Raw genomic sequence first — 69,293 nt, forward strand, 5'->3', positions numbered from 1 at the left:
GGCCTCCTCCTGTTCCTCAGTAACAGGCTAGAGGGGCTGAATGGCCTCCTCCTGTTCCTGTGTAACAGACTCGAGGGGCTGAATGGCCTCCTCCTGTTCCTGTGTAACAGACTCGAGGGACTGAATGGCCTCCTCCTGCTCATGTGTAACAGGCTCGAGGGGCTGAATTGGCCTCCTCCTGTTCCTGTGTAACAGGCCCGAGGGGCTGAATGGCCTCCTCCTCTTCCTGTGTAACAGGATCGAGGGGCTGAATGGCCTCCTCCTGTTCCTGTGCAACAGGCTCGAGGGGCTGAATGGCCTCCTCCTGTTCCTGTGTAACAGGCCCGAGGGGCTGAATGGCCTCCTCCTGTTCCTATGTAAGAGGCCCGAGGGGCTGAATGGCCTCCTCCTGTTGCTGTGTAACAGGCTCGAGGGGCTGAATGGCCTCCTCCTGTTCCTGTGCAACAGGCTCGAGGGACTGAATGGCCTCCTCCTGTTCCTGTGAAACAGGTTCGAGGGGCTGAATGGCCTCCTCCTGTTCCTGTATAACAGACTCGAGGGGCTGAATGGCCTCCTCCTGTTCCTGTGTAACAGACTCGAGGGACTGAATGGCCTCCTCCTGTTCCTGTGTAACAGGCTCGAGGGGCTGAATTGGCCTCCTCCTGTTCCTGTGTAACAGGCTCGAGGGGCTGTATGGCCTCCTCCTGTTCCTGTGTAACCGGCTCAAGGGGCTGAATGGCTTCCTCCTGTTCCTATGTAACAGGCTCGAGGGACTGAATGGCCTCCTCCTGTTCTTACGTAAGTTGCTCGAGAGGCTGAATGGCCTCCTCCTGTTCCTGTGTAACAGGCTTGAGGGGCTGAATGGCCTCCTCCTGTTCCTGTCTAACAGGCTCGAGGGGCTGAATGGCCTCCTCCTGTTCCTGTGCAACAGGCTCGAGGGGCTGAATGGCCTCCTCCTGTTCCTGTGTAACAGGCTCGAGGGGCTGAATGGCCTCCTCCTGTTCCTGTGCAACAGGCTCGAGGGGCTGAATGGCCTCCTCCTGTTCCTGTATAACCGGCCCGAGGGGCTGAATGGCCTCCTCCTGTTCCTATGTAAGAGGCCCGAGGGGCTGAATGGCCTCCTCCTGTTCCTGTGTAACAGACTCGAGGGGCTGAATGGCCTCCTCCTGTTCCTATGTAACAGGCTCAAGGGGCTGAATGGCCTCCTCCTGTTCCTATGCAACAGGCTCAAGGGGCTGAATGGCCTCCTCCTGTTCCTGTGTAACAGACTCGAGGGACTGAATGGCCTACTCCTGTCCCGATGTAATAGGCTCGAGAGGCTGAATGGCCTCCTCCTGTTCCTGTGCAACAGGCTCGAGGGGCTGAATGGCCTCCTCCTGTTCCTGTGAAACAGGCCCGAGGGACTGAATGGCCTGTATAACAGGCTCGAGGGGCTGAATGGCCTCCTACTGTTCCTGTGTAACAGGCTCGAGTGGATCAATGGCCTCCTCCTGTTCCTGTGTTACAGGCTGGAGGGGCTGAATGGCCTCCTCCTGTTCCTGTGTAACAATCTCGAGGGGCTGAATGGCCTCCTCCTGTTCCTGTGTAACAGGCTCGAGGGGATCAATGGCCTCCACCTGTTCCTGTGTAACAGACTCGAGGGACTGAATGGCCTCTTCCTGTTCCTAAGTAACAGGCTAGAGGGGCTGAATGGCCTCCTCCTGTTCCTGTGTAACAGGTTCGAGGGGCTGAATGGCCTCCTCCTGTTCCTGTGTAACAGACTCGAGGGACTGAATGGCCTCCTCCTGTTCCTGTGTAACAGGCTCGAGGGGCTGAATTGGCCTCCTCCTGTTCCTGTGTAACAGGCTCGAGGGGCTGTATGGCCTCCTCCTGTTCCTGTGTAACAGGCTCGAGGGGCTGAATGGCCTCCTCCTGTTCCTGTGTAACAGGCTCGAGGGGCTGTATGGCCTCCTCCTGTTCCTGTGTAACAGGCTCGAGGGGCTGAATTGGCCTCCTCCTGTTCCTGTGTAACAGGCTCGAGGGGCTGTATGGCCTCCTCCTGTTCCTATGTAACAGGCTCGAGGCGCTGAATGGCCTCCTCCTGTTCGTATGTAACAGGCCCGAGGGGCTGAATGGCCTCCTCCTGTTCCTGTGTAACAGGCTCGAGGGGCTGAATGGCCTCCTTCTGTTCCTGTGAAACAGGCTCGAGGGGCTGAATGGCCTCCTTCTGTTCCTACGTAACCGGCTCAAGGGGCTGAATGGCTTCCTCCTGTTCCTGTGTAACAGGCTCGAGGGACTGAATGGCCTCCTCCTGTTCTTACGTAAGGGGCTCGAGAGGCTGAATGGCCTCCTCCTGTTCCTGTGAAACAGGCCCGAGGGACTGAATGGCCTGTATAACAGGCTCGAGGGGCTGAATGGCCTCCTACTGTTCCTGTGTAACAGGCTCGAGTGGATCAATGGCCTCCTCCTGTTCCTGTGTTACAGGCTGGAGGGGCTGAATGGCCTCCTCCTGTTCCTGTGTAACAATCTCGAGGGGCTGAATGGCCTCCTCCTGTTCCTGTGTAACAGGCTCGAGGGGATCAATGGCCTCCACCTGTTCCTGTGTAACAGACTCGAGGGACTGAATGGCCTCCTCCTGTTCCTAAGTAACAGGCTAGAGGGGCTGAATGGCCTCCTCCTGTTCCTGTGCAACAGGTTCGAGGGGCTGAATGGCCTCCTCCTGTTCCTGTGTAACAGACTCGAGGGACTGAATGGCCTCCTCCTGTTCATGTGTAACAGGCTCGAGGGGCTGAATTGGCCTCCTCCTGTTCCTGTGTAACAGGCCCGAGGGGCTGAATGGCCTCCTCCTGTTCCTGTGTAACAGGCTCGAGGGGCTGAATGGCCTCCTCCTGTTCCTGTGCAACAGGCTCGAGGGGCTGGATGGCCTCCTCCTGTTCCTGTATAACCGGCCCGAGGGGCTGAATGGCCTCCTCCTGTTCCTATGTAAGAGGCCCGAGGGGCTGAATGGCCTCCTCCTGTTCCTGTGTAACAGACTCGAGGGGCTGAATGGCCTCCTCCTGTTCCTGTGTAACAGACTCGAGGGACTGAATGGCCTCCTCCTGTTCCTGTGTAACAGGCTCGAGGGGCTGAATTGGCCTCCTCCTGTTCCTGTGTAACAGGCTCGAGAGGCTGAATGGCCTCCTCCTGTTCCTATGTAACAGGCTCAAGGGGCTGAATGGCCTCCTCCTGTTCCTATGCAACAGGCTCAAGGGGCTGAATGGCCTCCTCCTGTTCCTGTGTAACAGACTCGAGGGACTGAATGGCCTACTCCTGTCCCGATGTAACAGGCTCGAGAGGCTGAATGGCCTCCTCCTGTTCCTGTGCAACAGGCTCGAGGGGCTGAATGGCCTCCTCCTGTTCCTGTGAAACAGGCTCGAGGGACTGAATGGCCTGTATAACAGGCTCGAGGGGCTGAATGGCCTCCTACTGTTCCTGTGTAACAGGCTCGAGTGGATCAATGGCCTCCTCCTGTTCCTGTGTTACAGGCTGGAGGGGCTGAATGGCCTCCTCCTGTTCCTGTGTAACAATCTCGAGGGGCTGAATGGCCTCCTCCTGTTCCTGTGTAACAGGCTCGAGGGGATCAATGGCCTCCACCTGTTCCTGTGTAACAGACTCGGGGGACTGAATGGCCTCCTCCTGTTCCTCAGTAACAGGCTAGAGGGGCTGAATGGCCTCCTCCTGTTCCTGTGTAACAGACTCGAGGGGCTGAATGGCCTCCTCCTGTTCCTGTGTAACAGACTCGAGGGACTGAATGGCCTCCTCCTGCTCATGTGTAACAGGCTCGAGGGGCTGAATTGGCCTCCTCCTGTTCCTGTGTAACAGGCCCGAGGGGCTGAATGGCCTCCTCCTCTTCCTGTGTAACAGGATCGAGGGGCTGAATGGCCTCCTCCTGTTCCTGTGCAACAGGCTCGAGGGGCTGAATGGCCTCCTCCTGTTCCTGTGTAACAGGCCCGAGGGGCTGAATGGCCTCCTCCTGTTCCTATGTAAGAGGCCCGAGGGGCTGAATGGCCTCCTCCTGTTGCTGTGTAACAGGCTCGAGGGGCTGAATGGCCTCCTCCTGTTCCTGTGCAACAGGCTCGAGGGACTGAATGGCCTCCTCCTGTTCCTGTGAAACAGGTTCGAGGGGCTGAATGGCCTCCTCCTGTTCCTGTATAACAGACTCGAGGGGCTGAATGGCCTCCTCCTGTTCCTGTGTAACAGACTCGAGGGACTGAATGGCCTCCTCCTGTTCCTGTGTAACAGGCTCGAGGGGCTGAATTGGCCTCCTCCTGTTCCTGTGTAACAGGCTCGAGGGGCTGTATGGCCTCCTCCTGTTCCTGTGTAACCGGCTCAAGGGGCTGAATGGCTTCCTCCTGTTCCTATGTAACAGGCTCGAGGGACTGAATGGCCTCCTCCTGTTCTTACGTAAGTTGCTCGAGAGGCTGAATGGCCTCCTCCTGTTCCTGTGTAACAGGCTTGAGGGGCTGAATGGCCTCCTCCTGTTCCTGTCTAACAGGCTCGAGGGGCTGAATGGCCTCCTCCTGTTCCTGTGCAACAGGCTCGAGGGGCTGAATGGCCTCCTCCTGTTCCTGTGTAACAGGCTCGAGGGGCTGAATGGCCTCCTCCTGTTCCTGTGCAACAGGCTCGAGGGGCTGAATGGCCTCCTCCTGTTCCTGTATAACCGGCCCGAGGGGCTGAATGGCCTCCTCCTGTTCCTATGTAAGAGGCCCGAGGGGCTGAATGGCCTCCTCCTGTTCCTGTGTAACAGACTCGAGGGGCTGAATGGCCTCCTCCTGTTCCTATGTAACAGGCTCAAGGGGCTGAATGGCCTCCTCCTGTTCCTATGCAACAGGCTCAAGGGGCTGAATGGCCTCCTCCTGTTCCTGTGTAACAGACTCGAGGGACTGAATGGCCTACTCCTGTCCCGATGTAATAGGCTCGAGAGGCTGAATGGCCTCCTCCTGTTCCTGTGCAACAGGCTCGAGGGGCTGAATGGCCTCCTCCTGTTCCTGTGAAACAGGCCCGAGGGACTGAATGGCCTGTATAACAGGCTCGAGGGGCTGAATGGCCTCCTACTGTTCCTGTGTAACAGGCTCGAGTGGATCAATGGCCTCCTCCTGTTCCTGTGTTACAGGCTGGAGGGGCTGAATGGCCTCCTCCTGTTCCTGTGTAACAATCTCGAGGGGCTGAATGGCCTCCTCCTGTTCCTGTGTAACAGGCTCGAGGGGATCAATGGCCTCCACCTGTTCCTGTGTAACAGACTCGAGGGACTGAATGGCCTCTTCCTGTTCCTAAGTAACAGGCTAGAGGGGCTGAATGGCCTCCTCCTGTTCCTGTGTAACAGGTTCGAGGGGCTGAATGGCCTCCTCCTGTTCCTGTGTAACAGACTCGAGGGACTGAATGGCCTCCTCCTGTTCCTGTGTAACAGGCTCGAGGGGCTGAATTGGCCTCCTCCTGTTCCTGTGTAACAGGCTCGAGGGGCTGTATGGCCTCCTCCTGTTCCTGTGTAACAGGCTCGAGGGGCTGAATGGCCTCCTCCTGTTCCTGTGTAACAGGCTCGAGGGGCTGTATGGCCTCCTCCTGTTCCTGTGTAACAGGCTCGAGGGGCTGAATTGGCCTCCTCCTGTTCCTGTGTAACAGGCTCGAGGGGCTGTATGGCCTCCTCCTGTTCCTATGTAACAGGCTCGAGGCGCTGAATGGCCTCCTCCTGTTCGTATGTAACAGGCCCGAGGGGCTGAATGGCCTCCTCCTGTTCCTGTGTAACAGGCTCGAGGGGCTGAATGGCCTCCTTCTGTTCCTGTGAAACAGGCTCGAGGGGCTGAATGGCCTCCTTCTGTTCCTACGTAACCGGCTCAAGGGGCTGAATGGCTTCCTCCTGTTCCTGTGTAACAGGCTCGAGGGACTGAATGGCCTCCTCCTGTTCTTACGTAAGGGGCTCGAGAGGCTGAATGGCCTCCTCCTGTTCCTGTGTAACAGGCTTGAGGGACTGAATGGCGTCCTCCTGTTCCTGTGTAACAGGCTCGATGGGATCAATGGCCTCCTCTTGTTCCTGTGTTACAGGCCGGAGGGGCTGAATGGCCTCCTCCTGTTCCTATGTAACAGGCTCAAGGGGCAGAATGGCCTCCTCCTGTTCCTGTGTAACAATCTCGAGGGGCTGAATTGCCTCCTCCTGTTCCTGTGTAACAGGCTCGAGGGGCTGAATTGCAGCCTCCTGTTCCTATGCAACTGGCTCAAGGGGCTGAATGGGCTCATCCTGTTCCTAAGTAACAGGCTCGAGAGACTGAATGGCCTCCTGCTGTTCCGATGTAACAGGCTCAAGGGGCTGAATGGCCTCCTCCTGTTCCTATGTAACAGGCTCAAGGGGCTGAATGGCCTCCTCCTGTTCCTGTCTAACAGGCTCGAGGGGCTGAATGGCCTCCTCCTGTTCCTGTGTAACATCCTCGAGGGGCTGAATGGCCTCCCGTTCCTGTCTAACAGGCACGAGGGGCTGAATGGCCTCCTGCTGTTCCTACGTAACAGACTCGAGGGGCTGAATGGCCTCCTCCTGTTCCTGTGTAACAGGCTCAAGGGGCTGAATGGCCTCCTCCTGTTCCTATGTAACAGGCTCAAGGGGCTGAATGGCCTCCTCCTGTTCCTATGTAACAGGCTCAAGGGGCTGAATGGCCTCCTCCTGTTCCTGTGTAACAGACTCGAGGGACTGAATGGCCTACTCCTGTCCCGATGTAACAGGCTCGAGAGGCTGAATGGCCTCCTCCTATTCCTGTCTCATAGGTTCGAGGGGCTAAATGGCCTCCTCCTGTTCTTGTGTAACAGGCCCGAGGGACTGAATGGCCACCTCCTGCTTCTGTATAACAGGCTCGAGGGGCTAAATGGCCTCCTCTTTTTCCTGTGTAACAGGCCCGAGGGGATCAATGGCCACTTCCTGCTTCTGTATAACAGGCTCGAGGGGCTGAATGGCCTCCTCCTGTTCCTGTGTAACAGGCCCGAGGGGCTGAATGGCCTCCTGCTGTTCCTGTGTAACAGGCGCGAGGGGCTGAATGGCCTCCTCCTGTTCCTGTGTAACAGGCCCGAGGGGATCAATGGCCACTTCCTGCTTCTGTGTAACAGGCTCGAGGGGCTGAATGGCCTCCTCCTGTTCCTGTGTAACAGGCTCGAGGGGCTGAATGGCCTCCTCCTGTTCCTATGTAACAGGCTCAAGGGGCAGAATGGCCTCCTCCTGTTCCTGTGTAACAATCTCGAGGGGCTGAATGGCCTCCTCCTGTTCCTGTGTAACAGGCTTGAGGGGCTGAGTTGCAGCCTCCTGTTCCTGTGTAACAGGCTCGAGGGGCTGAATTGCAGCCTCCTGTTCCTATGCAACTGGCTCAAGGGGCTGAATGGGCTCATCCTGTTCCGAAGTAACAGGCTCGAGAGACTGAATGGCCTCCTGCTGTTCCTAAGTAACAGGCTCGAGAGACTGAATGGCCTCCTGCTGTTCCGATGTAACAGGCTCAAGGGGCTGAATGGCCACTTCCTGCTTCTGTACAACAGGCTCGAGGGGCTGAATGGCCTCCTCCTGTTCCTGTCTAACAGGCCCGAGGGGCTGAATGGCCTCCTGCTGTTCCTGTGTAACAGGCTCGAGGGGCTGAATGGCCCCTCCTGTTCCTGTGTAACAGGCCCGAGAGTCTGAAGGGCCTCCTCCTGTTGCTATGTGACAGGCCCGAGGGGCTGAATGGCCTCCTCCTGTTCCTGTGTAACAGGCTCGAGGGGATCAATGGCCTCCTCCTGTTCCTGTGTAACAGGCTCGAGGGGCTGAATGGCCTCCTCCTGTTCCCGTGTAACAGGCCCGAGGGTCTGAATGGCCTCCTCCTGTTCCTGAGTAACAGGCTCGAGGGGCTGAATGGCCTCCTGCTGTTCCTGTGTAACAGGACCGAGGGGCTGAATGGCCTCCTCCTGTTCCTCTGTAACAGGCTCGAGAGACTGAATGGCCTCCTGCTGTTCCTATGTAATAGGCTCGAAGGGCTGAATGGCCTCATCCTGTTCCTGTGTAACAGGCTCGAGGGGATCAATGGCCTCCTCCTGTTCCTGTGTAACAGGCCCGAGGGGCTGAATGGCCTCCTCCTGTTCCTATGTAATAGACTCGAGGGGCTGAATGGCCTCCTCCTGTTCCTATGTAACAGGCTCGAGGGGCTGAATGGCCTCCTCCTGTTCCTCTGTAACAGGCTCGAGAGACTGAATGGCCTCCTGCTGTTCCTATGTCACAATCTCAAGGGGCTGAATGGCCTCCTCCTGTTCCTGTGTAACAGCCTCGAGGGGCTGAATGGCCTCCTCCAGTTCCTATGTAACAGGCTCGAGGGGCTGAATGGCCTCCTCCTGTTCCTGTATAACCGGCCCGAGGGGCTGAATGGCCTCCTCCTGTTCCTATGTAAGAGGCCCGAGGGGCTGAATGGCCTCCTCCTGTTCCTGTGTAACAGACTCGAGGGGCTGAATGGCCTCCTCCTGTTCCTATGTAACAGGCTCAAGGGGCTGAATGGCCTCCTCCTGTTCCTATGCAACAGGCTCAAGGGGCTGAATGGCCTCCTCCTGTTCCTGTGTAACAGACTCGAGGGACTGAATGGCCTACTCCTGTCCCGATGTAATAGGCTCGAGAGGCTGAATGGCCTCCTCCTGTTCCTGTGCAACAGGCTCGAGGGGCTGAATGGCCTCCTCCTGTTCCTGTGAAACAGGCCCGAGGGACTGAATGGCCTGTATAACAGGCTCGAGGGGCTGAATGGCCTCCTACTGTTCCTGTGTTACAGGCTGGAGGGGCTGAATGGCCTCCTCCTGTTCCTGTGTAACAATCTCGAGGGGCTGAATGGCCTCCTCCTGTTCCTGTGTAACAGGCTCGATGGGATCAATGGCCTCCTCTTGTTCCTGTGTTACAGGCCGGAGGGGCTGAATGGCCTCCTCCTGTTCCTATGTAACAGGCTCAAGGGGCAGAATGGCCTCCTCCTGTTCCTGTGTAACAATCTCGAGGGGCTGAATTGCCTCCTCCTGTTCCTGTGTAACAGGCTCGAGGGGCTGAATTGCAGCCTCCTGTTCCTATGCAACTGGCTCAAGGGGCTGAATGGGCTCATCCTGTTCCTAAGTAACAGGCTCGAGAGACTGAATGGCCTCCTGCTGTTCCGATGTAACAGGCTCAAGGGGCTGAATGGCCTCCTCCTGTTCCTATGTAACAGGCTCAAGGGGCTGAATGGCCTCCTCCTGTTCCTGTCTAACAGGCTCGAGGGGCTGAATGGCCTCCTCCTGTTCCTGTGTAACATCCTCGAGGGGCTGAATGGCCTCCCGTTCCTGTCTAACAGGCACGAGGGGCTGAATGGCCTCCTGCTGTTCCTACGTAACAGTCTCGAGGGGCTGAATGGCCTCCTCCTGTTCCTGTGTAACAGGCTCAAGGGGCTGAATGGCCTCCTCCTGTTCCTATGTAACAGGCTCAAGGGGCTGAATGGCCTCCTCCTGTTCCTATGTAACAGGCTCAAGGGGCTGAATGGCCTCCTCCTGTTCCTGTGTAACAGACTCGAGGGACTGAATGGCCTACTCCTGTCCCGATGTAACAGGCTCGAGAGGCTGAATGGCCTCCTCCTATTCCTGTCTCATAGGTTCGAGGGGCTAAATGGCCTCCTCCTGTTCTTGTGTAACAGGCCCGAGGGACTGAATGGCCACCTCCTGCTTCTGTATAACAGGCTCGAGGGGCTAAATGGCCTCCTCTTTTTCCTGTGTAACAGGCCCGAGGGGATCAATGGCCACTTCCTGCTTCTGTATAACAGGCTCGAGGGGCTGAATGGCCTCCTCCTGTTCCTGTGTAACAGGCCCGAGGGGCTGAATGGCCTCCTGCTGTTCCTGTGTAACAGGCGCGAGGGGCTGAATGGCCTCCTCCTGTTCCTGTGTAACAGGCCCGAGGGGATCAATGGCCACTTCCTGCTTCTGTGTAACAGGCTCGAGGGGCTGAATGGCCTCCTCCTGTTCCTACGTAACCGGCTCAAGGGGCTGAATGGCTTCCTTCTGTTCCTGTGTAACAGGCTCGAGGGACTGAATGGCCTCCTCCTGTTCTTACGTAAGGGGCTCGAGAGGCTGAATGGCCTCCTCCTGTTCCTGTGTAACAGGCTTGAGGGACTGAATGGCGTCCTCCTGTTCCTGTGTAACAGGCTCGATGGGATCAATGGCCTCCTCTTGTTCCTGTGTTACAGGCCGGAGGGGCTGAATGGCCTCCTCCTGTTCCTATGTAACAGGCTCAAGGGGCAGAATGGCCTCCTCCTGTTCCTGTGTAACAATCTCGAGGGGCTGAATTGCCTCCTCCTGTTCCTGTGTAACAGGCTCGAGGGGCTGAATTGCAGCCTCCTGTTCCTATGCAACTGGCTCAAGGGGCTGAATGGGCTCATCCTGTTCCTAAGTAACAGGCTCGAGAGACTGAATGGCCTCCTGCTGTTCCGATGTAACAGGCTCAAGGGGCTGAATGGCCTCCTCCTGTTCCTATGTAACAGGCTCAAGGGGCTGAATGGCCTCCTCCTGTTCCTGTCTAACAGGCTCGAGGGGCTGAATGGCCTCCTCCTGTTCCTGTGTAACATCCTCGAGGGGCTGAATGGCCTCCCGTTCCTGTCTAACAGGCACGAGGGGCTGAATGGCCTCCTGCTGTTCCTACGTAACAGACTCGAGGGGCTGAATGGCCTCCTCCTGTTCCTGTGTAACAGGCTCAAGGGGCTGAATGGCCTCCTCCTGTTCCTATGTAACAGGCTCAAGGGGCTGAATGGCCTCCTCCTGTTCCTATGTAACAGGCTCAAGGGGCTGAATGGCCTCCTCCTGTTCCTGTGTAACAGACTCGAGGGACTGAATGGCCTACTCCTGTCCCGATGTAACAGGCTCGAGAGGCTGAATGGCCTCCTCCTATTCCTGTCTCATAGGTTCGAGGGGCTAAATGGCCTCCTCCTGTTCTTGTGTAACAGGCCCGAGGGACTGAATGGCCACCTCCTGCTTCTGTATAACAGGCTCGAGGGGCTAAATGGCCTCCTCTTTTTCCTGTGTAACAGGCCCGAGGGGATCAATGGCCACTTCCTGCTTCTGTATAACAGGCTCGAGGGGCTGAATGGCCTCCTCCTGTTCCTGTGTAACAGGCCCGAGGGGCTGAATGGCCTCCTGCTGTTCCTGTGTAACAGGCGCGAGGGGCTGAATGGCCTCCTCCTGTTCCTGTGTAACAGGCCCGAGGGGATCAATGGCCACTTCCTGCTTCTGTGTAACAGGCTCGAGGGGCTGAATGGCCTCCTCCTGTTCCTGTGTAACAGGCTCGAGGGGCTGAATGGCCTCCTCCTGTTCCTATGTAACAGGCTCAAGGGGCAGAATGGCCTCCTCCTGTTCCTGTGTAACAATCTCGAGGGGCTGAATGGCCTCCTCCTGTTCCTGTGTAACAGGCTTGAGGGGCTGAGTTGCAGCCTCCTGTTCCTGTGTAACAGGCTCGAGGGGCTGAATTGCAGCCTCCTGTTCCTATGCAACTGGCTCAAGGGGCTGAATGGGCTCATCCTGTTCCGAAGTAACAGGCTCGAGAGACTGAATGGCCTCCTGCTGTTCCTAAGTAACAGGCTCGAGAGACTGAATGGCTTCCTGCTGTTCCGATGTAACAGGCTCAAGGGGCTGAATGGCCACTTCCTGCTTCTGTACAACAGGCTCGAGGGGCTGAATGGCCTCCTCCTGTTCCTGTCTAACAGGCCCGAGGGGCTGAATGGCCTCCTGCTGTTCCTGTGTAACAGGCTCGAGGGGCTGAATGGCCCCTCCTGTTCCTGTGTAACAGGCCCGAGAGTCTGAAGGGCCTCCTCCTGTTGCTATGTGACAGGCCCGAGGGGCTGAATGGCCTCCTCCTGTTCCTGTGTAACAGGCTCGAGGGGATCAATGGCCTCCTCCTGTTCCTGTGTAACAGGCTCGAGGGGCTGAATGGCCTCCTCCTGTTCCCGTGTAACAGGCCCGAGAGTCTGAATGGCCTCCTCCTGTTCCTGAGTAACAGGCTCGAGGGGCTGAATGGCCTCCTGCTGTTCCTGTGTAACAGGACCGAGGGGCTGAATGGCCTCCTCCTGTTCCTCTGTAACAGGCTCGAGAGACTGAATGGCCTCCTGCTGTTCCTATGTAATAGGCTCGAAGGGCTGAATGGTCTCCTCCTGTTCCTGTGTAACAGGCTCGAGGGGATCAATGGCCTCCTCCTGTTCCTGTGTAACAGGCCCGAGGGGCTGAATGGCCTCCTCCTGTTCCTATGTAATAGACTCGAGGGGCTGAATGGCCTCCTCCTGTTCCTATGTAACAGGCTCGAGGGGCTGAATGGCCTCCTCCTGTTCCTCTGTAACAGGCTCGAGAGACTGAATGGCCTCCTGCTGTTCCTATGTCACAATCTCAAGGGGCTGAATGGCCTCCTCCTGTTCCTGTGTAACAGCCTCGAGGGGCTGAATGGCCTCCTCCAGTTCCTATGTAACAGGCTCGAGGGGCTGAATGGCCTCCTCCTGTTCCTATGTAACAGGCTCGAGGGGCTGAATGACCTCCTCCTGTTCCTATGTAACAGGCTCGAGGGGCTGAATGGCATCCTCCTGTTCCTGTGTAACAGGCTTGAGGGGCTGAATGGCCTCCTCCTGTTCCTGTGTAACATCCTCGAGGGGCTGAATGGCCTCCTCCTGTTCCTGTCTAACAGGCTCGAGGGGCTGAATGGCCTCCTCCTGTTCCTATGTAACGGGCTCAAGGGGCTGAATGGCCTCCTCCTGTTCCTATGTAACATACTCGAGGGGCTGAATGGCCTCCTCCTGTTCTTACGTAAGTGGCTCGAGAGGCTGAATGGCCTCCTCCTGTTCCTGTGTAACAGGCCCGAGGGGATGAATGGCCTCCTCCTGTTCCTATGTAACAGGCTCAAGGTGCTAAATGGCCTCCTCCTGTTCCTAGGTAACAGGCTCGAGGGGCTGAATGGCCTCCTCCTGTTCCTGTGTAACAGGCTCAAGGGGCTGAATGGCCTCCTCCAGTTCCTGTGTAACAGACTCGAGGGACTGAATGGCCTCCTCCTGTTCCTGTGTAACAGACTCGAGGGAGTGAATGGCCTACTCCTGTCCCGATGTAACAGGCTCGAGAGGCTGAATGGCCTCCTCCTGTTCCTGTGCAACAGGCTCGAGGGGCTGAATGGCCTCCTCCTGTTCCTGTGAAACAGGCTCGAGGGACTGAATGGCCTGTATAACAGGCTCGAGGGGCTGAATGGCCTCCTACTGTTCCTGTGTAACAGGCTCGAGTGGATCAATGGCCTCCTCCTGTTCCTGTGTTACAGGCTGGAGGGGCTGAATGGCCTCCTCCTCTTCCTGTGTAACAATCTCGAGGGGCTGAATGGCCTCCTCCTGTTCCTGTGTAACAGGCTCGAGGGGATCAATGGCCTCCACCTGTTCCTGTGTAACAGACTCGAGGGACTGAATGGCCTCCTCCTGTTCCTCAGTAACAGGCTAGAGGGGCTGAATGGCCTCCTCCTGTTCCTGTGTAACAGACTCGAGGGGCTGAATGGCCTCCTCCTGTTCCTGTGTAACAGACTCGAGGGACTGAATGGCCTCCTCCTGCTCATGTGTAACAGGCTCGAGGGGCTGAATTGGCCTCCTCCTGTTCCTGTGTAACAGGCCCGAGGGGCTGAATGGCCTCCTCCTCTTCCTGTGCAACAGGCTCGAGGGGCTGAATGGCCTCCTCCTGTTCCTGTGTAACAGGCCCGAGGGGCTGAATGGCCTCCTCCTGTTCCTATGTAAGAGGCCCGAGGGGCTGAATGGCCTCCTCCTGTTGCTGTGTAACAGGCTCGAGGGGCTGAATGGCCTCCTCCTGTTCCTGTGCAACAGGCTCGAGGGTCTGAATGGCCTCCTCCTGTTCCTGTGAAACAGGCTCGAGGGGCTGAATGGCCTCCTCCTGTTCCTGTGTAACAGACTCGAGGGGCTGAATGGCCTCCTGCTGTTCCTGTGTAACAGACACGAGGGACTGAATGGCCTCCTCCTGTTCCTGTGTAACAGGCTCGAGGGGCTGAATTGGCCTCCTCCTGTTCCTATGTAACAGGCTCAAGGGGCAGAATGGCCTCCTCCTGTTCCTGTGTAACAATCTCGAGGGGCTGAATGGCCTCCTCCTGTTCCTGTGTAACAGGCTCGAGGGGCTGAATTGCAGCCTCCTGTTCCTATGCAACTGGCTCAAGGGGCTGAATGGGCTCATCCTGTTCCTAAGTAACAGGCTCGAGAGACTGAATGGCCTCCTGCTGTTCCGATGTAACAGGCTCAAGGGGCTGAATGGCCTCCTCCTGTTCCTATGTAACAGGCTCAAGGGGCTGAATGGCCTCCTCCTGTTCCTGTCTAACAGGCTCGAGGGGCTGAATGGCCTCCTCCTCTTCCTGTGTAACATCCTCGAGGGGCTGAATGGCCTCCTCCTGTTCCTGTCTAACAGGCTCGAGGGGCTGAATGGCCTCCTCCTGTTCCTATGTAACAGGCTCAAGGGGCTGAATGGCCTCCTGCTGTTCCTACGTAACAGACTCGAGGGGCTGAATGGCCTCCTCCTGTTCCTATGTAACAGGCTCAAGGGGCTGAATGGCCTCCTCCTGTTCCTAGGTAACAGGCTCAAGGGGCTGAATGGCCTCCTCCTGTTCCTATGTAACAGGCTCAAGGGGCTGAATGGCCTCCTCCTGTTCCTATGCAACAGGCTCAAGGGGCTGAATGGCCTCCTCCTGTTCCTGTGTAACAGACTCGAGGGACTGAATGGCCTACTCCTGTCCCGATGTAACAGGCTCGAGAGGCTGAATGGCCTCCTCCTGTTCCTTTGCAACAGGCTCGAGGTGCTGAATGGCCTCCTCCTGTTCCTGTGAAACAGGCCCGAGGGACTGAATGGCCTGTATAACAGGCTCGAGGGGCTGAATGGCCTCCTACTGTTCCTGTGTAACAGGCTCGAGTGGATCAATGGCCTCCTCCTGTTCCTGTGTAACAATCTCGAGGGGCTGAATGGCCTCCTCCTGTTCCTGTGTAACAGGCTCGAGGGGATCAATGGCCTCCACCTGTTCCTGTGTAACAGACTCGAGGGACTGAATGGCCTCCTCCTGTTCCTATGTAACAGGCTCAAGGGGCAGAATGGCCTCCTCCTGTTCCTGTGTAACAATCTCGAGGGGCTGAATGGCCTCCTCCTGTTCCTGTGTAACAGGCTCGAGGGGCTGAATTGCAGCCTCCTGTTCCTATGCAACTGGCTCAAGGGGCTGAATGTGCTCATCCTGTTCCTAAGTAACAGGCTCGAGAGACTGAATGGCCTCCTGCTGTTCCGGTGTAACAGGCTCAAGGGGCTGAATGGCCTCCTCCTGTTCCTGTCTAACAGGCTCGAGGGGCTGAATGGCCTCCTCCTCTTCCTGTGTAACATCCTCGAGGGGCTGAATGGCCTCCTCCTGTTCCTGTCTAACAGGCTCGAGGGGCTGAATGGCCTCCTCCTGTTCCTATGCAACAGGCTCAAGGGGCTGAATGGCCTCCTGCTGTTCCTACGTAACAGACTCGAGGGGCTGAATGGCCTCCTCCTGTTCCTATGTAACAGGCTCAAGGGGCTGAATGGCCTCCTCCTGTTCCTAGGGAACAGGCTCAAGGGGCTGAATGGCCTCCTCCTGTTCCTATGTAACAGGCTCAAGGGGCTGAATGGCCTCCTCCTGTTCCTATGCAACAGGCTCAAGGGGCTGAATGGCCTCCTCCTGTTCCTGTGTAACAGACTCGAGGGACTGAATGGCCTACTCCTGTCCCGATGTAACAGGCTCGAGAGGCTGAATGGCCTCCTCCTGTTCCTGTGCAACAGGCTCGAGGGGCTGAAGGGCCTCCTCCTGTTCCTGTGAAACAGGCTCGAGGGACTGAATGGCCTGTATAACAGGCTCGAGGGACTGAATGGCCTGTATAACAGGCTCGAGGGGCTGAATGGCCTCCTACTGTTCCTGTGCAACAGGCTCGAGTGGATCAATGGCCTCCTCCTGTTCCTGTGTTACAGGCTGGAGGGGCTGAATGGCCTCCTCCTGTTCCTGTGTAACAATCTCGAGGGGCTGAATGGCCTCCTCCTGTTCCTGTGTAACAGGCTCGAGGGGATCAATGGCCTCCACCTGTTCCTGTGTAACAGACTCGAGGGACTGAATGGCCTCCTCCTGTTCCTAAGTAACAGGCTAGAGGGGCTGAATGGCCTCCTCCTGTTCCTGTGTAACAGACTCGAGGGGCTGAATGGCCTCCTCCTGTTCCTGTGTAACAATCTCGAGGGGCTGAATGGCCTCCTCCTGTTCCTGTGTAACAGGCTCGAGGGGATCAATGGCCTCCACCTGTTCCTGTGTAACAGACTCGAGGGACTGAATGGCCTCCTCCTGTTCCTATGTAACAGGCTCAAGGGGCAGAATGGCCTCCTCCTGTTCCTGTGTAACAATCTCGAGGGGCTGAATGGCCTCCTCCTGTTCCTGTGTAACAGGCTCGAGGGGCTGAATTGCAGCCTCCTGTTCCTATGCAACTGGCTCAAGGGGCTGAATGGGCTCATCCTGTTCCTAAGTAACAGGCTCGAGAGACTGAATGGCCTCCTGCTGTTCCGGTGTAACAGGCTCAAGGGGCTGAATGGCCTCCTCCTGTTCCTATGTAACAGGCTCAAGGGGCTGAATGGCCTCCTCCTGTTCCTGTCTAACAGGCTCGAGGGGCTGAATGGCCTCCTCCTCTTCCTGTGTAACATCCTCGAGGGGCTGAATGGCCTCCTCCTGTTCCTGTCTAACAGGCTCGAGGGGCTGAATGGCCTCCTCCTGTTCCTATGTAACAGGCTCAAGGGGCTGAATGGCCTCCTCCTGTTCCTATGTAACAGACTCGAGGGGCTGAATGGCCTCCTCCTGTTCCTATGTAACAGGCTCAAGGGGCTGAATGGCCTCCTCCTGTTCCTAGGTAACAGGCTCAAGGGGCTGAATGGCCTCCTCCTGTTCCTATGTAACAGGCTCAAGGGGCTGAATGGCCTCCTCCTGTTCCTATGCAACAGGCTCAAGGGGCTGAATGGCCTCCTCCTGTTCCTGTGTAACAGACTCGAGGGACTGAATGGCCTACTCCTGTCCCGATGTAACAGGCTCGAGAGGCTGAATGGCCTCCTCCTGTTCCTGTGCAACAGGCTCGAGGGGCTGAATGGCCTCCTCCTGTTCCTGTGAAACAGGCCCGAGGGACTGAATGGCCTGTATAACAGGCTGGAGGGGCTGAATGGCCTCCTACTGTTCCTGTGTAACAGGCTCGAGTGGATCAATGGCCTCCTCCTGTTCCTGTGTTACAGGCTGGAGGGGCTGAATGGCCTCCTCCTGTTCCTGTGTAACAATCTCGAGGGGCTGAATGGCCTCCTCCTGTTCCTGTGTAACAGGCTCGAGGGGATCAATGGCCTCCACCTGTTCCTGTGTAACAGACTCGAGGGACTGAATGGCCTCCTCCTGTTCCTAAGTAACAGGCTAGAGGGGCTGAATGGCCTCCTCCTGTTCCTGTGTAACAGGTTCGAGGGGCTGAATGGCCTCCTCCTGTTCCTGTGTAACAATCTCGAGGGGCTGAATGGCCTCCTCCTGTTCCTGTGTAACAGGCTCGAGGGGATCAATGGCCTCCACCTGTTCCTGTGTAACAGACTCGAGGGACTGAATGGCCTCCTCCTGTTCCTAAGTAACAGGCTAGAGGGGCTGAATGGCCTCCTCCTGTTCCTGTGTAACAGGTTCGAGGGGCTGAATGGCCTCCTCCTGTTCCTGTGTAACAGACTCGAGGGACTGAATGGCCTCCTCCTGTTCATGTGTAACAGGCTCGAGGGGCTGAATTGGCCTCCTCCTGTTCCTGTGCAGCAGGCCCGAGGGGCTGAATGGCCTCCTCCTGTTCCTGTGAAACAGGCTCGAGGGGCTGAATGGCCTCCTCCTGTTACTGTATAACCGGCCCGAGGGGCTGAATGGCCTCCTCCTGTTCCTATGTAAGAGGCCCGAGGGGCTGAATGGCCTCCTCCTGTTCCTGTGTAACAGACTCGAGGGGCTGAATGGCCTCCTCCTGTTCCTGTGTAACAGACTCGAGGGACTGAATGGCCTCCTCCTGTTCCTGTGTAACAGGCTCGAGGGGCTGAATTGGCCTCCTCCTGTTCCTGTGTAACAGGCTCGAGGGGCTGTATGGCCTCCTCCTGTTCCTGTGTAACAGGCTCGAGGGGCTGAATGGCCTCCTCCTGTTCCTGTGTAACAGGCTCGAGGGGCTGAATTGGCCTCCTCCTGTTCCTGTGTAACAGGCTCGAGGGGCTGTATGGCCTCCTCCTGTTCCGATGTAACAGGCTCGAGGCGCTGAATGGCCTCCTCCTGTTCGTATGTAACAGGCCCGAGGGGCTGAATGGCCTCCTCCTGTTCCTGTGTAACAGGCTCGAGGGGCTGAATGGCCTCCTTCTGTTCCTGTGAAACAGGCTCGAGGGGCTGAATGGCCTCCTTCTGTTCCTACGTAACCGGCTCAAGGGGCTGAATGGCTTCCTCCTGTTCCTGTGTAACAGGCTCGAGGGACTGAATGGCCTCCTCCTGTTCTTACGTAAGGGGCTCGAGAGGCTGAATGGCCTCCTCCTGTTCCTGTGTAACAGGCTTGAGGGACTGAATGGCGTCCTCCTGTCCCTGTGTAACAGGCTCGATGGGATCAATGGCCTCCTCTTGTTCCTGTGTTACAGGCCGGAGGGGCTGAATGGCCTCCTCCTGTTCCTATGTAACAGGCTCAAGGGGCAGAATGGCCTCCTCCTGTTCCTGTGTAACAATCTCGAGGGGCTGAATTGCCTCCTCCTGTTCCTGTGTAACAGGCTCGAGGGGCTGAATTGCAGCCTCCTGTTCCTATGCAACTGGCTCAAGGGGCTGAATGGGCTCATCCTGTTCCTAAGTAACAGGCTCGAGAGACTGAATGGCCTCCTGCTGTTCCGATGTAACAGGCTCAAGGGGCTGAATGGCCTCCTCCTGTTCCTATGTAACAGGCTCAAGGGGCTGAATGGCCTCCTCCTGTTCCTGTCTAACAGGCTCGAGGGGCTGAATGGCCTCCTCCTGTTCCTGTGTAACATCCTCGAGGGGCTGAATGGCCTCCTCCTGTTCCTGTCTAACAGGCACGAGGGGCTGAATGGCCCCCTGCTGTTCCTATGTAACAGGCTCAAGGGGCTGAATGGCCTCCTGCTGTTCCTATGTAACAGGCTCAAGGGGCTGAATGGCCTCCTGCTGTTCCTACGTAACAGACTCGAGGGGCTGAATGGCCTCCTCCTGTTCCTGTGTAACAGGCTCAAGGGGCTGAATGGCCTCCTCCTGTTCCTATGTAACAGGCTCAAGGGGCTGAATGGCCTCCTCCTGTTCCTATGTAACAGGCTCAAGGGGCTGAATGGCCTCCTCCTGTTCCTGTGTAACAGACTCGAGGGACTGAATGGCCTACTCCTGTCCCGATGTAACAGGCTCGAGAGGCTGAATGGCCTCCTCCTATTCCTGTCTCATAGGTTCGAGGGGCTAAATGGCCTCCTCCTGTTCTTGTGTAACAGGCCCGAGGGACTGAATGGCCACCTCCTGCTTCTGTATAACAGGCTCGAGGGGCTGAATGGCCTCCTCTTTTTCCTGTGTAACAGGCCCGAGGGGATCAATGGCCACTTCCTGCTTCTGTATAACAGGCTCGAGGGGCTGAATGGCCTCCTCCTGTTCCTGTGTAACAGGCCCGAGGGGCTGAATGGCCTCCTGCTGTTCCTGTGTAACAGGCTCGAGGGGCTGAATGGCCTTCTCCTGTTCCTGTGTAACAGGCCCGAGAGTCTGAATTGCCTCCTGCTGTTCCTGTGTAACAGAATCGAGGGGCTGAATGGCCTCCTCCTGTTCCTGTGTAACAGGCCCGAGGGGATCAATGGCCACTTCCTGCTTCTGTGTAACAGGCTCGAGGGGCTGAATGGCCTCCTCCTGTTCCTGTGTAACAGGCTCGAGGGGCTGAATGGCCTCCTCCTGTTCCTATGTAACAGGCTCAAGGGGCAGAATGGCCTCCTCCTGTTCCTGTGTAAAAATCTCGAGGGGCTGAATGGCCTCCTCCTGTTCCTGTGTAACAGGCTCGAGGGGCTGAATTGCAGCCTCCTGTTCCTGTGTAACAGGCTCGAGGGGCTGAATTGCAGCCTCCTGTTCCTATGCAACTGGCTCAAGGGGCTGAATGGGCTCATCCTGTTCCTATGTAACAGGCTCGAGGGGCTGAATGGCCTCCTGTTGTTCCGATGTAACAGGCTCAAGGGGCTGAATGGCCTCCTCCTGTTCCTATGTAACAGGCTCGAGGGGCTGAATGGCCTCCTCCTGTTCCTGTCTAACAGGCCCGAGGGGCTGAATGGCCTCCTCCTGTTCCTGTGTAACAGGCCCGAGGGGCTGAATGGCATCCTCCTGTTCGTGTGTAACAGGCTCGAGGGGCTGAATGGCCTCCTCCTGTTCCTGTGCAACAGGCTCGAGGGGCTGAATGGCCTCCTCCTGTTCCTGTATAACCGGCCCGAGGGGCTGAATGGCCTCCTCCTGTTCCTATGTAAGATGCCCGAGGGGCTGAATGGCCTCCTCCTGTTCCTGTGTAACAGGCTCGAGGGGCTGAATTGGCCTCCTCCTGTTCCTGTGTAACAGGCTCGAGGGGCTGTATGGCCTCCTCCTGTTCCGATGTAACAGGCTCGAGGCGCTGAATGGCCTCCTGTTCGTATGTAACAGGCCCGAGGGGCTGAATGGCCTCCTCCTGTTCCTGTGTAACAGGCTCGAGGGGCTGAATGGCCTCCTTCTGTTCCTGTGAAACAGGCTCGAGGGGCTGAATGGCCTCCTTCTGTTCCTACGTAACCGGCTCAAGGGGCTGAATGGCTTCCTCCTGTTCCTGTGTAACAGGCTCGAGGGACTGAATGGCCTCCTCCTGTTCTTACGTAAGGGGCTCGAGAGGCTGAATGGCCTCCTCCTGTTCCTGTGTAACAGGCTTGAGGGACTGAATGGCGTCCTCCTGTTCCTGTGTAACAGGCTCAATGGGATCAATGGCCTCCTCTTGTTCCTGTGTTACAGGCCGGAGGGGCTGAATGGCCTCCTCCTGTTCCTATGTAACAGGCTCAAGGGGCAGAATGGCCTCCTCCTGTTCCTGTGTAACAATCTCGAGGGGCTGAATTGCCTCCTCCTGTTCCTGTGTAACAGGCTCGAGGGGCTGAATTGCAGCCTCCTGTTCCTATGCAACTGGCTCAAGGGGCTGAATGGGCTCATCCTGTTCCTAAGTAACAGGCTCGAGAGACTGAATGGCCTCCTGCTGTTCCGATGTAACAGGCTCAAGGGGCTGAATGGCCTCCTCCTGTTCCTATGTAACAGGCTCAAGGGGCTGAATGGCCTCCTCCTGTTCCTGTCTAACAGACTCGAGGGGCTGAATGGCCTCCTCCTGTTCCTGTGTAACAGGCTCAAGGGGCTGAATGGCCTCCTCCTGTTCCTATGTAACAGGCTCAAGGGGCTGAATGGCCTCCTCCTGTTCCTATGTAACAGGCTCAAGGGGCAGAATGGCCTCCTCCTGTTCCTGTGTAACAATCTCGAGGGGCTGAATTGCCTCCTCCTGTTCCTGTGTAACAGGCTCGAGGGGCTGAATTGCAGCCTCCTGTTCCTATGCAACTGGCTCAAGGGGCTGAATGGGCTCATCCTGTTCCTAAGTAACAGGCTCGAGAGACTGAATGGCCTCCTGCTGTTCCGATGTAACAGGCTCAAGGGGCTGAATGGCCTCCTCCTGTTCCTATGTAACAGGCTCAAGGGGCTGAATGGCCTCCTCCTGTTCCTGTCTAACAGACTCGAGGGGCTGAATGGCCTCCTCCTGTTCCTGTGTAACAGGCTCAAGGGGCTGAATGGCCTCCTCCTGTTCCTATGTAACAGGCTCAAGGGGCTGAATGGCCTCCTCCTGTTCCTATGTAACAGGCTCAAGGGGCTGAATGGCCTCCTCCTGTTCCTGTGTAACAGACTCGAGGGACTGAATGGCCTACTCCTGTCCCGATGTAACAGGCTCGAGAGGCTGAATGGCCTCCTCCTATTCCTGTGTAACAGGCTCGAGGGGCTGAATGGCCTCCTCCTGTTCCTGTGTAACAGGCCCGAGGGACTGAATGGCCACCTCCTATTCCTGTCTCATAGGTTCGAGGGGCTAAATGGCCTCCTCCTGTTCTTGTGTAACAGGCCCGAGGGACTGAATGGCCACCTCCTGCTTCTGTATAACAGGCTCGAGGGGCTGAATGGCCTCCTCTTTTTCCTGTGTAACAGGCCCGAGGGGATCAATGGCCACTTCCTGCTTCTGTATAACAGGCTCGAGGGGCTGAATGGCCTCCTCCTGTTCCTGTGTAACAGGCCCGAGGGGCTGAATGGCCTCCTGCTGTTCCTGTGTAACAGGCTCGAGGGGCTGAATGGCCTCCTCCTGTTCCTGTGTAACAGGCCCGAGAGTCTGAATTGCCTCCTGCTGTTCCTGTGTAACAGAATCGAGGGGCTGAATGGCCTCCTCCTGTTCCTGTGTAACAGGCCCGAGGGGATCAATGGCCACTTCCTGCTTCTGTGTAACAGGCTCGAGGGGCTGAATGGCCTCCTCCTGTTCCTGTGTAACAGGCTCGAGGGGCTGAATGGCCTCCTCCTGTTCCTATGTAACAGGCTCAAGGGGCAGAATGGCCTCCTCCTGTTCCTGTGTAAAAATCTCGAGGGGCTGAATGGCCTCCTCCTGTTCCTGTGTAACAGGCTCGAGGGGCTGAATTGCAGCCTCCTGTTCCTGTGTAACAGGCTCGAGGGGCTGAATTGCAGCCTCCTGTTCCTATGCAACTGGCTCAAGGGGCTGAATGGGCTCATCCTGTTCCTATGTAACAGGCTCGAGGGGCTGAATGGCCTCCTGTTGTTCCGATGTAACAGGCTCAAGGGGCTGAATGGCCTCCTCCTGTTCCTATGTAACAGGCTCGAGGGGCTGAATGGCCTCCTCCTGTTCCTGTCTAACAGGCTCGAGGGGCTGAATGGCCTCCTCCTCTTCCTGTGTAACATCCTCGAGGGGCTGAATGGCCTCCTCCTGTTCCTGTCTAACAGGCTCAAGGGGCTGAATGGCCTCCTCCTGTTCCTATGCAACAGGCTCAAGGGGCTGAATGGCCTCCTCCTGTTCCTGTGTAACAGACTCGAGGGACTGAATGGCCTACTCCTGTCCCGATGTAACAGGCTCGAGAGGCTGAATGGCCTCCTCCTGTTCCTGTGCAACAGGCTCGAGGGGCTGAATGGCCTCCTCCTGTTCCTGTGAAACAGGCCCGAGGGACTGAATGGCCTGTATAACAGGCTCGAGGGGCTGAATGGCCTCCTACTGTTCCTGTGTAACAGGCTCGAGTGGATCAATGGCCTCCTCCTGTTCCTGTGTTACAGGCTGGAGGGGCTGAATGGCCTCCTCCTGTTCCTGTGTAACAATCTCGAGGGGCTGAATGCCCTCCTCCTGTTCCTGTGTAACAGGCTCGAGGGGATCAATGGCCTCCACCTGTTCCTGTGTAACAGACTCGAGGGACTGAATGGCCTCCTCCTGTTCCTAAGTAACAGGCTAGAGGGGCTGAATGGCCTCCTCCTGTTCCTGTGTAACAGACTCGAGGGGCTGAATGGCCTCCTCCTGTTCCTGTGTAATAATCTCGAGGGGCTGAATGGCCTCCTCCTGTTCCTGTGTAACAGGCTCGAGGGGATCAATGGCCTCCACCTGTTCCTGTGTAACAGACTCGAGGGACTGAATGGCCTCCTCCTGTTCCTATGTAACAGGCTCAAGGGGCAGAATGGCCTCCTCCTGTTCCTGTGTAACAATCTCGAGGGGCTGAATGGCCTCCTCCTGTTCCTGTGTAACAGGCTCGAGGGGCTGAATTGCAGCCTCCTGTTCCTATGCAACTGGCTCAAGGGGCTGAATGGGCTCATCCTGTTCCTAAGTAACAGGCTCGAGAGACTGAATGGCCTCCTGCTGTTCCGGTGTAACAGGCTCAAGGGGCTGAATGGCCTCCTCCTGTTCCTATGTAACAGGCTCAAGGGGCTGAATGGCCTCCTCCTGTTCCTGTCTAACAGGCTCGAGGGGCTGAATGGCCTCCTCCTGTTCCTGTGTAACATCCTCGAGGGGCTGAATGGCCTCCTCCTGTTCCTGTCTAACAGGCTCGAGGGGCTGAATGGCCTCCTCCTGTTCCTATTTAACAGGCTCAAGGGGCTGAATGGCCTCCTGCTGTTCCTACGTAACAGACTCGAGGGGCTGAATGGCCTCCTCCTGTTCCTATGTAACAGGTTCAAGGGGCTGAATGGCCTCCTCCTGTTCCTAGGTAACAGGCTCAAGGGGCTGAATGGCCTCCTCCTGTTCCTATGTAACAGGCTCAAGGGGCTGAATGGCCTCCTCCTGTTCCTATGCAACAGGCTCAAGGGGCTGAATGGCCTCCTCCTGTTCCTGTGTAACAGACTCGAGGGACTGAATGGCCTACTCCTGTCCCGATGTAACAGGCTCGAGAGGCTGAATGGCCTCCTCCTATTCCTGTCTCATAGGTTCGAGGGGCTAAATGGCCTCCTCCTGTTCTTGTGTAACAGGCCCGAGGGACTGAATGGCCTGTATAACAGGCTCGAGGGGCTGAATGGCCTCCTACTGTTCCTGTGTAACAGGCTGGAGGGGCTGAATGGCCTCCTCCTGTTCCTGTGTAACAATCTCGAGGGGCTGAATGGCCTCCTCCTGTTCCTGTGTAACAGGCTCGAGGGGATCAATGGCCTCCACCTGTTCCTGTGTAACAGACTCGAGGGACTGAATGGCCTCCTCCTGTTCCTAAGTAACAGGCTAGAGGGGCTGAATGGCCTCCTGCTGTTCCGGTGTAACAGGCTCAAGGGGCTGAATGGCCTCCTCCTGTTCCTATGTAACAGGCTCAAGGGGCTGAATGGCCTCCTCCTGTTCCTGTCTAACAGGCTCGAGGGGCTGAATGGCCTCCTCCTGTTCCTGTGTAACATCCTCGAGGGGCTGAATGGCCTCCTCCTGTTCCTATGTAACAGGCTCAAGGGGCTGAATGGCCTCCTGCTGTTCCTACGTAACAGACTCGAGGGGCTGAATGGCCTCCTCCTGTTCCTATGTAACAGGTTCAAGGGGCTGAATGGCCTCCTCCTGTTCCTAGGTAACAGGCTCAAGGGGCTGAATGGCCTCCTCCTGTTCCTATGTAACAGGCTCAAGGGGCTGAATGGCCTCCTCCTGTTCCTATGCAACAGGCTCAAGGGGCTGAATGGCCTCCTCCTGTTCCTGTGTAACAGACTCGAGGGACTGAATGGCCTACTCCTGTCCCGATGTAACAGGCTCGAGAGGCTGAATGGCCTCCTCCTATTCCTGTCTCATAGGTTCGAGGGGCTAAATGGCCTCCTCCTGTTCTTGTGTAACAGGCCCGAGGGACTGAATGGCCTGTATAACAGGCTCGAGGGGCTGAATGGCCTCCTACTGTTCCTGTGTAACAGGCTGGAGGGGCTGAATGGCCTCCTCCTGTTCCTGTGTAACAATCTCGAGGGGCTGAATGGCCTCCTCCTGTTCATGTGTAACAGGCTCGAGGGGCTGAATTGGCCTCCTCCTGTTCCTGTGCAGCAGGCCCGAGGGGCTGAATGGCCTCCTCCTGTTCCTGTGAAACAGGCTCGAGGGGCTGAATGGCCTCCTCCTGTTACTGTATAACCGGCCCGAGGGGCTGAATGGCCTCCTCCTGTTCCTATGTAAGAGGCCCGAGGGGCTGAATGGCCTCCTCCTGTTCCTGTGTAACAGACTCGAGGGGCTGAATGGCCTCCTCCTGTTCCTGTGTAACAGACTCGAGGGACTGAATGGCCTCCTCCTGTTCCTGTGTAACAGGCTCGAGGGGCTGAATTGGCCTCCTCCTGTTCCTGTGTAACAGGCTCGAGGGGCTGTATGGCCTCCTCCTGTTCCTGTGTAACAGGCTCGAGGGGCTGAATGGCCTCCTCCTGTTCCTGTGTAACAGGCTCGAGGGGCTGAATTGGCCTCCTCCTGTTCCTGTGTAACAGGCTCGAGGGGCTGTATGGCCTCCTCCTGTTCCGATGTAACAGGCTCGAGGCGCTGAATGGCCTCCTCCTGTTCGTATGTAACAGGCCCGAGGGGCTGAATGGCCTCCTCCTGTTCCTGTGTAACAGGCTCGAGGGGCTGAATGGCCTCCTTCTGTTCCTGTGAAACAGGCTCGAGGGGCTGAATGGCCTCCTTCTGTTCCTACGTAACCGGCTCAAGGGGCTGAATGGCTTCCTCCTGTTCCTGTGTAACAGGCTCGAGGGACTGAATGGCCTCCTCCTGTTCTTACGTAAGGGGCTCGAGAGGCTGAATGGCCTCCTCCTGTTCCTGTGTAACAGGCTTGAGGGACTGAATGGCGTCCTCCTGTCCCTGTGTAACAGGCTCGATGGGATCAATGGCCTCCTCTTGTTCCTGTGTTACAGGCCGGAGGGGCTGAATGGCCTCCTCCTGTTCCTATGTAACAGGCTCAAGGGGCAGAATGGCCTCCTCCTGTTCCTGTGTAACAATCTCGAGGGGCTGAATTGCCTCCTCCTGTTCCTGTGTAACAGGCTCGAGGGGCTGAATTGCAGCCTCCTGTTCCTATGCAACTGGCTCAAGGGGCTGAATGGGCTCATCCTGTTCCTAAGTAACAGGCTCGAGAGACTGAATGGCCTCCTGCTGTTCCGATGTAACAGGCTCAAGGGGCTGAATGGCCTCCTCCTGTTCCTATGTAACAGGCTCAAGGGGCTGAATGGCCTCCTCCTGTTCCTGTCTAACAGGCTCGAGGGGCTGAATGGCCTCCTCCTGTTCCTGTGTAACATCCTCGAGGGGCTGAATGGCCTCCTCCTGTTCCTGTCTAACAGGCACGAGGGGCTGAATGGCCCCCTGCTGTTCCTATGTAACAGGCTCAAGGGGCTGAATGGCCTCCTGCTGTTCCTATGTAACAGGCTCAAGGGGCTGAATGGCCTCCTGCTGTTCCTACGTAACAGACTCGAGGGGCTGAATGGCCTCCTCCTGTTCCTGTGTAACAGGCTCAAGGGGCTGAATGGCCTCCTCCTGTTCCTATGTAACAGGCTCAAGGGGCTGAATGGCCTCCTCCTGTTCCTATGTAACAGGCTCAAGGGGCTGAATGGCCTCCTCCTGTTCCTGTGTAACAGACTCGAGGGACTGAATGGCCTACTCCTGTCCCGATGTAACAGGCTCGAGAGGCTGAATGGCCTCCTCCTATTCCTGTCTCATAGGTTCGAGGGGCTAAATGGCCTCCTCCTGTTCTTGTGTAACAGGCCCGAGGGACTGAATGGCCACCTCCTGCTTCTGTATAACAGGCTCGAGGGGCTGAATGGCCTCCTCTTTTTCCTGTGTAACAGGCCCGAGGGGATCAATGGCCACTTCCTGCTTCTGTATAACAGGCTCGAGGGGCTGAATGGCCTCCTCCTGTTCCTGTGTAACAGGCCCGAGGGGCTGAATGGCCTCCTGCTGTTCCTGTGTAACAGGCTCGAGGGGCTGAATGGCCTTCTCCTGTTCCTGTGTAACAGGCCCGAGAGTCTGAATTGCCTCCTGCTGTTCCTGTGTAACAGAATCGAGGGGCTGAATGGCCTCCTCCTGTTCCTGTGTAACAGGCCCGAGGGGATCAATGGCCACTTCCTGCTTCTGTGTAACAGGCTCGAGGGGCTGAATGGCCTCCTCCTGTTCCTGTGTAACAGGCTCGAGGGGCTGAATGGCCTCCTCCTGTTCCTATGTAACAGGCTCAAGGGGCAGAATGGCCTCCTCCTGTTCCTGTGTAAAAATCTCGAGGGGCTGAATGGCCTCCTCCTGTTCCTGTGTAACAGGCTCGAGGGGCTGAATTGCAGCCTCCTGTTCCTGTGTAACAGGCTCGAGGGGCTGAATTGCAGCCTCCTGTTCCTATGCAACTGGCTCAAGGGGCTGAATGGGCTCATCCTGTTCCTATGTAACAGGCTCGAGGGGCTGAATGGCCTCCTGTTGTTCCGATGTAACAGGCTCAAGGGGCTGAATGGCCTCCTCCTGTTCCTATGTAACAGGCTCGAGGGGCTGAATGGCCTCCTCCTGTTCCTGTCTAACAGGCCCGAGGGGCTGAATGGCCTCCTCCTGTTCCTGTGTAACAGGCCCGAGGGGCTGAATGGCATCCTCCTGTTCGTGTGTAACAGGCTCGAGGGGCTGAATGGCCTCCTCCTGTTCCTGTGCAACAGGCTCGAGGGGCTGAATGGCCTCCTCCTGTTCCTGTATAACCGGCCCGAGGGGCTGAATGGCCTCCTCCTGTTCCTATGTAAGAGGCCCGAGGGGCTGAATGGCCTCCTCCTGTTCCTGTGTAACAGGCTCGAGGGGCTGAATTGGCCTCCTCCTGTTCCTGTGTAACAGGCTCGAGGGGCTGTATGGCCTCCTCCTGTTCCGATGTAACAGGCTCGAGGCGCTGAATGGCCTCCTCCTGTTCGTATGTAACAGGCCCGAGGGGCTGAATGGCCTCCTCCTGTTCCTGTGTAACAGGCTCGAGGGGCTGAATGGCCTCCTTCTGTTCCTGTGAAACAGGCTCGAGGGGCTGAATGGCCTCCTTCTGTTCCTACGTAACCGGCTCAAGGGGCTGAATGGCTTCCTCCTGTTCCTGTGTAACAGGCTCGAGGGACTGAATGGCCTCCTCCTGTTCTTACGTAAGGGGCTCGAGAGGCTGAATGGCCTCCTCCTGTTCCTGTGTAACAGGCTTGAGGGACTGAATGGCGTCCTCCTGTTCCTGTGTAACAGGCTCAATGGGATCAATGGCCTCCTCTTGTTCCTGTGTTACAGGCCGGAGGGGCTGAATGGCCTCCTCCTGTTCCTATGTAACAGGCTCAAGGGGCAGAATGGCCTCCTCCTGTTCCTGTGTAACAATCTCGAGGGGCTGAATTGCCTCCTCCTGTTCCTGTGTAACAGGCTCGAGGGGCTGAATTGCAGCCTCCTGTTCCTATGCAACTGGCTCAAGGGGCTGAATGGGCTCATCCTGTTCCTAAGTAACAGGCTCGAGAGACTGAATGGCCTCCTGCTGTTCCGATGTAACAGGCTCAAGGGGCTGAATGGCCTCCTCCTGTTCCTATGTAACAGGCTCAAGGGGCTGAATGGCCTCCTCCTGTTCCTGTCTAACAGACTCGAGGGGCTGAATGGCCTCCTCCTGTTCCTGTGTAACAGGCTCAAGGGGCTGAATGGCCTCCTCCTGTTCCTATGTAACAGGCTCAAGGGGCTGAATGGCCTCCTCCTGTTCCTATGTAACAGGCTCAAGGGGCAGAATGGCCTCCTCCTGTTCCTGTGTAACAATCTCGAGGGGCTGAATTGCCTCCTCCTGTTCCTGTGTAACAGGCTCGAGGGGCTGAATTGCAGCCTCCTGTTCCTATGCAACTGGCTCAAGGGGCTGAATGGGCTCATCCTGTTCCTAAGTAACAGGCTCGAGAGACTGAATGGCCTCCTGCTGTTCCGATGTAACAGGCTCAAGGGGCTGAATGGCCTCCTCCTGTTCCTATGTAACAGGCTCAAGGGGCTGAATGGCCTCCTCCTGTTCCTGTCTAACAGACTCGAGGGGCTGAATGGCCTCCTCCTGTTCCTGTGTAACAGGCTCAAGGGGCTGAATGGCCTCCTCCTGTTCCTATGTAACAGGCTCAAGGGGCTGAATGGCCTCCTCCTGTTCCTATGTAACAGGCTCAAGGGGCTGAATGGCCTCCTCCTGTTCCTGTGTAACAGACTCGAGGGACTGAATGGCCTACTCCTGTCCCGATGTAACAGGCTCGAGAGGCTGAATGGCCTCCTCCTATTCCTGTGTAACAGGCTCGAGGGGCTGAATGGCCTCCTCCTGTTCCTGTGTAACAGGCCCGAGGGACTGAATGGCCACCTCCTATTCCTGTCTCATAGGTTCGAGGGGCTAAATGGCCTCCTCCTGTTCTTGTGTAACAGGCCCGAGGGACTGAATGGCCACTTCCTGCTTCTGTATAACAGGCTCGAGGGGCTGAATGGCCTCCTCTTTTTCCTGTGTAACAGGCCCGAGGGGATCAATGGCCACTTCCTGCTTCTGTATAACAGGCTCGAGGGGCTGAATGGCCTCCTCCTGTTCCTGTGTAACAGGCCCGAGGGGCTGAATGGCCTCCTGCTGTTCCTGTGTAACAGGCTCGAGGGGCTGAATGGCCTCCTCCTGTTCCTGTGTAACAGGCCCGAGAGTCTGAATTGCCTCCTGCTGTTCCTGTGTAACAGAATCGAGGGGCTGAATGGCCTCCTCCTGTTCCTGTGTAACAGGCCCGAGGGGATCAATGGCCACTTCCTGCTTCTGTGTAACAGGCTCGAGGGGCTGAATGGCCTCCTCCTGTTCCTGTGTAACAGGCTCGAGGGGCTGAATGGCCTCCTCCTGTTCCTATGTAACAGGCTCAAGGGGCAGAATGGCCTCCTCCTGTTCCTGTGTAAAAATCTCGAGGGGCTGAATGGCCTCCTCCTGTTCCTGTGTAACAGGCTCGAGGGGCTGAATTGCAGCCTCCTGTTCCTGTGTAACAGGCTCGAGGGGCTGAATTGCAGCCTCCTGTTCCTATGCAACTGGCTCAAGGGGCTGAATGGGCTCATCCTGTTCCTATGTAACAGGCTCGAGGGGCTGAATGGCCTCCTGTTGTTCCGATGTAACAGGCTCAAGGGGCTGAATGGCCTCCTCCTGTTCCTATGTAACAGGCTCGAGGGGCTGAATGGCCTCCTCCTGTTCCTGTCTAACAGGCTCGAGGGGCTGAATGGCCTCCTCCTCTTCCTGTGTAACATCCTCGAGGGGCTGAATGGCCTCCTCCTGTTCCTGTCTAACAGGCTCAAGGGGCTGAATGGCCTCCTCCTGTTCCTATGCAACAGGCTCAAGGGGCTGAATGGCCTCCTCCTGTTCCTGTGTAACAGACTCGAGGGACTGAATGGCCTACTCCTGTCCCGATGTAACAGGCTCGAGAGGCTGAATGGCCTCCTCCTGTTCCTGTGCAACAGGCTCGAGGGGCTGAATGGCCTCCTCCTGTTCCTGTGAAACAGGCCCGAGGGACTGAATGGCCTGTATAACAGGCTCGAGGGGCTGAATGGCCTCCTACTGTTCCTGTGTAACAGGCTCGAGTGGATCAATGGCCTCCTCCTGTTCCTGTGTTACAGGCTGGAGGGGCTGAATGGCCTCCTCCTGTTCCTGTGTAACAATCTCGAGGGGCTGAATGCCCTCCTCCTGTTCCTGTGTAACAGGCTCGAGGGGATCAATGGCCTCCACCTGTTCCTGTGTAACAGACTCGAGGGACTGAATGGCCTCCTCCTGTTCCTAAGTAACAGGCTAGAGGGGCTGAATGGCCTCCTCCTGTTCCTGTGTAACAGACTCGAGGGGCTGAATGGCCTCCTCCTGTTCCTGTGTAATAATCTCGAGGGGCTGAATGGCCTCCTCCTGTTCCTGTGTAACAGGCTCGAGGGGATCAATGGCCTCCACCTGTTCCTGTGTAACAGACTCGAGGGACTGAATGGCCTCCTCCTGTTCCTATGTAACAGGCTCAAGGGGCAGAATGGCCTCCTCCTGTTCCTGTGTAACAATCTCGAGGGGCTGAATGGCCTCCTCCTGTTCCTGTGTAACAGGCTCGAGGGGCTGAATTGCAGCCTCCTGTTCCTATGCAACTGGCTCAAGGGGCTGAATGGGCTCATCCTGTTCCTAAGTAACAGGCTCGAGAGACTGAATGGCCTCCTGCTGTTCCGGTGTAACAGGCTCAAGGGGCTGAATGGCCTCCTCCTGTTCCTATGTAACAGGCTCAAGGGGCTGAATGGCCTCCTCCTGTTCCTGTCTAACAGGCTCGAGGGGCTGAATGGCCTCCTCCTGTTCCTGTGTAACATCCTCGAGGGGCTGAATGGCCTCCTCCTGTTCCTGTCTAACAGGCTCGAGGGGCTGAATGGCCTCCTCCTGTTCCTATGTAACAGGCTCAAGGGGCTGAATGGCCTCCTGCTGTTCCTACGTAACAGACTCGAGGGGCTGAATGGCCTCCTCCTGTTCCTATGTAACAGGTTCAAGGGGCTGAATGGCCTCCTCCTGTTCCTAGGTAACAGGCTCAAGGGGCTGAATGGCCTCCTCCTGTTCCTATGTAACAGGCTCAAGGGGCTGAATGGCCTCCTCCTGTTCCTATGCAACAGGCTCAAGGGGCTGAATGGCCTCCTCCTGTTCCTGTGTAACAGACTCGAGGGACTGAATGGCCTACTCCTGTCCCGATGTAACAGGCTCGAGAGGCTGAATGGCCTCCTCCTATTCCTGTCTCATAGGTTCGAGGGGCTAAATGGCCTCCTCCTGTTCTTGTGTAACAGGCCCGAGGGACTGAATGGCCTGTATAACAGGCTCGAGGGGCTGAATGGCCTCCTACTGTTCCTGTGTAACAGGCTGGAGGGGCTGAATGGCCTCCTCCTGTTCCTGTGTAACAATCTCGAGGGGCTGAATGGCCTCCTCCTGTTCCTGTGTAACAGGCTCGAGGGGATCAATGGCCTCCACCTGTTCCTGTGTAACAGACTCGAGGGACTGAATGGCCTCCTCCTGTTCCTAAGTAACAGGCTAGAGGGGCTGAATGGCCTCCTGCTGTTCCGGTGTAACAGGCTCAAGGGGCTGAATGGCCTCCTCCTGTTCCTATGTAACAGGCTCAAGGGGCTGAATGGCCTCCTCCTGTTCCTGTCTAACAGGCTCGAGGGGCTGAATGGCCTCCTCCTGTTCCTGTGTAACATCCTCGAGGGGCTGAATGGCCTCCTCCTGTTCCTGTCTAACAGGCTCGAGGGGCTGAATGGCCTCCTCCTGTTCCTATGTAACAGGCTCAAGGGGCTGAATGGCCTCCTGCTGTTCCTACGTAACAGACTCGAGGGGCTGAATGGCCTCCTCCTGTTCCTATGTAACAGGTTCAAGGGGCTGAATGGCCTCCTCCTGTTCCTAGGTAACAGGCTCAAGGGGCTGAATGGCCTCCTCCTGTTCCTATGTAACAGGCTCAAGGGGCTGAATGGCCTCCTCCTGTTCCTATGCAACAGGCTCAAGGGGCTGAATGGCCTCCTCCTGTTCCTGTGTAACAGACTCGAGGGACTGAATGGCCTACTCCTGTCCCGATGTAACAGGCTCGAGAGGCTGAATGGCCTCCTCCTATTCCTGTCTCATAGGTTCGAGGGGCTAAATGGCCTCCTCCTGTTCTTGTGTAACAGGCCCGAGGGACTGAATGGCCTGTATAACAGGCTCGAGGGGCTGAATGGCCTCCTACTGTTCCTGTGTAACAGGCTGGAGGGGCTGAATGGCCTCCTCCTGTTCCTGTGTAACAATCTCGAGGGGCTGAATGGCCTCCTCCTGTTCCTGTGTAACAGGCTCGAGGGGATCAATGGCCTCCACCTGTTCCTGTGTAACAGACTCGAGGGACTGAATGGCCTCCTCCTGTTCCTAAGTAACAGGCTAGAGGGGCTGAATGGCCTCCTGCTGTTCCGGTGTAACAGGCTCAAGGGGCTGAATGGCCTCCTCCTGTTCCTATGTAACAGGCTCAAGGGGCTGAATGGCCTCCTCCTGTTCCTGTCTAACAGGCTCGAGGGGCTGAATGGCCTCCTCCTGTTCCTGTGTAACATCCTCGAGGGGCTGAATGGCCTCCTCCTGTTCCTGTCTAACAGGCTCGAGGGGCTGAATGGCCTCCTCCTGTTCCTATGTAACAGGCTCAAGGGGCTGAATGGCCTCCTGCTGTTCCTACGTAACAGACTCGAGGGGCTGAATGGCCTCCTCCTGTTCCTATGTAACAGGTTCAAGGGGCTGAATGGCCTCCTCCTGTTCCTAGGTAACAGGCTCAAGGGGCTGAATGGCCTCCTCCTGTTCCTATGTAACAGGCTCAAGGGGCTGAATGGCCTCCTCCTGTTCCTATGCAACAGGCTCAAGGGGCTGAATGGCCTCCTCCTGTTCCTGTGTAACAGACTCGAGGGACTGAATGGCCTACTCCTGTCCCGATGTAACAGGCTCGAGAGGCTGAATGGCCTCCTCCTATTCCTGTCTCATAGGTTCGAGGGGCTAAATGGCCTCCTCCTGTTCTTGTGTAACAGGCCCGAGGGACTGAATGGCCTGTATAACAGGCTCGAGGGGCTGAATGGCCTCCTACTGTTCCTGTGTAACAGGCTGGAGGGGCTGAATGGCCTCCTCCTGTTCCTGTGTAACAATCTCGAGGGGCTGAATGGCCTCCTCCTGTTCCTGTGTAACAGGCTCGAGGGGATCAATGGCCTCCACCTGTTCCTGTGTAACAGACTCGAGGGACTGAATGGCCTCCTCCTGTTCCTAAGTAACAGGCTAGAGGGGCTGAATGGCCTCCTCCTGTTCCTGTGTAACAGGTTCGAGGGGCTGAATGGCCTCCTCCTGTTCCTGTGTAACAATCTCGAGGGGCTGAATGGCCTCCTCCTGTTCCTGTGTAACAGGCTCGAGGGGATCAATGGCCTCCACCTGTTCCTGTGTAACAGACTCGAGGGACTGAATGGCCTCCTCCTGTTCCTAAGTAACAGGCTAGAGGGGCTGAATGGCCTCCTCCTGTTCCTGTGTAACAGGTTCGAGGGGCTGAATGGCCTCCTCCTGTTCCTGTGTAACAGACTCGAGGGACTGAATGGCCTCCTCCTGTTCCTATGTAAGAGGCCCGAGGGGCTGAATGGCCTCCTCCTGTTCCTATGTAAGAGGCCCGAGGGGCTGAATGGCCTCCTCCTGTTCCTGTGTAACAGGCTCGAGGGGCTGAATTGGCCTCCTCCTGTTCCTGTGTAACAGGCTCGAGGGGCTGTATGGCCTCCTCCTGTTCCGATGTAACAGGCTCGAGGCGCTGAATGGCCTCCTCCTGTTCGTATGTAACAGGCCCGAGGGGCTGAATGGCCTCCTCCTGTTCCTGTGTAACAGGCTCGAGGGGCTGAATGGCCTCCTTCTGTTCCTGTGAAACAGGCTCGAGGGGCTGAATGGCCTCCTTCTGTTCCTACGTAACCGGCTCAAGGGGCTGAATGGCTTCCTCCTGTTCCTGTGTAACAGGCTCGAGGGACTGAATGGCCTCCTCCTGTTCTTACGTAAGGGGCTCGAGAGGCTGAATGGCCTCCTCCTGTTCCTGTGTAACAGGCTTGAGGGACTGAATGGCGTCCTCCTGTTCCTGTGTAACAGGCTCAATGGGATCAATGGCCTCCTCTTGTTCCTGTGTTACAGGCCGGAGGGGCTGAATGGCCTCCTCCTGTTCCTATGTAACAGGCTCAAGGGGCAGAATGGCCTCCTCCTGTTCCTGTGTAACAATCTCGAGGGGCTGAATTGCCTCCTCCTGTTCCTGTGTAACAGGCTCGAGGGGCTGAATTGCAGCCTCCTGTTCCTATGCAACTGGCTCAAGGGGCTGAATGGGCTCATCCTGTTCCTAAGTAACAGGCTCGAGAGACTGAATGGCCTCCTGCTGTTCCGATGTAACAGGCTCAAGGGGCTGAATGGCCTCCTCCTGTTCCTATGTAACAGGCTCAAGGGGCTGAATGGCCTCCTCCTGTTCCTGTCTAACAGACTCGAGGGGCTGAATGGCCTCCTCCTGTTCCTGTGTAACAGGCTCAAGGGGCTGAATGGCCTCCTCCTGTTCCTATGTAACAGGCTCAAGGGGCTGAATGGCCTCCTCCTGTTCCTATGTAACAGGCTCAAGGGGCTGAATGGCCTCCTCCTGTTCCTGTGTAACAGACTCGAGGGACTGAATGGCCTACTCCTGTCCCGATGTAACAGGCTCGAGAGGCTGAATGGCCTCCTCCTATTCCTGTGTAACAGGCTCGAGGGGCTGAATGGCCTCCTCCTGTTCCTGTGTAACAGGCCCGAGGGACTGAATGGCCACCTCCTATTCCTGTCTCATAGGTTCGAGGGGCTAAATGGCCTCCTCCTGTTCTTGTGTAACAGGCCCGAGGGACTGAATGGCCACCTCCTGCTTCTGTATAACAGGCTCGAGGGGCTGAATGGCCTCCTCTTTTTCCTGTGTAACAGGCCCGAGGGGATCAATGGCCACTTCCTGCTTCTGTATAACAGGCTCGAGGGGCTGAATGGCCTCCTCCTGTTCCTGTGTAACAGGCCCGAGGGGCTGAATGGCCTCCTGCTGTTCCTGTGTAACAGGCTCGAGGGGCTGAATGGCCTCCTCCTGTTCCTGTGTAACAGGCCCGAGAGTCTGAATTGCCTCCTGCTGTTCCTGTGTAACAGAATCGAGGGGCTGAATGGCCTCCTCCTGTTCCTGTGAAACAGGCCCGAGGGGATCAATGGCCACTTCCTGCTTCTGTGTAACAGGCTCGAGGGGCTGAATGGCCTCCTCCTGTTCCTATGTAACAGGCTCAAGGGGCAGAATGGCCTCCTCCTGTTCCTGTGTAAAAATCTCGAGGGGCTGAATGGCCTCCTCCTGTTCCTGTGTAACAGGCTCGAGGGGCTGAATTGCAGCGTCCTGTTCCTGTGTAACAGGCTCGAGGGGCTGAATTGCAGCCTCCTGTTCCTATGCAACTGGCTCAAGGGGCTGAATGGGCTCATCCTGTTCCTATGTAACAGGCTCGAGGGGCTGAATGGCCTCCTGTTGTTCCGATGTAACAGGCTCAAGGGGCTGAATGGCCTCCTCCTGTTCCTATGTAACAGGCTCGAGGGGCTGAATGGCCTCCTCCTGTTCCTGTCTAACAGGCTCGAGGGGCTGAATGGCCTCCTCCTCTTCCTGTGTAACATCCTCGAGGGGCTGAATGGCCTCCTCCTGTTCCTGTCTAACAGGCTCAAGGGGCTGAATGGCCTCCTCCTGTTCCTATGCAACAGGCTCAAGGGGCTGAATGGCCTCCTCCTGTTCCTGTGTAACAGACTCGAGGGACTGAATGGCCTACTCCTGTCCCGATGTAACAGGCTCGAGAGGCTGAATGGCCTCCTCCTGTTCCTGTGCAACAGGCTCGAGGGGCTGAATGGCCTCCTCCTGTTCCTGTGAAACAGGCCCGAGGGACTGAATGGCCTGTATAACAGGCTCGAGGGGCTGAATGGCCTCCTACTGTTCCTGTGTAACAGGCTCGAGTGGATCAATGGCCTCCTCCTGTTCCTGTGTTACAGGCTGGAGGGGCTGAATGGCCTCCTCCTGTTCCTGTGTAACAATCTCGAGGGGCTGAATGGCCTCCTCCTGTTCCTGTGTAACAGGCTCGAGGGGATCAATGGCCTCCACCTGTTCCTGTGTAACAGACTCGAGGGACTGAATGGCCTCCTCCTGTTCCTAAGTAACAGGCTAGAGGGGCTGAATGGCCTCCTCCTGTTCCTGTGTAACAGACTCGAGGGGCTGAATGGCCTCCTCCTGTTCCTGTGTAACAATCTCGAGGGGCTGAATGGCCTCCTCCTGTTCCTGTGTAACAGGCTCGAGGGGATCAATGGCCTCCACCTGTTCCTGTGTAACAGACTCGAGGGACTGAATGGCCTCCTCCTGTTCCTATGTAACAGGCTCAAGGGGCAGAATGGCCTCCTCCTGTTCCTGTGTAACAATCTCGAGGGGCTGAATGGCCTCCTCCTGTTCCTGTGTAACAGGCTCGAGGGGCTGAATTGCAGCCTCCTGTTCCTATGCAACTGGCTCAAGGGGCTGAATGGGCTCATCCTGTTCCTAAGTAACAGGCTCAAGGGGCTGAATGGCCTCCTCCTGTTCCTATGTAACAGGCTCAAGGGGCTGAATGGCCTCCTCCTGTTCCTGTCTAACAGGCTCGAGGGGCTGAATGGCCTCCTCCTGTTCCTGTGTAACATCCTCGAGGGGCTGAATGGCCTCCTCCTGTTCCTGTCTAACAGGCTCGAGGGGCTGAATGGCCTCCTCCTGTTCCTATGTAACAGGCTCAAGGGGCTGAATGGCCTCCTGCTGTTCCTACGTAACAGACTCGAGGGGCTGAATGGCCTCCTCCTGTTCCTATGTAACAGGTTCAAGGGGCTGAATGGCCTCCTCCTGTTCCTAGGTAACAGGCTCAAGGGGCTGAATGGCCTCCTCCTGTTCCTATGTAACAGGCTCAAGGGGCTGAATGGCCTCCTCCTGTTCCTATGCAACAGGCTCAAGGGGCTGAATGGCCTCCTCCTGTTCCTGTGTAACAGACTCGAGGGACTGAATGGCCTCCTCCTGTTCCTAAGTAACAGGCTAGAGGGGCTGAATGGCCTCCTCCTGTTCCTGTGTAACAGGTTCGAGGGGCTGAATGGCCTCCTCCTGTTCCTGTGTAACAATCTCGAGGGGCTGAATGTCCTCCTCCTGTTCCTGTGTAACAGGCTCGAGGGGATCAATGGCCTCCACCTGTTCCTGTGTAACAGACTCGAGGGACTGAATGGCCTCCTCCTGTTCCTAAGTAACAGGCTAGAGGGGCTGAATGGCCTCCTCCTGTTCCTGTGTAACAGGTTCGAGGGGCTGAATGGCCTCCTCCTGTTCCTGTGTAACAGACTCGAGGGACTGAATGGCCTCCTCCTGTTCATGTGTAACAGGCTCGAGGGGCTGAATTGCAGCCTCCTGTTCCTATGCAACTGGCTCAAGGGGCTGAATGGGCTCATCCTGTTCCTATGTAACAGGCTCGAGGGGCTGAATGGCCTCCTGTTGTTCCGATGTAACAGGCTCAAGGGGCTGAATGGCCTCCTCCTGTTCCTATGTAACAGGCTCGAGGGGCTGAATGGCCTCCTCCTGTTCCTGTCTAACAGGCTCGAGGGGCTGAATGGCCTCCTCCTCTTCCTGTGTAACATCCTCGAGGGGCTGAATGGCCTCCTCCTGTTCCTGTCTAACAGGCTCAAGGGGCTGAATGGCCTCCTCCTGTTCCTATGCAACAGGCTCAAGGGGCTGAATGGCCTCCTCCTGTTCCTGTGTAACAGACTCGAGGGACTGAATGGCCTACTCCTGTCCCGATGTAACAGGCTCGAGAGGCTGAATGGCCTCCTCCTGTTCCTGTGCAACAGGCTCGAGGGGCTGAATGGCCTCCTCCTGTTCCTGTGAAACAGGCCCGAGGGACTGAATGGCCTGTATAACAGGCTCGAGGGGCTGAATGGCCTCCTACTGTTCCTGTGTAACAGGCTCGAGTGGATCAATGGCCTCCTCCTGTTCCTGTGTTACAGGCTGGAGGGGCTGAATGGCCTCCTCCTGTTCCTGTGTAACAATCTCGAGGGGCTGAATGGCCTCCTCCTGTTCCTGTGTAACAGGCTCGAGGGGATCAATGGCCTCCACCTGTTCCTGTGTAACAGACTCGAGGGACTGAATGGCCTCCTCCTGTTCCTAAGTAACAGGCTAGAGGGGCTGAATGGCCTCCTCCTGTTCCTGTGTAACAGACTCGAGGGGCTGAATGGCCTCCTCCTGTTCCTGTGTAACAATCTCGAGGGGCTGAATGGCCTCCTCCTGTTCCTGTGTAACAGGCTCGAGGGGATCAATGGCCTCCACCTGTTCCTGTGTAACAGACTCGAGGGACTGAATGGCCTCCTCCTGTTCCTATGTAACAGGCTCAAGGGGCAGAATGGCCTCCTCCTGTTCCTGTGTAACAATCTCGAGGGGCTGAATGGCCTCCTCCTGTTCCTGTGTAACAGGCTCGAGGGGCTGAATTGCAGCCTCCTGTTCCTATGCAACTGGCTCAAGGGGCTGAATGGGCTCATCCTGTTCCTAAGTAACAGGCTCGAGAGACTGAATGGCCTCCTGCTGTTCCGGTGTAACAGGCTCAAGGGGCTGAATGGCCTCCTCCTGTTCCTATGTAACAGGCTCAAGGGGCTGAATGGCCTCCTCCTGTTCCTGTCTAACAGGCTCGAGGGGCTGAATGGCCTCCTCCTGTTCCTGTGTAACATCCTCGAGGGGCTGAATGGCCTCCTCCTGTTCCTGTCTAACAGGCTCGAGGGGCTGAATGGCCTCCTCCTGTTCCTATGTAACAGGCTCAAGGGGCTGAATGGCCTCCTGCTGTTCCTACGTAACAGACTCGAGGGGCTGAATGGCCTCCTCCTGTTCCTATGTAACAGGTTCAAGGGGCTGAATGGCCTCCTCCTGTTCCTAGGTAACAGGCTCAAGGGGCTGAATGGCCTCCTCCTGTTCCTATGTAACAGGCTCAAGGGGCTGAATGGCCTCCTCCTGTTCCTATGCAACAGGCTCAAGGGGCTGAATGGCCTCCTCCTGTTCCTGTGTAACAGACTCGAGGGACTGAATGGCCTACTCCTGTCCCGATGTAACAGGCTCGAGAGGCTGAATGCCCTCCTCCTATTCCTGTCTCATAGGTTCGAGGGGCTAAATGGCCTCCTCCTGTTCTTGTGTAACAGGCCCGAGGGACTGAATGGCCTGTATAACAGGCTCGAGGGGCTGAATGGCCTCCTACTGTTCCTGTGTAACAGGCTGGAGGGGCTGAATGGCCTCCTCCTGTTCCTGTGTAACAATCTCGAGGGGCTGAATGGCCTCCTCCTGTTCCTGTGTAACAGGCTCGAGGGGATCAATGGCCTCCACCTGTTCCTGTGTAACAGACTCGAGGGACTGAATGGCCTCCTCCTGTTCCTAAGTAACAGGCTAGAGGGGCTGAATGGCCTCCTCCTGTTCCTGTGTAACAGGTTCGAGGGGCTGAATGGCCTCCTCCTGTTCCTGTGTAACAATCTCGAGGGGCTGAATGTCCTCCTCCTGTTCCTGTGTAACAGGCTCGAGGGGATCAATGGCCTCCACCTGTTCCTGTGTAACAGACTCGAGGGACTGAATGGCCTCCTCCTGTTCCTAAGTAACAGGCTAGAGGGGCTGAATGGCCTCCTCCTGTTCCTGTGTAACAGGTTCGAGGGGCTGAATGGCCTCCTCCTGTTCCTGTGTAACAGACTCGAGGGACTGAATGGCCTCCTCCTGTTCATGTGTAACAGGCTCGAGGGGCCGAATTGGCCTCCTCCTGTTCCTGTGCAGCAGGCCCGAGGGGCTGAATGGCCTCCTCCTGTTCCTGTGTAACAGGCTCGAGGGGCTGAATGGCCTCCTCCTGTTCCTGTATAACCGGCCCGAGGGGCTGAATGGCCTCCTCCTGTTCCTATGTAAGAGGCCCGAGGGGCTGAATGGCCTCCTCCTGTTCCTGTGTAACAGACTCGAGGGGCTGAATGGCCTCCTCCTGTTCCTGTGTAACAGACTCGAGGGACTGAATGGCCTCCTCCTGTTCCTGTGTAACAGGCTCGAGGGGCTGAATTGGCCTCCTCCTGTTCCTGTGTAACAGGCTCGAGGGGCTGTATGGCCTCCTCCTGTTCCTGTGTAACAGGCTCGAGGGGCTGAATGGCCTCCTCCTATTCCTGTGTAACAGGCTCGAGGGGCTGAATTGGCCTCCTCCTGTTCCTGTGTAACAGGCTCGAGGGGCTGTATGGCCTCCTCCTGTTCCGATGTAACAGGCTCGAGGCGCTGAATGGCCTCCTCCTGTTCGTATGTAACAGGCCCGAGGGGCTGAATGGCCTCCTCCTGTTCCTGTGAAACAGGCTCGAGGGGCTGAATGGCCTCCTTCTGTTCCTACGTAACGGCTCAAGGGGCTGAATGGCTTCCTCCTGTTCCTGTGTAACAGGCTCGAGGGACTGAATGGCCTCCTCCTGTTCTTACGTAAGGGGCTCGAGAGGCTGAATGGCCTCCTCCTGTTCCTGTGTAACAGGCTTGAGGGACTGAATGGCGTCCTCCTGTTCCTGTGTAACAGGCTCGATGGGATCAATGGCCTCCTCTTGTTCCTGTGTTACAGGCCGGAGGGGCTGAATGGCCTCCTCCTGTTCCTATGTAACAGGCTCAAGGGGCAGAATGGCCTCCTCCTGTTCCTGTGTAACAATCTCGAGGGGCTGAATTGCCTCCTCCTGTTCCTGTGTAACAGGCTCGAGGGGCTGAATTGCAGCCTCCTGTTCCTATGCAACTGGCTCAAGGGGCTGAATGGGCTCATCCTGTTCCTAAGTAACAGGCTCGAGAGACTGAATGGCCTCCTGCTGTTCCGATGTAACAGGCTCAAGGGGCTGAATGGCCTCCTCCTGTTCCTCTGTAACAGGCTCGAGAGACTGAATGGCCTCCTCCTGTTCCTGTCTAACAGGCTCGAGGGGCTGAATGGCCTCCTCCTGTTCCTGTGTAACATCCTCGAGGGGCTGAATGGCCTCCTCCTGTTCCTGTCTAACAGGCACGAGGGGCTGAATGGCCCCCTGCTGTTCCTATGTAACAGGCTCAAGGGGCTGAATGGCCTCCTGCTGTTCCTATGTAACAGGCTCAAGGGGCTGAATGGCCTCCTGCTGTTCCTACGTAACAGACTCGAGGGGCTGAATGGCCTCCTCCTGTTCCTGTGTAACAGGCTCAAGGGGCTGAATGGCCTCCTCCTGTTCCTATGTAACAGGCTCAAGGGGCTGAATGGCCTCCTCCTGTTCCTATGTAACAGGCTCAAGGGGCTGAATGGCCTCCTCCTGTTCCTGTGTAACAGACTCGAGGGACTGAATGGCCTACTCCTGTCCCGATGTAACAGGCTCGAGAGGCTGAATGGCCTCCTCCTATTCCTGTCTCATAGGTTCGAGGGGCTAAATGGCCTCCTCCTGTTCTTGTGTAACAGGCCCGAGGGACTGAATGGCCACCTCCTGCTTCTGTATAACAGGCTCGAGGGGCTGAATGGCCTCCTCTTTTTCCTGTGTAACAGGCCCGAGGGGATCAATGGCCACTTCCTGCTTCTGTATAACAGGCTCGACGGGCTGAATGGCCTCCTCCTGTTCCTGTGTAACAGGCCCGAGGGGCTGAATGGCCTCCTGCTGTTCCTGTGTAACAGGCTCGAGGGGCTGAATGGCCTCCTCCTGTTCCTGTGTAACAGGCCCGAGAGTCTGAATTGCCTCCTGCTGTTCCTGTGTAACAGAATCGAGGGGCTGAATGGCCTCCTCCTGTTCCTGTGTAACACGCCCGAGGGGATCAATGGCCACTTCCTGCTTCTGTGTAACAGGCTCGAGGGGCTGAATGGCCTCCTCCTGTTCCTGTGTAACAGGCTCGAGGGGCTGAATGGCCTCCTCCTGTTCCTATGTAACAGGCTCAAGGGGCAGAATGGCCTCCTCCTGTTCCTGTGTAAAAATCTCGAGGGGCTGAATGGCCTCCTCCTGTTCCTGTGTAACAGGCTCGAGGGGCTGAATTGCAGCCTCCTGTTCCTGTGTAACAGGCTCGAGGGGCTGAATTGCAGCCTCCTGTTCCTATGCAACTGGCTCAAGGGGCTGAATGGGCTCATCCTGTTCCTATGTAACAGGCTCGAGGGGCTGAATGGCCTCCTGTTGTTCCGATGTAACAGGCTCAAGGGGCTGAATGGCCTCCTCCTGTTCCTATGTAACAGGCTCGAGGGGCTGAATGGCCTCCTCCTGTTCCTGTCTAACAGGCCCGAGGGGCTGAATGGCCTCCTCCTGTTCCTGTGTAACAGGCCCGAGGGGCTGAATGGCCTCCTCCTGTTCCTGTGTAACAGGCTCGAGGGGCTGAATGGCCTCCTCCTGTTCCTGTGCAACAGGCTCGAGGGGCTGAATGGCCTCCTCCTGTTCCTGTATAACCGGCCCGAGGGGCTGAATGGCCTCCTCCTGTTCCTATGTAAGAGGCCCGAGGGGCTGAATGGCCTCCTCCTGTTCCTGTGTAACAGGCTCGAGGGGCTGAATTGGCCTCCTCCTGTTCCTGTGTAACAGGCTCGAGGGGATGTATGGCCTCCTCCTGTTCCGATGTAACAGGCTCGAGGCGCTGAATGGCCTCCTCCTGTTCGTATGTAACAGGCCTGAGGGGCTGAATGGCCTCCTCCTGTTCCTGTGTAACAGGCTCGAGGGGCTGAATGGCCTCCTTCTGTTCCTGTGAAACAGGCTCGAGGGGCTGAATGGCCTCCTTCTGTTCCTACGTAACCGGCTCAAGGGGCTGAATGGCTTCCTCCTGTTCCTGTGTAACAGGCTCGAGGGACTGAATGGCCTCCTCCTGTTCTTACGTAAGGGGCTCGAGAGGCTGAATGGCCTCCTCCTGTTCCTGTGTAACAGGCTTGAGGGACTGAATGGCGTCCTCCTGTTCCTGTGTAACAGGCTCGATGGGATCAATGGCCTCCTCTTGTTCCTGTGTTACAGGCCGGAGGGGCTGAATGGCCTCCTCCTGTTCCTATGTAACAGGCTCAAGGGGCAGAATGGCCTCCTCCTGTTCCTGTGTAACAATCTCGAGGGGCTGAATTGCCTCCTCCTGTTCCTGTGTAACAGGCTCGAGGGGCTGAATTGCAGCCTCCTGTTCCTATGCAACTGGCTCAAGGGGCTGAATGGGCTCATCCTGTTCCTAAGTAACATGCTCGAGAGACTGAATGGCCTCCTGCTGTTCCGATGTAACAGGCTCAAGGGGCTGAATGGCCTCCTCCTGTTCCTATGTAACAGGCTCAAGGGGCTGAATGGCCTCCTCCTGTTCCTGTCTAACAGGCTCGAGGGGCTGAATGGCCTCCTCCTGTTCCTGTGTAACATCCTCGAGGGGCTGAATGGCCTCCTCCTGTTCCTGTCTAACAGGCACGAGGGGCTGAATGGCCCCCTGCTGTTCCTATGTAACAGGCTCAAGGGGCTGAATGGCCTCCTGCTGTTCCTATGTAACAGGCTCAAGGGGCTGAATGGCCTCCTGCTGTTCCTACGTAACAGACTCGAGGGGCTGAATGGCCTCCTCCTGTTCCTGTGTAACAGGCTCAAGGGGCTGAATGGCCTCCTCCTGTTCCTATGTAACAGGCTCAAGGGGCTGAATGGCCTCCTCCTGTTCCTATGTAACAGGCTCAAGGGGCTGAATGGCCTCCTCCTGTTCCTGTGTAACAGACTCGAGGGACTGAATGGCCTACTCCTGTCCCGATGTAACAGGCTCGAGAGGCTGAATGGCCTCCTCCTATTCCTGTCTCATAGGTTCGAGGGGCTAAATGGCCTCCTCCTGTTCTTGTGTAACAGGCCCGAGGGACTGAATGGCCACCTCCTGCTTCTGTATAACAGGCTCGAGGGGCTGAATGGCCTCCTCTTTTTCCTGTGTAACAGGCCCGAGGGGATCAATGGCCACTTCCTGCTTCTGTATAACAGGCTCGAGGGGCTGAATGGCCTCCTCCTGTGCCTGTGTAACAGGCCCGAGGGGCTGAATGGCCTCCTGCTGTTCCTGTGTAACAGGCTCGAGGGGCTGAATGGCCTCCTCCTGTTCCTGTGTAACAGGCCCGAGAGTCTGAATTGCCTCCTGCTGTTCCTGTGTAACAGAATCGAGGGGCTGAATGGCCTCCTCCTGTTCCTGTGTAACAGGCCCGAGGGGATCAATGGCCATTTCCTGCTTCTGTGTAACAGGCTCGAGGGGCTGAATGGCCTCCTCCTGTTCCTGTGTAACAGGCTCGAGGGGCTGAATGGCCTCCTCCTGTTCCTATGTAACAGGCCCAAGGGGCAGAATGGCCTCCTCCTGTTCCTGTGTAAAAATCTCGAGGGGCTGAATGGCCTCCTCCTGTTCCTGTGTAACAGGCTCGAGGGGCTGAATTGCAGCCTCCTGTTCCTGTGTAACAGGCTCGAGGGGCTGAATTGCAGCCTCCTGTTCCTATGCAACTGGCTCAAGGGGCTGAATGGGCTCATCCTGTTCCTATGTAACAGGCTCGAGGGGCTGAATGGCCTCCTGTTGTTCCGATGTAACAGGCTCAAGGGGCTGAATGGCCTCCTCCTGTTCCTATGTAACAGGCTCGAGGGGCTGAATGGCCTCCTCCTGTTCCTGTCTAACAGGCCCGAGGGGCTGAATGGCCTCCTCCTGTTCCTGTGTAACAGGCCCGAGGGGCTGAATGGCCTCCTCCTGTTCCTGTGTAACAGGCTCGAGGGGCTGAATGGCCTCCTCCTGTTCCTGTGCAACAGGCTCGAGGGGCTGAATGGCCTCCTCCTGTTCCTGTATAACCGGCCCGAGGGGCTGAATGGCCTCCTCCTGTTCCTATGTAAGAGGCCCGAGGGGCTGAATGGCCTCCTCCTGTTCCTGTGTAACAGGCTCGAGGGGCTGAATTGGCCTCCTCCTGTTCCTGTGTAACAGGCTCGAGGGGATGTATGGCCTCCTCCTGTTCCGATGTAACAGGCTCGAGGCGCTGAATGGCCTCCTCCTGTTCGTATGTAACAGGTCCGAGGGGCTGAATGGCCTCCTCCTGTTCCTGTGTAACAGGCTCGAGGGGCTGAATGGCCTCCTTCTGTTCCTGTGAAACAGGCTCGAGGGGCTGAATGGCCTCCTTCTGTTCCTACGTAACCGGCTCAAGGGGCTGAATGGCTTCCTCCTGTTCCTGTGTAACAGGCTCGAGGGACTGAATGGCCTCCTCCTGTTCTTACGTAAGGGGCTCGAGAGGCTGAATGGCCTCCTCCTGTTCCTGTGTAACAGGCTTGAGGGACTGAATGGCGTCCTCCTGTTCCTGTGTAACAGGCTCGATGGGATCAATGGCCTCCTCTTGTTCCTGTGTTACAGGCCGGAGGGGCTGAATGGCCTCCTCCTGTTCCTATGTAACAGGCTCAAGGGGCAGAATGGCCTCCTCCTGTTCCTGTGTAACAATCTCGAGGGGCTGAATTGCCTCCTCCTGTTCCTGTGTAACAGGCTCGAGGGGCTGAATTGCAGCCTCCTGTTCCTATGCAACTGGCTCAAGGGGCTGAATGGGCTCATCCTGTTCCTAAGTAACATGCTCGAGAGACTGAATGGCCTCCTGCTGTTCCGATGTAACAGGCTCAAGGGGCTGAATGGCCTCCTCCTGTTCCTATGTAACAGGCTCAAGGGGCTGAATGGCCTCCTCCTGTTCCTGTCTAACAGGCTCGAGGGGCTGAATGGCCTCCTCCTGTTCCTGTGTAACATCCTCGAGGGGCTGAATGGCCTCCTCCTGTTCCTGTCTAACAGGCACGAGGGGCTGAATGGCCCCCTGCTGTTCCTATGTAACAGGCTCAAGGGGCTGAATGGCCTCCTGCTGTTCCTATGTAACAGGCTCAAGGGGCTGAATGGCCTCCTGCTGTTCCTACGTAACAGACTCGAGGGGCTGAATGGCCTCCTCCTGTTCCTGTGTAACAGGCTCAAGGGGCTGAATGGCCTCCTCCTGTTCCTATGTAACAGGCTCAAGGGGCTGAATGGCCTCCTCCTGTTCCTATGTAACAGGCTCAAGGGGCTGAATGGCCTCCTCCTGTTCCTGTGTAACAGACTCGAGGGACTGAATGGCCTACTCCTGTCCCGATGTAACAGGCTCGAGAGGCTGAATGGCCTCCTCCTATTCCTGTCTCATAGGTTCGAGGGGCTAAATGGCCTCCTCCTGTTCTTGTGTAACAGGCCCGAGGGACTGAATGGCCACCTCCTGCTTCTGTATAACAGGCTCGAGGGGCTGAATGGCCTCCTCTTTTTCCTGTGTAACAGGCCCGAGGGGATCAATGGCCACTTCCTGCTTCTGTATAACAGGCTCGAGGGGCTGAATGGCCTCCTCCTGTTCCTGTGTAACAGGCCCGAGGGGCTGAATGGCCTCCTGCTGTTCCTGTGTAACAGGCCCGAGGGGATCAATGGCCACTTCCTGCTTCTGTGTAACAGGCTCGAGGGGCTGAATGGCCTCCTCCTGTTCCTGTGTAACAGGCTCGAGGGGCTGAATGGCCTCCTCCTGTTCCTATGTAACAGGCTCAAGGGGCAGAATGGCCTCCTCCTGTTCCTGTGTAAAAATCTCGAGGGGCTGAATGGCCTCCTCCTGTTCCTATGTAACAGGCTCAAGGGGCTGAATGGCCTCCTCCTGTTCCTGTCTAACAGGCTCGAGGGGCTGAATGGCCTCCTCCTGTTCCTGTGTAACATCCTCGAGGGGCTGAATGGCCTCCTCCTGTTCCTGTCTAACAGGCACGAGGGGCTGAATGGCCCCCTGCTGTTCCTATGTAACAGGCTCAAGGGGCTGAATGGCCTCCTGCTGTTCCTATGTAACAGGCTCAAGGGGCTGAATGGCCTCCTGCTGTTCCTACGTAACAGACTCGAGGGGCTGAATGGCCTCCTCCTGTTCCTGTGTAACAGGCTCAAGGGGCTGAATGGCCTCCTCCTGTTCCTATGTAACAGGCTCAAGGGGCTGAATGGCCTCCTCCTGTTCCTATGTAACAGGCTCAAGGGGCTGAATGGCCTCCTCCTGTTCCTGTGTAACAGACTCGAGGGACTGAATGGCCTACTCCTGTCCCGATGTAACAGGCTCGAGAGGCTGAATGGCCTCCTCCTATTCCTGTCTCATAGGTTCGAGGGGCTAAATGGCCTCCTCCTGTTCTTGTGTAACAGGCCCGAGGGACTGAATGGCCACCTCCTGCTTCTGTATAACAGGCTCGAGGGGCTGAATGGCCTCCTCTTTTTCCTGTGTAACAGGCCCGAGGGGATCAATGGCCACTTCCTGCTTCTGTATAACAGGCTCGACGGGCTGAATGGCCTCCTCCTGTTCCTGTGTAACAGGCCCGAGGGGCTGAATGGCCTCCTGCTGTTCCTGTGTAACAGGCTCGAGGGGCTGAATGGCCTCCTCCTGTTCCTGTGTAACAGGCCCGAGGGGATCAATGGCCACTTCCTGCTTCTGTGTAACAGGCTCGAGGGGCTGAATGGCCTCCTCCTGTTCCTGTGTAACAGGCTCGAGGGGCTGAATTGCAGCCTCCTGTTCCTGTGTAACAGGCTCGAGGGGCTGAATTGCAGCCTCCTGTTCCTATGCAACTGGCTCAAGGGGCTGAATGGGCTCATCCTGTTCCTAAGTAACAGGCTCGAGAGACTGAATGGCCTCCTGCTGTTCCGATGTAACAGGCTCAAGGGGCTGAATGGCCTCCTCCTGTTCCTATGTAACAGGCTCAAGGGGCTGAATGGCCTCCTCCTGTTCCTGTCTAACAGGCTCGAGGGGCTGAATGGCCTCCTCCTGTTCCTGTGTAACATCCTCGAGGGGCTGAATGGCCTCCTCCTGTTCCTGTCTAACAGGCACGAGGGGCTGAATGGCCCCCTGCTGTTCCTATGTAACAGGCTCAAGGGGCTGAATGGCCTCCTGCTGTTCCTATGTAACAGGCTCAAGGGGCTGAATGGCCTCCTGCTGTTCCTACGTAACAGACTCGAGGGGCTGAATGGCCTCCTCCTGTTCCTGTGTAACAGGCTCAAGGGGCTGAATGGCCTCCTCCTGTTCCTATGTAACAGGCTCAAGGGGCTGAATGGCCTCCTCCTGTTCCTGTGTAACAGACTCGAGGGACTGAATGGCCTACTCCTGTCCCGATGTAACAGGCTCGAGAGGCTGAATGGCCTCCTCCTATTCCTGTCTCATAGGTTCGAGGGGCTAAATGGCCTCCTCCTGTTCTTGTGTAACAGGCCCGAGGGACTGAATGGCCACCTCCTGCTTCTGTATAACAGACTCGAGGGGCTGAATGGCCTCCTCTTTTTCCTGTGTAACAGGCCCGAGGGGATCAATGGCCACTTCCTGCTTCTGTATAACAGGCTCGAGGGGCTGAATGGCCTCCTCCTGTTCCTGTGTAACAGGCCCGAGGGGCTGAATGGCCTCCTTCTGTTCCTGTGAAACAGGCTCGAGGGGCTGAATGGCCTCCTTCTGTTCCTATGTAACCGGCTCAAGGGGCTGAATGGCTTCCTCCTGTTCCTGTGTAACAGGCTCGAGGGACTGAATGGCGTCCTCCTGTTCTTACGTAAGGGGCTCGAGAGGCTGAATGGCCTCCTCCTGTTCCTGTGTAACAGGCTTGAGGGACTGAATGGCGTCCTCCTGTTCCTGTGTAACAGGCTCGATGGGATCAATGGCCTCCTCTTGTTCCTGTGTTACAGGCCGGAGGGGCTGAATGGCCTCCTCCTGTTCCTATGTAACAGGCTCAAGGGGCAGAATGGCCTCCTCCTGTTCCTGTGTAACAATCTCGAGGGGCTGAATTGCCTCCTCCTGTTCCTGTGTAACAGGCTCGAGGGGCTGAATTGCAGCCTCCTGTTCCTATGCAACTGGCTCAAGGGGCTGAATGGGCTCATCCTGTTCCTAAGTAACAGGCTCGAGAGACTGAATGGCCTCCTGCTGTTCCGATATAACAGGCTCAAGGGGCTGAAAGGCCTCCTCCTGTTCCTATGTAACAGGCTCAAGGGGCTGAATGGCCTCCTCCTGTTCCTGTCTAACAGGCTCGAGGGGCTGAATGGCCTCCTCCTGTTCCTGTGTAACATCCTCGAGGGGCTGAATGGCCTCCTCCTGTTCCTGTCTAACAGGCACGAGGGGCTGAATGGCCCCCTGCTGTTCCTATGTAACAGGCTCAAGGGGCTGAATGGCCTCCTGCTGTTCCTATGTAACAGGCTCAAGGGGCTGAATGGCCTCCTGCTGTTCCTACGTAACAGACTCGAGGGGCTGAATGGCCTCCTCCTGTTCCTGTGTAACAGGCTCAAGGGGCTGAATGGCCTCCTCCTGTTCCTATGTAACAGGCTCAAGGGGCTGAATGGCCTCCTCCTGTTCCTATGTAACAGGCTCAAGGGGCTGAATGGCCTCCTCCTGTTCCTGTGTAACAGACTCGAGGGACTGAATGGCCTACTCCTGTCCCGATGTAACAGGCTCGAGAGGCTGAATGGCCTCCTCCTATTCCTGTCTCATAGGTTCGAGGGGCTAAATGGCCTCCTCCTGTTCTTGTGTAACAGGCCCGAGGGACTGAATGGCCACCTCCTGCTTCTGTATAACAGGCTCGAGGGGCTGAATGGCCTCCTCTTTTTCCTGTGTAACAGGCCCGAGGGGATCAATGGCCACTTCCTGCTTCTGTATAACAGGCTCGAGGGGCTGAATGGCCTCCTCCTGTTCCTGTGTAACAGGCCCGAGGGGCTGAATGGCCTCCTGCTGTTCCTGTGTAACAGGCTCGAGGGGCTGAATGGCCTCCTCCTGTTCCTGTGTAACAGGCCCGAGAGTCTGAATTGCCTCCTGCTGTTCCTGTGTAACAGAATCGAGGGGCTGAATGGCCTCCTCCTGTTCCTGTGTAACACGCCCGAGGGGATCAATGGCCACTTCCTGCTTCTGTGTAACAGGCTCGAGGGGCTGAATGGCCTCCTCCTGTTCCTGTGTAACAGGCTCGAGGGGCTGAATGGCCTCCTCCTGTTCCTATGTAACAGGCTCAAGGGGCAGAATGGCCTCCTCCTGTTCCTGTGTAAAAATCTCGAGGGGCTGAATTGCCTCCTCCTGTTCCTGTGTAACAGGCTCGAGGGGCTGAATTGCAGCCTCCTGTTCCTGTGTAACAGGCTCGAGGGGCTGAATTGCAGCCTCCTGTTCCTATGCAACTGGCTCAAGGGGCTGAATGGGCTCATCCTGTTCCTATGTAACAGGCTCGAGGGGCTGAATGGCCTCCTGTTGTTCCGATGTAACAGGCTCAAGGGGCTGAATGGCCTCCTCCTGTTCCTATGTAACAGGCTCGAGGGGCTGAATGGCCTCCTCCTGTTCCTGTCTAACAGGCCCGAGGGGCTGAATGGCCTCCTCCTGTTCCTGTGTAACAGGCCCGAGGGGCTGAATGGCCTCCTCCTGTTCCTGTGTAACAGGCTCGAGGGGCTGAATGGCCTCCTGTTCCTGTGCAACAGGCTCGAGGGGCTGAATGGCCTCCTCCTGTTCCTGTATAACCGGCCCGAGGGGCTGAATGGCCTCCTCCTGTTCCTATGTAAGAGGCCCGAGGGGCTGAATGGCCTCCTCCTGTTCCTGTGTAACAGACTCGAGGGGCTGAATGGCCTCCTCCTGTTCCTGAGTAACAGGCTCGAGGGGCTGAATGGCCTCCTGCTGTTCCTGTGTAACAGGCTCGAGGGGCTGAATTGGCCTCCTCCTGTTCCTGTGTAACAGGCTCGAGGGGCTGTATGGCCTCCTCCTGTTCCTGTGTAACAGGCTCGAGGGGCTGAATGGCCTCCTCCTGTTCCTGTGTAACAGGCTCGAGGGGCTCTATGGCCTCCTCCTGTTCCTGTGTAACAGGCTCGAGGGGCTGAATTGGCCTCCTCCTGTTCCTGTGTAACAGGCTCGAGGGGCAGTATGGCCTCCTCCTGTTCCTATGTAACAGGCTCGAGGCGCTGAATGGCCTCCTCCTGTTCGTATGTAACAGGCCCGAGGTGCTGAATGGCCTCCTCCTGTTCCTGTGTAACAGGCTCGAGGGGCTGAATGGCCTCCTTCTGTTCCTGTGAAACAGGCTCGAGGGGCTGAATGACCTCCTCCTGTTCCTATGTAACAGGCTCAAGGGGCTGAATGGCCTCCTCCTGTTCCTGTGCAACAAACTCGAGGGACTGAATGGCCTCCTCCTGTTCCTATGTAACAGGCTCAAGGGGCTGAATGGCCTCCTCCTGTTCCTGTGTAACAGGCCCGAGAGTCTGAATGGCCTCCTCCTGTTCCTGTGTAACAGGCTCGAGGGGCTGAATGGCCTCCTGCTGTTCCTGTGTAACAGGACCGAGGGGCTGAATGGCCTGCTGCTGTTCCTGTGTAACAGACTCGAGGGACAGAATGGGCTCCTCCTGTTCCTATGTAACAGGCTCGAGGGGCTGAATGGCCTCCTCCTGTTCCTATGTAACAGGCTCGAGGGGCTGAATGACCTCCTCCTGTTCCTATGTAACAGGCTCGAGGGGCTGAATGGCCTCCTCCTGTTCCTATGTAACAGACTCGAGGGGCTGAATGGCCTCCTCCTGTTCCTATGTAAAAGGCTCGAGGGGCTGAATGGCCTCCTATTGTTCCTGTGTAACAGGCTCGAGGGGCAGAATGGGCTCATCCTGTTCCTCTGTAACAGGCTCGAGGGGCTGAATATCCTCCTCCTGTTCCTGTGTAACAGGCCCGAGGGGCTGAATGGCCTCCTCCTATCCCTAACTAACAAGCTCAAGGGACTGAATGGCCTCCTGCTGTTCCTATGTTACAGGCTCGAGGGGCTGAATGGCATCCTCCTGTTCCTATGCAACAGGCTCGAGGGGCTGAATGGCCTCCTCCTGTTCCTGTGTAACAGTCCCGAGGGGCTGAATGGCCTCCTCCTATCCCTAACTAACAAGATCAAGGGACTGAATGGCCTCCTGCTGTTCCTATGTAACAGGCTCGAGGGGCTGAATGGCCTCCTCCTGTTCCTATGTAACAGGCTCGAGAGACTGAATGGCCTCCTGCTCTTCCTATGTAACAGGCTCGAGGGGCTGAATGGCCTCCTCCTGTTCCTATGTTACAGGCTCGAGGGGCTGAATGGCCTCCTCCTGTTCCTATGTAACAGGCTCAAGGGGCTGAATGGCCTCCTCCTGTTCCTGTCTAACAGCCTCGAGAGGATGAATGGCCTCCTCCTGTTCCAGTGTAACATCCTCGAGGGGATGAATGGCCTCCTCCTGTTCCTGTCTAACAGGCTCGAGGGGCTGAATGGCCTCCTCCTGTTCCTATGTAACAGGCTCAAGGGGCTGAATGGCCTCCTCCTGTTCCTATGTAACAGGCTCGAGAGACTGAATGGCCTCCTGCTGTTCCTACGTAACAGACTCAAGGGGCTGAATGGCCTCCTCCTGTCCCTATGTGACAGACTCAAGGGGCTGAATGGCCTCCTCCTGTTCCTATGCAACACCTCAAGGGGCTGAATGGCCTCCTCCTGTTCCTATGTAACAGGCTCAAGGGGCTGAATGGCCTCCTCCTGTTCCTGTGTAACAAACTCGAGGGACTGAGTGGCCTCCTCCTGTTCCTATATAACAGGCTCAAGGGGCTGAATGGCCTCCTCCTGTTCCTGTGTAACAGACTCGAGGGGCTGAACGGTCTCCTCCTGTTCCTGTCTAACAGACTCGAGGGGCTGAATGGCCTCCTCCTGTTCCTGTCTAACAGGCTCGAGGGGCTGAATGGCCTCCTCCTGTTCCTGTGTAATAGGTTCGAGGTGCTGAATGGCCTCCTCCTGTTCCGATGTAACAGGCTCAAGGGGCTGAATGATCTCCTGCTGTTCGTAAGTAACAAGCCCGAGGGACTGAATGTCCTCCTGTTCCTATGGAACAGGCTCGAGTGACTGCTGCTTCTGTATAACAGTCTCGAGGGGATGAATGGCCTCCTCCTGTTCCTGTGTAACAGGCTCGAGGGGCTTAATGGCCTCCTCCTGTTCCTGTGTAACAGGCTCGAGGGGCTGAATGGGCCTCCTACTGTTCTTGTGTAACAAGCTCGAGGGGCTGAATGGCCTCCTGCTGTTCCGATGTAACAGGCTCGAGGGGCTGAATGGCCTCCTCCTGTTCCTGTGTAACAGGCTCGAGGGATTGAATGGCCTCCTCCTGACCCGATGTAACAGGCTCGAGGGGCTGAATGGCCTCCTCCTGTTCCTATGTAACAGGCTCGAGGGATTGAATGGCCTCCTCCTGACCCGATGTAACAGGCTCGAGGGATTGAATGGCCTCCTCCTGTTCCTGTGTAACAGGCTCGAGGGATTGAATGGCCTCCTCCTGACCCGATGTAACAGGCCCGAGGTGCTGAATGGCCTCTTCCTGTTCCTATGTAACAGGCTCAAAGGGCTGAATAGCCTCCTTCTGTTCCTGTGCAACAATCTCAAGGTGCTGAATGGCCTCCTCCTGTTCCTGTGTAACAGGCTCAAGGGGCTGAATGACCTCCTGATCCTATGTAACAGGTCCGAGGGGCTGAATAGCCTCCTCCTGTTCCTATGTAACAGGCTCAAGGGGCTGAATGGCCTCCTGCTGTTCCTACGTAACAGACTCGAGGGGCTGAATGGCCTCCTCCTGTTCCTGTGTAACAGGCTCAAGGGGCTGAATGGCCTCCTCCTGTTCCTATGTAACAGGCTCAAGGGGCTGAATGGCCTCCTCCTGTTCCTATGTAACAGGCTCAAGGGGCTGAATGGCCTCCTCCTGTTCCTGTGTAACAGACTCGAGGGACTGAATGGCCTACTCCTGTCCCGATGTAACAGGCTCGAGAGGCTGAATGGCCTCCTCCTATTCCTGTCTCATAGGTTCGAGGGGCTAAATGGCCTCCTCCTGTTCTTGTGTAACAGGCCCGAGGGACTGAATGGCCACCTCCTGCTTCTGTATAACAGGCTCGAGGGGCTGAATGGCCTCCTCTTTTTCCTGTGTAACAGGCCCGAGGGGATCAATGGCCACTTCCTGCTTCTGTATAACAGGCTCGAGGGGCTGAATGGCCTCCTCCTGTTCCTGTGTAACAGGCCCGAGGGGCTGAATGGCCTCCTGCTGTTCCTGTGTAACAGGCTCGAGGGGCTGAATGGCCTCCTCCTGTTCCTGTGTAACAGGCCCGAGAGTCTGAATTGCCTCCTGCTGTTCCTGTGTAACAGAATCGAGGGGCTGAATGGCCTCCTCCTGTTCCTGTGTAACACGCCCGAGGGGATCAATGGCCACTTCCTGCTTCTGTGTAACAGGCTCGAGGGGCTGAATGGCCTCCTCCTGTTCCTGTGTAACAGGCTCGAGGGGCTGAATGGCCTCCTCCTGTTCCTATGTAACAGGCTCAAGGGGCAGAATGGCCTCCTCCTGTTCCTGTGTAAAAATCTCGAGGGGCTGAATGGCCTCCTCCTGTTCCTGTGTAACAGGCTCGAGGGGCTGAATTGCAGCCTCCTGTTCCTGTGTAACAGGCTCGAGGGGCTGAATTGCAGCCTCCTGTTCCTATGCAACTGGCTCAAGGGGCTGAATGGGCTCATCCTGTTCCTATGTAACAGGCTCGAGGGGCTGAATGGCCTCCTGTTGTTCCGATGTAACAGGCTCAAGGGGCTGAATGGCCTCCTCCTGTTCCTATGTAACAGGCTCGAGGGGCTGAATGGCCTCCTCCTGTTCCTGTCTAACAGGCCCGAGGGGCTGAATGGCCTCCTCCTGTTCCTGTGTAACAGGCCCGAGGGTCTGAATGGCCTCCTCCTGTTCCTGTGTAACAGGCTCGAGGGGCTGAATGGCCTCCTCCTGTTCCTGTGCAAAAGGCTCGAGGGGCTGAATGGCCTCCTCCTGTTCCTGTATAACCGGCCCGAGGGGCTGAATGGCCTCCTCCTGTTCCTATGTAAGAGGCCCGAGGGGCTGAATGGCCTCCTCCTGTTCCTGTGTAACAGACTCGAGGGGCTGAATGGCCTCCTCCTGTTCCTGAGTAACAGGCTCGAGGGGCTGAATGGCCTCCTGCTGTTCCTGTGTAACAGGCTCGAGGGGCTGAATTGGCCTCCTCCTGTTCCTGTGTAACAGGCTCGAGGGGCTGTATGGCCTCCTCCTGTTCCTGTGTAACAGGCTCGAGGGGCTGAATGGCCTCCTCCTGTTCCTGTGTAACAGGCTCGAGGGGCTCTATGGCCTCCTCCTGTTCCTGTGTAACAGGCTCGAGGGGCTGAATTGGCCTCCTCCTGTTCCTGTGTAACAGGATCGAGGGGCTGTATGGCCTCCTCCTGTTCCTATGTAACAGGCTCGAGGCGCTGAATGGCCTCCTCCTGTTCGTATGTAACAGGCCCGAGGTGCTGAATGGCCTCCTCCTGTTCCTGTGTAACAGGCTCGAGGGGCTGAATGGCCTCCTTCTGTTCCTGTGAAACAGGCTCGAGGGGCTGAATGACCTCCTCCTGTTCCTATGTAACAGGCTCAAGGGGCTGAATGGCCTCCTCCTGTTCCTGTGCAACAAACTCGAGGGACTGAATGGCCTCCTCCTGTTCCTATGTAACAGGCTCAAGGGGCTGAATGGCCTCCTCCTGTTCCTGTGTAACAGGCCCGAGAGTCTGAATGGCCTCCTCCTGTTCCTGTGTAACAGGCTCGAGGGGCTGAATGGCCTCCTGCTGTTCCTGTGTAACAGGACCGAGGGGCTGAATGGCCTGCTGCTGTTCCTGTGTAACAGACTCGAGGGACAGAATGGGCTCCTCCTGTTCCTATGTAACAGGCTCGAGGGGCTGAATGGCCTCCTCCTGTTCCTATGTAACAGGCTCGAGGGGCTGAATGACCTCCTCCTGTTCCTATGTAACAGGCTCGAGGGGCTGAATGGCCTCCTCCTGTTCCTATGTAACAGACTCGAGGGGCTGAATGGCCTCCTCCTGTTCCTATGTAAAAGGCTCGAGGGGCTGAATGGCCTCCTATTGTTCCTGTGTAACAGGCTCGAGGGGCAGAATGGGCTCATCCTGTTCCTCTGTAACAGGCTCGAGGGGCTGAATATCCTCCTCCTGTTCCTGTGTAACAGGCCCGAGGGGCTGAATGGCCTCCTCCTATCCCTAACTAACAAGCTCAAGGGACTGAATGGCCTCCTGCTGTTCCTATGTTACAGGCTCGAGGGGCTGAATGGCATCCTCCTGTTCCTATGCAACAGGCTCGAGGGGCTGAATGGCCTCCTCCTGTTCCTGTGTAACAGTCCCGAGGGGCTGAATGGCCTCCTCCTATCCCTAACTAACAAGATCAAGGGACTGAATGGCCTCCTGCTGTTCCTATGTAACAGGCTCGAGGGGCTGAATGGCCTCCTCCTGTTCCTATGTAACAGGCTCGAGAGACTGAATGGCCTCCTGCTCTTCCTATGTAACAGGCTCGAGGGGCTGAATGGCCTCCTCCTGTTCCTATGTTACAGGCTCGAGGGGCTGAATGGCCTCCTCCTGTTCCTATGTAACAGGCTCAAGGGGCTGAATGGCCTCCTCCTGTTCCTGTCTAACAGCCTCGAGAGGATGAATGGCCTCCTCCTGTTCCAGTGTAACATCCTCGAGGGGATGAATGGCCTCCTCCTGTTCCTGTCTAACAGGCTCGAGGGGCTGAATGGCCTCCTCCTGTTCCTATGTAACAGGCTCAAGGGGCTGAATGGCCTCCTCCTGTTCCTATGTAACAGGCTCGAGAGACTGAATGGCCTCCTGCTGTTCCTACGTAACAGACTCAAGGGGCTGAATGGCCTCCTCCTGTCCCTATGTGACAGACTCAAGGGGCTGAATGGCCTCCTCCTGTTCCTATGCAACACCTCAAGGGGCTGAATGGCCTCCTCCTGTTCCTATGTAACAGGCTCAAGGGGCTGAATGGCCTCCTCCTGTTCCTGTGTAACAAACTCGAGGGACTGAGTGGCCTCCTCCTGTTCCTATATAACAGGCTCAAGGGGCTGAATGGCCTCCTCCTGTTCCTGTGTAACAGACTCGAGGGGCTGAACGGTCTCCTCCTGTTCCTGTCTAACAGACTCGAGGGGCTGAATGGCCTCCTCCTGTTCCTGTCTAACAGGCTCGAGGGGCTGAATGGCCTCCTCCTGTTCCTGTGTAATAGGTTCGAGGTGCTGAATGGCCTCCTCCTGTTCCGATGTAACAGGCTCAAGGGGCTGAATGATCTCCTGCTGTTCGTAAGTAACAAGCCCGAGGGACTGAATGTCCTCCTGTTCCTATGGAACAGGCTCGAGTGACTGCTGCTTCTGTATAACAGTCTCGAGGGGATGAATGGCCTCCTCCTGTTCCTGTGTAACAGGCTCGAGGGGCTTAATGGCCTCCTCCTGTTCCTGTGTAACAGGCTCGAGGGGCTGAATGGGCCTCCTACTGTTCTTGTGTAACAAGCTCGAGGGGCTGAATGGCCTCCTGCTGTTCCGATGTAACAGGCTCGAGGGGCTGAATGTCCTCCTCCTGTTCCTGTGTAACAGGCTCGAGGGATTGAATGGCCTCCTCCTGACCCGATGTAACAGGCTCGAGGGGCTGAATGGCCTCCTCCTGTTCCTATGTAACAGGCTCGAGGGATTGAATGGCCTCCTCCTGACCCGATGTAACAGGCTCGAGGGATTGAATGGCCTCCTCCTGTTCCTGTGTAACAGGCTCGAGGGATTGAATGGCCTCCTCCTGACCCGATGTAACAGGCCCGAGGTGCTGAATGGCCTCTTCCTGTTCCTATGTAACAGGCTCAAAGGGCTGAATAGCCTCCTTCTGTTCCTGTGCAACAATCTCAAGGTGCTGAATGGCCTCCTCCTGTTCCTGTGTAACAGGCTCAAGGGGCTGAATGGCCTCCTCCTGTTCCTATGTAACAGGCTCAAGGGGCAGAATGGCATCCTCCTGTTCCTGTGTAACAAGCTCAAGGGGCTGAATGGCCTCCTCCTGTTCCTGTGTAACAGCCTCGAGGGGCTGAATGGCCTCCTCCTGTTCCTATGTAACATGCTCGAGGGGCTGAATGGCCTCCTCCTGTTCCTATGTAACAGGCTCGAGGGGCTGAATGACCTCCTCCTGTTCCTATGTAACAGGCTCGAGGGGCTGAATGGCCTCCTCCTGTTCCTGTGTAACAGGCTCGAGGGCCTGAATGGCCTCCTCCTGTTCCTATGTAACAGGCTCGGGGGGCTGAATGGCCTCCTCCTGTTGCTGTGTAACAGGCTCGAGGGGATCAATGGCCTCCTCCTGTTGCTATGTAACAGGCTCGAAGGGCTGAATGGCCTCCTCCTGTTCCTGTGTAACAAGCCCGAGGGGCTGAATGGCCTCCTGCTGTTCCTGTGTAACAGGCTCGAAGGGCTGAATGGCCTCCTCCTGTTCCTGTGTAACAGGCCCGAGAGTCTGAATGGCCTCCTGCTGTTCCTGTGTAACAGGCTCGAGGGGCTGAATGGCCTCCTCCTGTTCCTGTGTAACAGGCCCGAGAGTCTGAATGGCCTCCTCCTGTTCCTGAGTAACAGGCTCGAGGGGCTGAATGGCCTCCTCCTGTTCATAGAAACATAGAAACATAGAAAATAGGTGCAGGAGTAGGCCATTCGGCCCTTCTAGCCTGCACCGCCATTCAATGAGTTCATGGCTGAACATTCAACTTTAGTACCCCATTCCTGCTTTCTCGCCATACCCCTTGATCCCCTCGCAGTAAGGACCTCATCTAACTCCTTTTTGAATATATTTAGTGAATTGGCCTCAACAACTTTCTGTGGTAGAGAATTCCACAGGTTCACCACTCTCTGGGTGAAGAAGTTCCTCCGCATCTCGGTCCTAAATGGCTTACCCCATATCCTTAGACTGTGACCCCTGGTTCTGGACTTCTCCAACATTGGGAACATTCTTCCTGCATCTAACCTGTCTAACCCCGTCAGAATTTTATATGTTTCTATGAGGTCCCCTCTCATTCTTCTGAACTTCAGTGAACACAAGCCCAGTTGATCCAGTCTTTCTTGATAGGTCAGTCCCGCCATCCCGGGAATCAGTCTGTGTAACAGGCTCGAGGGGATCAATGGCCTCCTCCTGTTCCTGTGTAACAGGCCCGAGGGGCTGAATGGCCTCCTCCTGTTCCTGTGTAACAGGCTCGAGGGGCTGAATGGCCTCCTGCTTTTCCTGTGTAACAGGACCGAGGGGCTGAATGGCCTGCTGCTGTTCCTGTGTAACAGACTCGAGGGACTGAATGGGCTCCTCCTGTTCCTATGTAACATGCTCGAGGGGCTGAATGTCCTCCTCCTGTTCCTATGTAATAGACTCGAGGGGCTGAATGGCCTCCTCCTGTTCCTATGTAACAGGCTCGAGGGGCTGAATGGCCTCCTCCTGTTCCTCTGTAACAGGCTCGAGAGACTGAATGGCCTCCTGCTGTTCCTATGTAACAGGCTCGAGGGGCTGAATGGCCTCCTCCTGTTCCTATGTAACAGGCTCGAGGGGCTGAATGGCCTCCTCGTGTTCCTATGTAACAGGCTCAAGGGGCTGAAAGGCCTCCTCCTGTTCCTGTCTAACAGGCTCGAGGGGCTGAATGGCCTCCTCCTGTTCCTGTGTAACATCCTCGAGGGGTTGAATGGCCTCTCCTGTTCCTGTCTAACAGGCTTGAGGGGCTGAATGGCCTCCTCCTGTTCCTATGTAACAGGCTCAAGGGGCTGAATGGCCTCCTCCTATTCCTATGTAACAGGCTTGAGAGACTGAATGGCCTCCTGCTGTTCCTACGTAACAGACTCGAGGGGCTGAATGGCCTCCTCCTGTCCTTTTGTGACAGACTCAAGGGGCTGAATGGCCTCCTCCTGTTCCTATGTAACAGGCTCAAGGGGCTGAATGGCCTCCTCCTGTTCCTATGTAACAGGCTCAAGGGGCTGAATGGCCTCCTCCTGTTCCTATGTAACAGGCTCAAGGGCCTGAAAGACCTCCTCCTGTTCCTGTGTAACAGGCCCGAGGGGCTGAATGGCCTCCTCCTGTTCCTATGTAACAGGCTCGAGGGGCTGAATGGCCTCCTCCTGTTCCTGTGTAACAGGCTCGAGGGGCTGAATGACGTCCTCCTGTTCCTGTGTAACAGACTCGAGGGGCTGAATGGCCTCTTCCTGTTCCTATGTAAAAGGCTCGAGGGGCTGAATGGCCTCCTATTGTTCCTGTGTAACAGGCTCGAGGGGCAGAATGGGCTCATCCTGTTCCTCTGTAACAGGCTCGAGGGGCTGAATATCCTCCTCCTGTTCCTGTGTAACAGGCCCGAGGGGCTGAATGGCCTCCTCCTATCCCTAACTAACAAGCTCAAGGGACTGAATGGCCTCCTGCTGTTCCTATGTTACAGGCTCAAGGGGCTGAATGGCCTCCTCCTATTCCTATGTAACAGGCTCGAGAGACTGAATGGCCTCCTGCTGTTCCTACGTAACAGACTCGAGGGGCTGAATGGCCTCCTCCTGTCCCTTTGTGACAGACTCAAGGGGCTGAATGGCCTCCTCCTGTTCCTATGTAACAGGCTCAAGGGGCTGAATGGCCTCCTCCTGTTCCTATGTAACAGGCTCAAGGGGCTGAATGGCCTCCTCCTGTTCCTCTGTAACAGGCTCAAGGGCCTGAAAGACCTCCTCCTGTTCCTATGTAACAGGCTCAAGGGGCTGAATGGCCTCCTCCTGTTCCTGTGTAACAAACTCGAGGGACTGAATGGCCTCCTCCTGTTCCTATGTAACAGGCTCAAGGGGCTGAATGGCCTCCTGCTGTTCCTGTGTAACAGGCCCGAGAGTCTGAATAGCCTCCTCCTGTTCCTGTGTAACAGGCTCGAGGGGCTGAATGGCCTCCTGCTGTTCCTGTGTAACAGGCTCGAGGGACAGAATGGGCTCCTCCTGTTCCTATGTAACAGGCTCGAGGGGCTGAATGGCCTCCTCCTGTTCCTATGTAACAGGCTCGAGGGGCTGAATGACCTCCTCCTGTTCCTATGTAACAGGCTCGAGGGGCTGAATGGCCTCCTCCTGTTCCTATGTAACAGACTCGAGGGGCTGAATGGCTTCCTCCTGTTCCTATGTAAAAGGCTCGAGGGGCTGAATGGCCTCCTATTGTTCCTGTGTACCAGGCTCGAGGGGCAGAATGGGCTCATCCTGTTCCTCTGTAACAGGCTCGAGGGGCTGAATATCCTCCTCCTGTTCCTGTGTAACAGGCCCGAGGGGCTGAATGGCCTCCTCCTATCCCTAACTAACAAGCTCAAGGGACTGAATGGCCTCCTGCTGTTCCTATGTTACAGGCTCGAGGGGCTGAATGGCATCCTCCTGTTCCTATGCAACAGGCTCGAGGGGCTGAATGGCCTCCTCCTGTTCCTGTGTAACAGGCTCAAGCGGCTGAGTGGCCTCCTCGTGTTCCTGTCTAACAGGCTCGAGGGGCTGAATGGCCTCCTGCTGTTCCTGTGTAACATCCTCGAGGGGCTGAATGGCCTCCTCCTGTTCCTGTGTAACAGGCTCGAGGGGCTGAATGGCCTCCTCCTGTTCCTATATAACAGGCTCAAGGGGCTGAATGGCCTCCTCCTGTTCCTGTGTAACATCCTCGGGGGGGGGAATGGCCTCCTCCTATCCCTAACGAACAGGCTCGAGGGCTGAATGGCCTCCTCCTGTTCCTGTGTAACAGGCCCGAGAGTCTGAATGGCCTCCTGCTGTTCCTATGTAACAGGCTCGAGGGGCTGAATGGCCTCCTCCTGTTCCTGTGTAACAGACTCGAGGGGCTGAATGGCCTCCTGTTCCTGTGTAACTGGCTCGAGGGGCTGAATGGCCTCCTCCTGTTCCTGCGTAACAGGCTCGAGAGTCTGAATGGCCTCCTGCTGTTCCTATGTAACAGGCTCGAGTGGCTGAATGGCCTCCTCCTGTTCCTGCGTAATAGACTCGAGAGGCTGAATGGCCTCCTGCTGTTCCTGTGTAACAGGCTCGAGGGGCTGAATGGCCTCCTCCTGTTCCTGTGTAACAGGCTCGAGGGGCTGAATGGCCTCCTCCTGTTCCTACGTAACAGGCTCGAGGGGCTGAATGGCCTCCTCCTGTTCCTGTGTAACAGGCTCGAGGGGCTGAATGGCCTGCTGCTGTTCCTGTGTAACAGACTCGAGGAGCTGAATGGCCTCCTCCTGTTCCTGTGTAACAGGCTCGAGGGGCTGAATGGCCTCCTCCTGTTCCTATGTAACAGGCTCGAGGGGCTGATTGGCCTCCTCCTGTTCCTATGTAACAGGCTTGAGGGGCTAAATTGCAGCCACCTGTTCCTATGTAACAGACTCGAGGGGCTGAATGGCCTCCTCCTGTTCCTATGTAACAGGCTCGAGGGGCTGAATGGCCTCCTCCTGTTCCTATGTAACAGACTCGAGGGGCTTAATGGCCTCCTCCTGTTCCTATGTAAAAGGCTCGAGGGGCTGAATGGCCTCCTATTGTTCCTGTGTAACATGCTCGAGGGGCTGAATGGGCTCATCCTGTTCCTATGTAACAGGCTCGAGGGGCTGAATGTCCTCCTCCTGTTCTTGTGTAACAGGCCCGAGGGGCTGAATGGCCTCCTCCTATCCCTAACTAACAAGCTCAAGGGATTGAATGGCCTCCTGCTGTTCCTATGTAACAGGCTTGAGGCGCTGAATGGCCTCCTCCTGTTGCTATGTAACAGGCTCGAGAGACTGAATGGCCTCCTGCTGTTCCTATGTAACAGGCTCGAGAGGCTGAATGGCCTCCTCCTGTTCCTATGTAACAGGCTCGAGGGGCTGAATGGCCTCCTCCTGTTCCTATGTAACAGGCTCAAGGGGCTGAATGGCCTCCTCCTGTTCCTGTCTAACAGGCTCGAGGGGCTGAATGGCCTCTTCCTGTTCCAGTGTAACATCCTCGAGGGGGTGAATGGCCTCCTCCTGATCCTGTCTAACAGGCTCGAGGGGCTGAATGATCTCCTGCTGTTCGTAAGTAACAAGCCCGAGGGACTGAATGTCCTCCTGTTCCTGTATAACAGTCTCGAGGGGATCAATGGCCTCCTCCTGTTTTTATGTAACAAGCTCGAGGGGCTGAATGGCCTCCTGCTGTTCCGATGTAACAGGCTCGAGGGGCTGAATGTCCTCCTCCTGTTCCTGTGTAACATGCTCGAGGGGCTGAATGTCCTCCTCCTGTTCCTGTGTAACAGGTTCGAGGGGCTGAATGGCCTCCTCCTGTTCCTGTGTAACAAACTCAAGGGGCTGAATGGCCTCCTCCTGTTCCTATATAACAGGCTCGAGGGGCTGAATGTGCTCCTCCTGTTCCTGTGTAACAGGCTCGAGGGGCTGAATGGCCTCCTCCTGTTCCTGTGTAACAAACTCAAGGGGCTGAATGGCCTCCTCCTGTTCCTATGTAACAGGCCCGAGCTGCTGAATGGCCTCTTCCTGTTCCTATGTAACAGGCTCAAGGGGCCGAATAGCCTCCTCCTGTTCCTGTGTAACAGGCTCAAGGGGCTGAATGGCCTCCTCCTGTTCCTATGTAACAGGCTCAAGGGGCAGAATGGCCTCCTCCTGTTCCTGTGTAACAAACTCAAGGGGCTGAATGGCCTCCTCCTGTTCCTGTGTAACAGCCTCGAGGGGCTGAATGGCCTCCTCCTGTTCCTATGTAACATGCTCGAGGCGCTGAATGGCCTCCTCCTGTTCCTATGTAACAGGCTCGAGGGGCTGAATGACCTCCATCTGTTCCTATGTAACAGGCTCGAGGGGCTGAATGGCCTCCTCCTGTTCCTGTGTAACAGGCTCGAGGGGCTGAATGGCCTCCTCCTGTTCCTATGTAACAGGCTCGAGGGGCTGAATGGCCTCCTCCTGTTGCTGTGCAACAGGCTCGAGGGGATCAATGGCCTCCTCCTGTTGCTGTGTAACAGGCTCGAAGGGCTGAATGGCCTCCTCCTGTTCCTGTGTAACAGGCCCGAGGGGCTGAATGGCCTCCTGCTGTTCCTGTGTAACAATCTCACGGGGCTGAATGGCCTCCTCCTGTTCCTATGCAACAGGCTCGAGGGGCTGAATGATCTCCTCCTGTTCCTATGTAACAGGCTCGAGGGGCTGAATGGCCTCCTCCTGTTCCTGTGTAACAGGCTCGAGGGGCTGAATGGCCTCCTCCTGTTCCTATGTAACAGGCTCGAGGGACTGAATGGCCTCCTCCTGTTGCTGTGTAACAGGCTCGAGGGGATCAATGGCCTCCTCCTGTTGCTGTGTAACAGGCTCGAAGGGCTGAATGGCCTCCTCCTGTTCCTGTGTAACAGGCCCGAGGGGCTGAATGGCCTCCTGCTGTTCCTGTGTAACAGGCTCGAGGGGTGAATGGCCTCCTCCTGTTCCTGTGTAACATGCCCGAGAGTCTGAATGGCCTCCTGCTGTTCCTGTGCAACAGACTCGAGGGGCTGAATGGCCTCCTCCTGTTCCTGTGTATCTGACTCGAGAGGATCAATGGCCTCCTCCTGTTCCTGTGTAACAGGCTCGAGGGGCTGAATGGCCTCCTGCTTTTCCTGTGTAACAGGACCGAGGGGCTGAATGGCCTGCTGCTGTTCCTGTGTAACAGACTCGAGGGACTGAATGGGCTCCTCCTGTTCCTATGTAACAGGCTCGAGGGGCTGAATGGCCTCCTCCTGTTCCTATGTAACAGGCTCGAGGGGCTGAATGTCCTCCTTCTGTTCCTATGTAACAGGCTCAAGGGGCTGAACGGCCTCCTCCTGTTCCTGTCTAACAGGCTCGAGGGGCTGAATGGCTTCCTCCTGTTCCTGTGTAACATCCTCGAGGGGTTGAATGGCCTCTCCTGTTCCTGTCTAACAGGCTCGAGGGGCTGAATGGCCTCCTCCTGTTCCTATGTAACAGGCTCAAGGGGCTGAATGGCTTCCTCCTGTTCCTGTGTAACAGGCTCAAGGGGCTGAATGGCCTCCTCCTGTTCCTGTGTAACAAACTCGAGGGACTGAATGGCCTCCTCCTGTTCCTATGTAACAGGCTCAAGGGGCTGAATGGCCTCCTCCTGTTCCTGTGTAACAGACTCGAGGGGCTGAATGGCCTCCTCCTGTTCCTGTGTAACAAACTCGAGGGACTGAATGGCCTCCTCCTGTTCCTATGTAACAGGCTCAAGGGGCTGATGGCCTCCTCCTGCTTCTGTATAACAGGCTCGAGGGGCTGAATGGCCTCCTCTTTTTCCTGTGTAACAGGCCCGAGGGGATCAATGGCCACTTCCTGCTTCTGTATTACAGGCTCGAGGGGCTGAATGGCCTCCTCCTGTTCCTATGTAACAGGCTCAAGGGGCTGAATGGCTTCCTCCTGTTCCTGTGTAACAGGCCCGAGAGTCTGAATGGCCTCCTGCTGTTCCTGTGTAACAGACTCGAGGGGCTGAATGGCCTCCTCCTGTTCCTGTGTATCTGACTCGAGAGGATCAATGGCCTCCTCCTGTTCCTGTGTAACAGGCTCGAGGGGCTGAATGGCCTCCTGCTTTTCCTGTGTAACAGGCTCGAGGGGCTGAATGGCCTCCTCCTGTTCCTCTGTAACAGGCTCGAGAGACTGAATGGCCTCCTGCTGTTCCTATGTAACAGGCTCGAGGGGCTGAATGGCCTCCTCCTGTTCCTATGTAACAGGCTCGAGGGGCTGAATGTCCTCCTTCTGTTCCTATGTAACAGGCTCAAGGGGCTGAATGGCCACCTCCTGTTCCTGTCTAACAGGCTCGAGGGGCTGAATGGCCTCCTCCTGTTCCTGTGTAACATCCTTGAGGGGTTGAATGGCCTCTCCTGTTCCTGTCTAACAGGCTCGAGGGGCTGAATGGCCTCCTCCTGTTCCTATGTAACAGGCTCAAGGGGCTGAATGGCCTCCTCCTATTCCTATGTAACAGGCTCGAGAGACTGAATGGCCTCCTGCTGTTCCTACGTAACAGACTCGAGGGGCTGAATGGCCTCCTCCTGTCCCTATGTGACAGACTCAAGGGGCTGAATGGCCTCCTCCTGTTCCTATGTAACAGGCTCAAGGGGCTGAATGGCCTCCTCCTGTTCCTATGTAACAGGCTCAAGGGGCTGAATGGCCTCCTCCTGTTCCTGTGTAACAAACTCGAGGGACTGAATGGCCTCCTCCTGTTCCTATGTAACAGGCTCAAGGGGCTGAATGGCCTCCTCCTGTTCCTGTGTAACAGACACGAGGGGCTGAATGGCCTCCTCCTGTTCCTGTGTAACAAACTCGAGGGACTGAATGGCCTCCTCCTGTTCCTATGTAACAGGCTCAAGGGGCTGATGGCCTCCTCCTGCTTCTGTATAACAGGCTCGAGGGGCTGAATGGCCTCCTCTTTTTCCTGTGTAACAGGCCCGAGGGGATCAATGGCCACTTCCTGCTTCTGTATTACAGGCTCGAGGGGCTGAATGGCCTCCTCCTGTTCCTGTGTAACAGGCTCGAGGGGCTGAATGGCCTCCTCCTGTCCCTATGTGACATACTCAAGGGGCTGAATGGCCTCCTCCTGTTCCTGTGTAACAGGCTCGAGGGGCTGAATGGCCTCCTCCTGTTCCTGTGTAACAGGCTCGAGGGGCTGAATGGCCTCCTCCTGTTCCTATGTAACAGGCTCGAGGGGCTGATTGGCCTCCTCCTGTTCCTATGTAACAGGATTGAGGGGCTGAATTGCAGCCACCTGTTCCTATGTAACAGACTCGAGAGGCTGAATGGCCTCCTCCTGTTCCTATGTAACAGGCTCGAGGGGCTGAATGGCCTCCTCCTGTTCCTATGTAACAGACTCGAGGGGCTGAATGGCCTCCTCCTGTTCCTATGTAAAAGGCTCGAGGGGCTGAATGGCCTCCTATTGTTCCTGTGTAACAGGCTCGAGGTGCTGAATGGGCTCATCCTGTTCCTCTGTAACAGGCTCGAGCGGCTGAATGTCCTCCTCCTTTTCTTGTGTAACAGGCCCGAGGGGCTGAATGGCCTCCTCCTATCCCTAACTAACAAGCTCAAGGGACTGAATGGCCTCCTGCTGTTCCTATGTAACAGGCTCGAGGGGCTGAATGGCCTCCTCATGTTCCTATGTAACAGGCTCGAGAGACTGAATGGCCTCCTGCTGTTCCTATGTAACAGGCTCGAGGGGCTGAATGGCCTCCTCCTTTTCCTATGTAACAGGCTCGAGGGGCTGAATGGCCTCCTCCTGTTCCTATGTAACAGGCTCAAGGGGCTGAATGGCCTCCTCCTGTTCCTGTCTAACAGGCTCGAGGGGCTGAATGGCCTCTTCCTGTTCTAGTGTAACATCCTCGAGGGGGTGAATGGCTTCCTCCTGTTCCTGTCTAACAGGCTCGAGGGGCAGAATGGCCTCCTCCTGTTCCTATGTAACAGGCTCAAGGGACTGAATGGCCTCCTCCTATTCCTATGTAACAGGCTCGAGAGACTGAATGGCCTCCTGCTGTTCCTGTCTAACAGACTCGAGGGGCTGAATGGCCTCCTCCTGTCCCTATGTGACAGGCTCAAGGGGCTGAATGATCTCCTGCTGTTCGTAAGTAACATGCCCGAGGGACTGAATGTCCTCCTGTTCCTGTATAACAGTCTCGAGGGGATCAAAGGCCTCCTCCAGTTCTTATGGAACAAGCTCGAGGGGCTGAATGGCCTCCTGCTGTTCCGATGTAACAGGCTCGAGAGGCTGAATGTCCTCCTCATGTTCCTGTGTAACAGGCTCGAGGGATTGAATGGCCTCCTCCTGTCCCGATGTAACAGGCTCGAGGGGCTGAATGTCCTCCTCCTGTTCCTGTGTAACAGGCTCGAGGGATTGAATGGCCTCCTCCTGTCCCGATGTAACAGGCTCGAGGGGCTGAATGGCCTCCTGCTGTTCCTGTGTAACAGGCTCGAGGGGCTGAATGGCTTCCTCCTGTTCCTGTGTAACAGGCCCGAGAGTCTGAATGGCCTCCTGCTGTTCCTGTGTAACAGACTCGAGGGGCTGAATGGCCTCCTCCTGTTCCTGTGTATCTGACTCGAGAGGATCAATGGCCTCCTCCTATTCCTGTGTAACAGGCTCGAGGGGCTGAATGGCCTCCTGCTTTTCCTGTGTAACAGGCTCGAGGGGCTGAATGGCCTCCTCCTGTTCCTCTGTAACAGGCTCGAGAGACTGAATGGCCTCCTGCTGTTCCTATGTAACAGGCTCGAGGGGCTGAATGGCCTCCTCCTGTTCCTATGTAACAGGCTCGAGGGGCTGAATGTCCTCCTTCTGTTCCTATGTAACAGGCTCAAGGGGCTGAATGGCCTCCTCCTGTTCCTGTCTAACAGGCTCGAGGGGCTGAATGGCCTCCTCCTGTTCCTGTGTAACAGGCTCGAGGGGCTGAATGGCCTCCTCTTTTTCCTGTGTAACAGGCCCGAGGGGATCAATGGCCACTTCCTGCTTCTGTTTTACAGGCTCGAGGGGCTGAATGGCCTCCTCCTGTTCCTGTGTAACAGGCTCGAGGGGCTGAATGGGTCTCCTCCTGTTCCTGTGTAACAGGCTCGAGGGGCTGAATGGCCTCCTCCTGTTCCTGTGTAACAGGCTCGAGGGGCT

Source organism: Pristiophorus japonicus, unplaced genomic scaffold, assembly GCF_044704955.1.
Source record: "Pristiophorus japonicus isolate sPriJap1 unplaced genomic scaffold, sPriJap1.hap1 HAP1_SCAFFOLD_449, whole genome shotgun sequence".
NCBI lineage: Eukaryota > Metazoa > Chordata > Chondrichthyes > Pristiophoridae > Pristiophorus > Pristiophorus japonicus.